General features: G+C 41.0%; 1 protein-coding gene across 4 annotated transcripts; it reads left to right on the forward strand.

Moving 5' to 3' along the window:
• Positions 1–726: 726 nt before the first annotated feature.
• LEO1 (LEO1 homolog, Paf1/RNA polymerase II complex component) lies at positions 727–38,455 on the forward strand. Of its 4 annotated transcripts, XR_004002257.1 has the most exons (14): positions 728–863; positions 3,428–4,225; positions 4,658–4,762; positions 5,542–5,636; positions 6,359–6,504; positions 9,259–9,343; positions 9,737–9,831; positions 10,108–10,242; positions 11,336–11,471; positions 14,005–14,191; positions 14,697–14,794; positions 21,856–22,016; positions 22,337–22,393; positions 35,042–38,455. XR_004002257.1 is itself a non-coding variant. In XM_030577177.1 (12 exons), the coding sequence occupies exons 1-12, from the start codon at positions 806–808 to the stop codon at positions 21,926–21,928; spliced, it is 2,007 nt and encodes a 668-aa protein (XP_030433037.1). In that variant the 5' UTR covers positions 727–805. The 4 variants fall into 4 exon arrangements, 2 of the variants coding, with proteins under 2 accessions (XP_030433037.1, XP_030433036.1); XR_004002256.1 differs by lacking the exon at positions 22,337–22,393; XM_030577177.1 differs by lacking the exons at positions 22,337–22,393; positions 35,042–38,455 and having other exon boundaries at positions 727–863; positions 21,860–21,928.
• The last annotated feature ends 33,634 nt before the right edge of the window (positions 38,456–72,089 follow it).

Consider the following 72,089-nt stretch of genomic DNA (forward strand, 5'->3'; position numbering starts at 1 on the left):
CCCTGCGGCATTCTGCCCCAAGCACGTGCTTGGAATGCTGGGGTCTGGAGCCGCCCCTGTTCAGACCCTTTAATCATTCTCAGGTTCGCCTCACCTCCCTCGCCAATGTAGCAGCATCCTGCTTGCCATGTGGATACCAGAGCTGCCCCCAGTATCCCAGCAGCCATCGCACCTGGCCCAACTCAAATACTCCAGTTTCCAGAGCTGTGGGTGTGTTTGTGGAATCAGTTTCCCGCATCCCGGGTGCGTCCTGGTGTTGGGGATTGTGGCTATGGGTGCTCTAAGGTGCATGGCCAGGCCCTGTGCAGGCTGAAAGGGCTAGAGCAGTAGTTCTCAAACTTCTGTACTGGTGACACCTTTCACATAACAAGCCTCTGAGTGCGACCCCCTTACACATTAACAACACTTTTTTATACCTTTAACCCCATTATAAATGCTGGATGCAAAGTGCAGTTTGGGGTGGAGCCTGACAGCTCACAACCCCCCCATGTAATAACCTCGTGACCCCCTGAGGGGCCCCAACCCGCAGTTTGAGAACCCCTGGGCTAGAGGGACTTGTGGGCCCCTGCTGTCGGGGAGCTCCGTTAACGAGACGCTGCCCCTTTAAGGCTTCTCCCTCCCCATGCCTGGGTCGGGTCAGCGCAGGCGGCCCCACCCCCTGACCCCGTACGCAATCAGTCGCTCTGCACGCGCGTCACTGGCTGGCGCCGCGGCCCTTCTGACTTCCTAGTGGTGCGGGAGTGCCGGAAAGGAAGTGAACGAGGCCTGCTCTTTGCGGCAGTGTCGTGCCCGGTGAGCCCGCGCCATGGCGGACATGGAGGACCTGTTCGGGAGCGACGTCGATTCCGAGCCCGAGCAGAAAGGTACCGACGGGGCGGTCTGCAGAGGGGAGAGAGGCGAGGCCGGGCCGACCCTTCCCCCCACCGCGCTTCCTGTATTTAACCTTCTCGGTCCCTCCCCTCTCCCGAACGACTGGTCCGTCCTCTTGCCCCTCCGGGGTCGCCCCCCTCCCCGCCCAGAACTGGGGGCGTCCCCTCCCCTCTGTCCTTTCTGGCGGCTGGTTCCCGTCGGTCCCCCCAGCTCCTTTCCCAGGGCTGGGGGCTCCATCCAGGCCATAAGGGTTTGGGGTGGGTGGGCTTTGCCCTGCGGTTTTGTACCCTGGCCCATCGGGCCTGGCTTTCTGCCACGTGCTGCAGCCAGGGGAGCGGGGGAGTGTGTCGCTGGCCCCTGCTCTGGAGCCGAGGGCTTTCATTGCTAGCAATCGTTAGCGATACCCCAGTGTCTTAGCCTGTTTCGTTACAGCTGCTGTTAAAGGTGGCCCAATTCTCCAGCCCCAGGATTTGATTGAGGAGCTGACAGGGAAATTGCTGAACCCGGGGGGTTCTACTGATTCTCTCTGTTGATAGTAAACCCCTTGCGTCCGCTTTCCTTCTGCTTAATAACTACTGTATTGTGAAGAACTCCAGCTCTGTAGTGAAACAGATTGTCGCTGCTTGGGCACACATGATACGGATTTAGTGCAACTAGATCGGGGTAGACAAACTTTTTGGCCCAGCGGTCACATTGGGGTTGCAAAACTGTATGGAGGGCCGGGTAGGGAAGGCTGTGCCCCCCACAAACAGCCTGGCACCCGTCCCCTATCTGACCCCTCCCACTTCCCATCTCCTGACTGCTCCCCCTCAGAACCCCTGACCCATCCATTCCTTGTCCCCTGACCACCGACTCGCAGGACCCCAAGGCCCTAATCTGCTCCTGCAGGGACCACACCCCCTAGCCAGCCCCCCTGCTCCCAGTCTCCTGACTGCCTGACCCATATCCACACTCCTGCCCCCGATAGGCCTCCTGGGACCCCATGCCTATCCAACCCCCGCTGTTGCCTGTCCCCTGACTGCCTTGCCCCCCCAACCTCTGTCCCATTCAGCTGCCCCTGCTCCCTGTCCCAACTGCTCCCCGGGGCCCCCTGCCCCTTATACAACCCTCCGGCCTGGCCCACTTACTGTACCAAGCAGAGCAGCATGCCTGGCTGCAGCACCGGCCGGAGCCAAACACGCTACCGTCCGGGAGCTGGGGCTGGGCGAGATGGTCCAGGCCATAGTTTGCCCACCTCTGAACTAGATTCTGTTGTTCTGTTTTTAATTTTATGAACAGTATAAATTGGGCCAAACATTTGCTACATATAAACTGTTATTTATGAATTTCTGAGGGTTGAGATATTGTTATTCTGGATTGTTTTGGCAAAGCATTTTTTTCCCCCTAGGTGCAGAGGAAAATGAATATTTAATAAAGGAAAGTAGAGAAAGAACACACTTTTCATCACCTGTCTTTAGGAAATCTGTCTTTTTTCTGATTTAGTCTAGAACTTTTTGTCTTATGTTAGTTAAACAAGTTTTCAATTTCGTTTCCTTTTCAGTACATCAGTTCCAGTTAAAATACATCTAAAATAGAAAGTATATGTTTCAGGACTGAGAGTTTAGTGAATGTGCATGTAATGGTGTATTCTTTTCCCTTACCATGACCTGGGAAAACTGACTTTCATGAAATTGCTGCAGAATTGGTTTCTGATTATAAATTTGATAAATCAGCCTTTTACTCTGAGTATTTTTATGCTTAGATATGTTTGTATTCCATGAGTTTCCTGTTTTGTTCCTTTTTATCTGGAAAAATAATCTTTTAAAAATAATTTCTAAAACTTTCTCTGTTTACATACATTTTTGATGATCACCGTTCCTTAACATAATTCATACATCTCAGTTGTCATCAACAATTCAAAGAAAAATGTTGAAATAATTTCTGTATGGATATTGTCCAGATTACCTTGGCCAAAATTTGAGCCTTTTTTATGTTTGCAAAGTCCCTGTCATTTTATGGGATTTATTCTTCAAAGCAAACAGTGTTTTTTTTTTTCTTGAATGAAAATTAGTGCCACAAACCCAGTACTCGTGAGTAGTTCTCCTGTAACAAATTTGTCTATGGGCATATGTTGGGGAAGGGCAAGCAAATTGGATTTGAAAACAGTTTCAGTTTTGAACTCCCAAGATGTTATAAACAGAATAAAATGTTAGTTTAAAAAAGTTTTTTATTCTATCAAATTTATCTTTGTCTCCTCTTGACCCATATAAATGTGTCATTTTTCTTTGACTGCTAGTAGACTTCTGGTTTCAATGATGCCATGTGACAGGATCACAGACTAGTTATCTGTCTTTGTTTAAAAAAAAAAATCCTTTTAATGTCACAACTTCATTAGCTTTCTTTTATTCTTATAATTTAAATAAGAGCATGCAATTTACTTTCATTATTTAGGTGTGTCTCTCATGTCCTCTCTTATTTTTTTCCACTCAGTCTCAAGAAGTGCTAATCTTGTTGTTATCTCCTCATCTGGCAATCTTTCCCCTTAATCACTTTTAAGTGGGTAATATTTATTTTGCAGATTCTGACTCTGGATCTGACTCTGACTCTGATCAGGAGAATGCTGGCTCTGGCAGTAATGTTTCTGGAAGTGAGAGTGACAGAGATGATGACAGAGAAGCAATAAAGCCCAGTAACAAAGAGTTATTTGGAGATGATAGTGAGGATGAGGGAGCATCCCACCATACCGGGAGTGACATCCGATCTGAAAGATCATACAATCACTCTGAAGCTTCGGGACATTCTGAACATGAAGATAATGACCAGTCAGATATAGATCAGCATAGTGGTTCAGAAGCTGCTGATGAGGATGATGACAGAGGACCTGGATCAGATGAAGGTAGCCGTCACTCAGATGCAGATGGATCTGAAAAAGCACATTCAGAGGATGAAAAATGGGGCAAAGAGGACAAAAGTGATCAGTCTGATGATGATGATAAGCTGCAGAATTCTGATGATGAGGAAAGGCAGCAAAACTCTGATGATGAAGAGAAGGTTCTTCAGAACTCTGATGATGATGAAAGGCCTCCGATTTCCGATGATGAGGAAAGACTACAAAACTCCGATGAGGAGAAAATGCAGAACTCAGATGATGAAGAGAGGCCTCAGATCTCTGATGAGGAGAAGATGCAGAACTCTGATGATGAACAGGCCCAGCATTCTGATGAGGAGAAGATGCAGAATTCTGATGATGATGAAAGGGCCCAGCATTCTGATGAGGAGAAGATACAGAATTCTGATGATGATGATGAAAGGACCCAGCATTCTGATGAAGATCACAGACGTTCAGATGATGAAGAGGAACAGGAGCATAAATCTGGTAGGATTGAATACAGTGTTGAAAATATCATCATCCTTGACCTTCATTGAGTTCTTATAGTCGTCTCATAATTGTGATAATTAATCTTCATGTTGGGTGACCTTTTCTCAAAGATTGATTCTAGTGTCTCTTCATAAACAAAACCAAATTAAATCTTAATACTGAAAAGACTGAACAGTCACCATTACAAAGGGGATCCTAAGTCACATGGTTTAACAATATCACTTCGGTTGTCTTGGCTTGAAATGATTCAGATTTGGTTATAAAATTATGTTTTAATTCCAGTTGACTTTTAACAGTAATAGAGTATTTTTAATAACACTTGATTCACCCAGTAAACTTTAATTTATTAATACAAGCTATGGATAGTGTGAGATGTAAAAAGATGCAGAATGAAATTCTTAATTTGAGGATATATATTCTCTTTGACAGAGTCTGCAAGAGGCAGTGACAGTGAAGATGAAATTTTGCGAATGAAACGTAAAAAACCAATTGCATCAGATTCAGAAATGGATAGTGATGCAGAAGGACAAAAAGGTAACTAGCTGTCTTTTCAAATCCCTTCTACTTTATCTGACATTAAGCATGCGTTCACTTAAAAACTCTGTATGATTGGTAATATCAACTGAGTTAAAAACTAGTGTTGGATTATCTGGTGAGTTGCAGAGCATAACAACTAAGGTGCAGCGATAGAGCTACATGGGGAAGCTTTCACAGTTTGAAGTCATCTTTACCCAGTACTATCAGCCTTTTGCTTTCCTTGGCAACAGATTGAACTAATTTTTTCTTTTAATGAAAAATCTGGTGACCTCATTATATCCTAATTTCTTGCTGAAAGACCCTGGAAATTGAGTCTGTTGTTTAATTATGAGAGACTCGGAGAATGTAGAATATTACCTACCCCACTTCACTTGAATGGACAGAGGTGGCGAATCTGCCTTTGTCCAATATGTTGACATCAATTTAACTTCAATGATTAACTAAAGTTTAAATCATCTAATCCAAAATCTGTCTCTCTCAATTGCTCAGCTTTCACTCTTGGATGTCATTGTTTCAGTAGTGTTCCTGTCACAATAGAGTCCTTCCAAGGTAGATGTGACCTGAATTTTTAAGTTAAAATACTTTTTTGAGAGCAAAGAGACAAATCACCTTTTTGAGTCCTCTTTGAATCTCCTAGAGAAATGCGCAAAATAGGAAATCAATTTTTTTTTCTCCTTTGCAGGTCACTTTTAATGATCTTGTAGATGACTTCCAGTGGTAGAATATAACAATTTCTCTCTTTCTCCATATATAAAATACATATTTTTCTATTCAAGATCACAGGGATGCAATAGATCTGTTTGGAGGTGCAGATGACATTTCTTCAGGGAGTGATGGGGAAGACAAGCCACCAACTCCAGGGCAACCTATTGTAAGTCCTTTGAAAGAAATTGCCTGCTGTGCCTCTTATATCTATCTGCCCCAGCAGTCTAGTATAGAGTTTTAAATCTAGAGGACTGAGTTTTAACACACTTTAATGAAAGACTGACAATTTAATGGGAATTCATAAATGATATTGCCCAAGCAAAAAGAATCACTGTTAACAGTTTCACCTCTTCCACATGGCCGTGTAAGACAGAGTCACTTGTTTTTCTGCTGTTGTAACTGTGGTTATATATTTTGAGTATGTTATGATTATGTCAACAAGTAGAATATAGTACTATAACTGTTTTTGATACTTGTTGTAGGGCCTGTTGGAAAAGTATTTTTCTTTTGGGAATAGATGGCAATGGATTCAAAGCCCTTTACATCTAAAAGCCAGTTTTAGTCTAGGCAAAGTTACCACCATTTCTTAGCTCCCTATAGGAGACCAATTTATTTGGATCAGTCCCATGCTTTTTACTTTCATTCTCTCTTGGTATCTTGAGCTAATGTTCATAACTGAAATCACATTAGATGGCAGGCTTGAGTAGCATGTTTGATGATTTTGTTTCAGTAGCGTGAACTTTGCATAATCCAATTACGTGTGGATGGACAGAGAGAGAGGTTTTCCATATGTTTCAGAGCGAAAATTAAGTGGTCAATGGAACAACCTGAACAGTCTGACTTTTTCACCTACATAATGTAATGTGGTTTTGCTACTCCATCCATTAGGATGAGAATGGACTGAATCAGGAGCAGCAGGAAGAAGAACCTATTCCAGAAACACGAATAGAAGTAGAGATACCAAAAGTAAACACTGACTTAGGAAATGACTTGTATTTTGTGAAGCTGCCCAACTTCCTCAGCGTGGAGCCCAGGTAATACTGCATCTATATTAAAGGTGTTAATTATTTAAACTCACACTTAGTATTTCCCTTTTGTTCTAGTAGTCAAATGAAATTTCTGTTGACAACATTAAATATAATTAACACTGGGGTGCATACTTTGATATAGTTGGTCAGATATTCAGATCACTTTTCATTTTACTGTTTTCTTGTAAGCTAAATGTGTAGGTTTAACCTGTTAGATAATGTAATGCGTTTCATAATTTTAAATAACTCCTTTTATTTTGTACTAATTTGACCCTTTGAAATTAGCCATTTTTAGCTTCTCTACCTGTAAAATTCATCATCTCACTCTTGTCTAAATCAGTAGAAGAACTAGTGATTATTTTTGTAAGCATGGTGTGCAACTCAAATGAGTAACTGTCCTTTTTAATTTATTTTTTTAATTGTCTTGTGGCTGCATTGCACCATTCTCCTGAATTTATAGCTGTCTTGCCTTTCTTCAGCGCTGCTTTAGTTCTTGTTGAATGTTGATAATTTCATCTTGAATAATGCACCATATTTTGTAAAACCAAATGATCTTTGAGATTGAATTCAGAGTAAACAGCCTATTCAGGGGATCTGAGTATTTCCTAAATCCAGGAAATCTGTTTTGATGGCATTAATTTTATATGTATGACTTTTCTCAAAAGGCAACCTTGTTTTGCAAATCTAAAAATGATGTACTGAACGTAATGTAAAAAGTAGCCTAGAGAGGCTTTGTCCCACAGCTGTGATGTATTTACTAGAACTGTGCATGCTTTTCAGGTTTCTAGTTTAGTATGTATCTTCACAACACATCAGTTTTAAAAGTCCAGTGAATTGAAACAGTAGCATGTGCCTAATGAGTTCGTAGTATTATAAAGACTAGCTTTTAAGATTATCTGTTGAGTTCTGAACATGTAGTTTTCATATTTATTCAGTTTGAGGCTTAATCTTCTAGTGTATTGTAACCCATTTAATTTAGCGAACTATATAGAAATAAAAATGTACTTTTGAATAATAGAAGCACTACTTTTGCTTATTCATTGAAGCCAGAAGAAACTATATTATGGTCATTCAGACTGATGATCTGTATAACACAGATCATTGCATTTATCTAAAACTTTAAAAGAAAATAAATTCATGTAGCTCCTTATACTACTACTCTGTGTGGCTCCAACTGCACATCAACTAGCTACAAAAAATGTGTTGAGTATTGCTTTTTCTAAACATACCACTGTTTTGGGACTTGTACTGTTGGACCTTGTAAAAGGTGTCCATCTCCCTGCAAATCTAGGCTTGTTCCTAACATACTCTAGTTTGGTGGTTCTCCCATTCTCCTGCTGCAGACCACTTTTAAAGAGAACTCTTCTTTTGACCACCTCTATCCCAATGCACTTTGCTTGATTTTCAAAATGTTCTGTTCTGTGGCCAGGAAGTATTTATGAGCCAATAGCCTTTATAATTGAAAAGATGATGTTCCAAATGTGAACCTTTGTGGGTCAAGAGGTACAGACTTTGTGGGTCTGCAGACAGACTACTGCAATGCTTTGCAGCAATTGATAGATTTCTCAAAAAGTAAAAAAGTGCAGCCGACAACTCTGGCCGCTTTCGCCACTTCTCCTCTCAACATTGTTTGCAGCCATAAACAACAGCAAGGGCAGATGCTGAATATATTAATGGGTCAGTACCCAAAAATGGAGACTAAGGGCTTGTTGACACTTGAAACACTACAATGTCGCATCTTATGCTGATGGGAGGTGTTCTCCCGATTGGCATACGTAATCCACCTCCTTGAGACTTAGTGGCTAGGTTGACAGAAGAATTCTTCTGTGGACCTAGCACTGTCTACACCAAGACTTAGGTGGGCTTAACAACACTACTCGGTGGTGAGGAGTTTTCACATTCCTGACGAATGTAGTTAAACCTAATTTTTTAGTGCAGACCAGGCCTAAAATAGCAGTAATTTAGCAGGCTAACAGCTTCTCCCTCGCCACTTTCTTTTCCTTTACAGCGTCTGGGAGAGGAAGTGAGACTCCTCCATCTGTCAGACTTGGTGGAGGAAGAAAAATTTGTTTTTCTGCCTCTTCCTTCTCTCAGATGGGTTGGATGTGGGACTGTCTCAAATCTACCACCTATTAGGACAGTGGTGGGTAACCTGCGGCCCATCCAGGTAGTCTGATTGTGGGCCGCAAGACATTTTGGTGACGTTGACTGTCCACAGGCATGGCCCCCCACAGCTCCCAGTGGCCGTGGTTCCTGGCAAATGGGAGCTGCGGGAAGCAGCAGGGACATGCCATAGGTTGCCCACCACTGTATTAGGCTCATATGAAAGATGGTTCTTCCAAACATTGTCCTGGCAGGAATTTCCGCATGATAATTCACAAAATCTTCATCATGCTGAACATATCAAGTCCTAGACTCGCCTAACCTCTTATTTGCTGCAGTGGGACATCAGGGGAGGATACCACATTTGAGGTAGACTTTTTCTTTACAAAAAATTATTCAGAGATTTAAAATGTTAGAGTGGTTGCAGCTGATATTATTGAGAGACTTTAGGGTAGGTCTTCTGTGGTTTAAAACCTCTCCAGTTTATTACATGGTTGCAGAAATAAATGTATGTATACCATGGCAATAATGTCTACAGTTGTGTGTAGTATATAATTTAACTGAATCACTAATTTATTTTTAGCAATCCTAGAATAACATTGGTTTGCTTTTTTAGAAGATGGGTGAGTAAAGAATACATTATCTAATTTATTACAGACCTTTTGACCCTCAGTATTATGAGGATGAATTTGAAGACGAGGAAATGCTTGATGAAGAAGGTAGAACAAGGTTAAAACTAAAGGTATATCTGTAATTTTCTTTCTGCATCTCACCTCTTTCCTGTTAGGTTCTTTCAAACTACTATATAAAACAAAAAGCCTGGGGAGTTGAGAGGTGATGGTTTGAGTCACACTTTTTATAGATATTACCTACTTCTTGTTCTACCAAGAAGTAAACAAGTTCAGCACTCATAGAAATTACTTAGCTGTCTTCTGTTTGTATCTACTTTTTTCTTTGGATGCCGTGAAGATTTGTAACTGTTCTGCAAAAGCTTTTCTTTTACCCTGCATGCAGCAAATTTAGCTAACTACTGGCACTTGGCATTACCTCCCAGTAATATCTTTTTTACAATATTCCTTTAAACTAGTTCACATTTTACTTTATATACATGCTTACAGGCTTTCTATTCCAACAGGTGGAAAACACCATACGTTGGCGAATGCGACGAGATGAAGAGGGAAATGAGATTCGAGAAAGCAATGCACGGATAGTCAAGTGGTCAGATGGAAGGTTAGCTTAGGCTTTTCTGTGTTATCTAGACTAGGAAAACACAGTTATCAGACATTCTTGCATATAAAAGTGAGGAGTGAGTGAAGTTTGTAGTTCTTGCAGAATTGATAACTATTGTTTTCTCAGATCTTTGAGTGGTATACAATACTACTTAGCTAATAATATTTCAATTATGCATAAAAAGAGGGAATGAGAAGCCTTCCTTCATTTATATATGGGGTAAAAGCAGAATGAGTCATAAATACAAAAATAACTAATATATGAATCTTTTTTAAGCATGTCGCTGCATTTGGGCAATGAAGTCTTTGATGTGTACAAGGCACCATTACAGGGAGATCACAACCATCTGTTTATCAGACAAGGAACTGGTCTACAGGGACAGGCTGTGTTCAAGACTAAATTAACCTTCAGGTAAACGTACAGTTCATTAACAGAGCTTGAAGTCATAGTACAGCATTTTGATATGAAACGTGGGTATTAAAGGGTGGAGATGAAATAGCAAAGTAGTGGATCACTAGTTTTTCTTTTAGTACACCTTGTATAGAAGAGATTATTTTAAAAAACACTGTTTTTGAAAGAATTTTCTGACTCTTGAAAAGTAAGGCTGGTGTTGCTGTATACACCTAACTATGGCTCAGTCATGAGTTTTCTAGGCTTCCTTTTGACTTCAGTGTTGGGATCTGAATATTAATTGTACAGAAACTGCCAAATTGTTTGAGTTTTTATACTGTCGCTGAAGACCAAGACTAGCATGCTAGCTACACTTCAGACCTAAGTACATTTCTCTAAAAAGCGACCTTAAAGTGGCATCTTGAGGCTGCCATGGTTGTCTCATCTTTTTACAAGTATAAATGAGGTTAGAGTTAGGTCCTGCAATTGGGATTCCATTGATATGTGAGCCAGAATAGAGGCCAGCATCCTCTTCTCACCCATAGCATAATAGTAAATAAATAAATACAAATACTGTTTCGCTTTGACTGAATACACAGGGAATGGAGCTGTTCAGTAAGAAGCTGCCTTTTTTTCTGGGTGGGGAGCCCAGAGGAGCCCTTTAAATCCCGCCTGCAGCTTTGGCAGCCGGGCTGGGGCTGGCATTTAAAGGGCCTGGAGCTCCACGGTGGCTGGAGCCTTGTAGCCCCTGTGGTGAACTAAAGGGTCCCAGCCTCCTCTGCAGCTGGGAGCCCCCTGGGTGATTTAAAGACCCTGGGACTCCCAGCCACAACTGGTGCCCCAGGACCTTTAAATCTTGAGGCCAGCCGCTCCCTGCCCCCCGCTTGAGGACATGCCCCTGACTCCACGGGTAAAGTTGAAATCACGCATGTTAAATGCGCGTAAGTTGCGACAGACCTGTACTGTACACACTGTCTAGTCTGTTTAATTTTTTTGCTTTTGTATGGATGAGTCTTTGATTTTTCTGATTGTGTTTGTGGCATGTCTGTAACTGTTCTTGGAAAGCAGAAGTGTCCTTGTAAGAAGTGTTCAACCTATAACAATTTTCTAATAGGCCTCACTCTACGGACAGCGCCACCCACAGGAAGATGACTTTGTCTCTTGCAGATAGATGTTCAAAGACCCAAAAAATTCGTATCTTGCCCATGGCTGGTCGTGATCCAGAGTCTCAGCGCACAGAAATGATTAAGGTATTAATTGTGATAAGGAGTTTTATTACTCTTTTGACCTAAACTTAGAACTAATGTTGTTCATCTTAAATTTCAAATATCATGTCTGAATATCCTTGGGTATTTATTGAGTTTTAGAAAAATAAATAAAGATACAAACTCTGGTGCTGACATAGATATCACAACAATATATTCTATCGGCATTACTTTTTATGCTCAATGGATATGGCACCTGGTATAGTGATTATTTTGTAAACTAAGAGGAGAAATTGTAATAATGTAGAGTACCCAGTTAGCAAGAGAATTTCAGAAATAACAAAATTAAAAACAAATATTAAGAATACAATAAATGAAGGCCTTGGAAGTAAAATTTTGAAAAGTCTTTATTTTTAAGGTGAAATAAACATTCATTTTAAGGTGACGTGTGGTATTTTCCAGCAGTCGCTAAATGACTCAGAATTTCTAGTTCATATTTATTTGGCCTGTATACACTTTGTTTGCATATTCAAAATTATATCCCAAATTCATCAATGACATAGACGACTGCTACCCCATTGTTCTACAGGGCCTAGCACAATGGTGCCCCAAACCTGACTGAGGTGTCTAATGCTGCTGTACTCTAATATGGAAGTTATCATGTATTTGTCAGTGGAAATTTTTATGTATTAACTTGTATTGGAACTTCCTATACGCATGCATATGAAGAATTTGTTCCTTTATCATTTTTCCCTGCTGCTTTCCCTTCTTGTTAACAGACAGACTTCCATGGTTTGACCTTAATGTTTAGAAAGCAGAGGTGCCCTTATAAGAAGCGTGTTTAACCTATAATGATTTTCTAACAGGCTTCACTCTACAGACAGTGCCCTCCACAGGAAGATGACTTTGTCTCTTTCAGATAAATGTTCAAAGACCCAAATACAGGCATTCCTTCATGTATATTCTTGTCAAGGTGGTTGTCAAGTGTGTGAACATAGCAGCTAGTTGTATAATAATCACACTAATATAGGCCTCTGTTTTGTGGCAGAATTAATTCCTTAATCTGCCATCCCTAGACTGGCCTGCTAAGGGGACTGATTCTTCTATTCAGAGAATATCTGTCAGCCCTTTGCTGATTTGTTACCTTCCTCGTGAAATGCTGTGCCTCCTGTACAACATTCTAGAGCCTGTTGTAATTTCATAATTAAAGAAACTAGCCTTATTCTAGTCTACCGCTTTTTTATGTTCCTTCTAATCTCTCCCCTTCACCAGTCCAAATAATCCTTTGGCCTGAAAATTCCCATGCTTAGCCTAAAGGCAGAGGGGTTAAGAGATGGTTGTGGAGTTTTTGGAAGCAAATCAGCCAAACTTCTTTATTTATAAGGCTGTGAAAAATTAATGTTTTTTGACTTTTAACAAAAGTAACTTTTGTGTGTAAGTCATCTCTTCTGCTATTAGACTTCTCATGCGCTTGAAGACCATTACGCAGGCGACTGTACAAAAGATTTCACCCCAAAGTATACATTTATTAAAATCGTCATTGCATTCTGACTGTTTACATGTCACTAGTACCAGCAAAGATTACAATTGCTGTTGAGGTGTAGCTGTCCTAAATTAAGACCAGTGAATGGAGTATTTGTTATTACCTACAGAAACAAACCTGCAGAGCTGTGGTTCTGAGGTGCTCCGCAGGCCACAAGGCAGTCCTGAAGAAGATGCTGGCCCCTGCCCTCACGAGATGGGAATTTTTCCAACCCTTCAGTGGTGGTGGTTGTGGGGGTGCAGAAAATTGTAGTATTTGCTTCAAAGCATGGTCCCCTTTCTCTTCTGGGATTTGTATTATTCCTTTGTTACAGTTGTAAATATATTATAATTCTTAATTTTAGTAAGAAAACAAATCTAGAGATTGGACAAATTTACTCAAACATTCATTCAAGTATGATGCTACAGATGTAAATATTTTTCAAGATATTGTATTCACTGAAACTGACAATACAATGCTACAGGAAAAGTAGTGCTAATTGAAAATGTCATTCTTGTCACTGTGGGTGAACAAATCAGTGTTGATCACATTTGTTCTGTATAGGAAAGGTTAAACTTGCATAGCAATCCAGAAACAAGAAGTAATGGTTAACTTTGTTACATTTTCTCCTAGGATATTATGTCATTGTACAGAATTTAAGTTTAATCATAAGTATACATTGTTGCCTCTATTTTTAAACTGTTTAAATTCTTATAAAACATTCACAAACTTGATTTTGTAATTTTGGAAATTAAGCCTTTGACTCTGATCTGCATTAAATAAAAAATAAGGCAACTTAAAGCTATAAATGTTTCAACCAAGAGAAATGTCAATTATAAAATATATTTTGCCTGATTCTCCATAGTCCTGCATTGTGTGTAGTCATTTACATCTGGTCAAAGTGAGCATCAAGCTGTATCATTCTGATTTGATCGCGTTTGACATTTTCTTTGCACTGGTGTAAAATGACCACACAAGGTGCAAAGCATTGGAGAAAGATGCCCTCTGGGTATAATTCCTCATAGTTCCTTACATGCTACTGCTTTTCCTGGACAGAAAGAAGAGGAGAGGTTAAGAGCTTCTATTCGCAGAGAATCCCAGCAGCGGAGAATGCGGGAGAAGCAGCACCAGCGTGGTCTGAGTGCAAATTATTTAGAACCTGATCGTTATGATGAGGAGGATGAAGGAGAAGAGGCAATCAGTCTGGCAGCTATTAAAAACCGCTATAAAGGTGGTATAAGAGGTACAAATAAAATCAGGATGTAACTTTTTTTATTGTTAGGCTGCACTCATCAGATACTATGTAATTCAAATTGACTGATTTCACAGGATAGTCCTGATGAAATAACAGATTTCTCAGAATGGTGCATAATGAACAGGGAAACTACAAAGAAAGCTCACTCTGTTTAATTGTACACTTCTATCCCAATATAACACTGTTCTTGGGAGTCAAAAAATCTTACTGTGTTATATTGAACTTGCTTTGATCAGCCAGAGCATGCAGCCCCTCCCCCCTGGAGCACTGCTTTACCATGTTGTATCCGAATTCGTGTTATATCGGGTCGCATTATATCGGGGTAGAGGTGTATTTTGTGTATTTATTTATAATTTGTCACTAAGATGGTGGGATCTTGGCACATTATTGAAAGAAATAGCAGGAAACAGTATGTTTTGGTATAGTTCAAGGTGCTTTGGCAGGATTTGACATTTGCAGACCAGTCTTTACCTGAGTTAATTTCTTTTTCTAGAGGAACGTGCTAGAATCTATTCTTCAGACAGTGATGAGGGATCAGATGAAGACAGAACGCAGAGACTACTAAAGGCAAAGAAACTAACCAGTGATGAGGTGAGAGAAGCATTTTATTTTATAGTGAAAGTTGGTTGACTGAAAAGGAACAAAAAGAACGAGGAGTACTTACGGCACCTTAGCGACTAACAGTTATTTAAGCATAAGCTTTCGTGGGCTAAAACCCACTTCATTGGATGCATGCATCGGAAAATACAGTAGGATGCATGCAGTCGATGAAGTGGGTATTAGCCCACAAAAGCTTATGCGTAAATAAATTTGTTAGTCTCTAAGGTGCCACAAGTACTTCTTTCTTTTTGCTGATACAAACTAACACGGCTACCACTCTGAAACCTGAAAATGAACAATTTGTTTTTATAATTTTGAGTATTATGAAAAATGACTACTACTCTCTGCTTTAATGACTGGATACATCATATTTATTCAGCTAAGTAGTTGTAAGTTGAGATTTTTCAAGATTTTATGGACCCATGGATTGCAGTACAGTTAAATTTGATATGCTTTCCATAATAATAATAAAGCCCTATATAAAAGCTAGGTATTTCATTCAGAGTTCTCAAATCCTTTTGGAAAGGAGGTAAGCATCATTCCCATTTTACAGATGGGGAAACTGAGGCACAGAGCAGTTGACATTATTTGCCCTGGGTCACATAGTGAGCCAGGAATAGAACCCAGGGCTCCTGACTCTCAGTCCAGTGCTCTGTCCACCAGGCCTTGCTGTCTGCCTCCCCGCGATAAATAAACAGTTCTGTTGAGGGGGGAGGGGAAACCTGTTTCACACAGCACTATTAATAGATCATTGCTTTTTAAGGGGAAGAGTTAAATGCTGGTATGCTACTAATTCTTTGATAAAAGGAGAACTGTGGCACTTATGGCTCATGTACTGTCCTTGACATTAAAACATGAAAGGAAATATTGGCTACGATATTAAGGTTTCTGCCCCCCCCCCCTTTTTTTTTTTTTAAATCTCCTTAAAACTGTGATGGGATCTCTACCTCTAAACAATGCAAATTCCATCAAATATTGCACTGCAATGTCATAATTTTATTTCGAGTCAAAATGCTAGTGTAGGGTTCAAACACAGAACGTCCTGGCCCAGTAGTAAGAGCGCTACTGATAGAATTCTGCTGACATTTACATGATGGCCGCCTTGACTCTGTAGGTCGGAGAATATCTCTCTCTAGCACACCTATCTTAATGGTTTTTCAAGTTACTTGTTAGAGGTAAAAAGATGATTTTTGCACTTGAATGACATCTTGCTTAACCTTACCTTCCTCATTTCCTGTTAATTAGTAGTAGTTTTTTGGTGTATATTGATTTTATGTTCATTTAAGTGAGACAAATGTTATAATTCCATAATCTCACTTACTGAAATGTCAAAATTATATCTCAAAATGAATCTTGATTTCTATACAGTATAGCTTGCGGTGTGAAGTACGTGACCTTATAATATGGAAAATCTTTAATACATTGAAAGATTAAACTTTTATTCCTCCAAAAGTTATTTGAATGTGTATACTGCACATATATACGCTGTATCATGATGTATACCCCTGATCTGTAAAACCCTCATCAGGTGGATTTGTTTCCTAATCTTGTCCAAACTCAGTGACTAAAACTGGGATGTTGGTTAGGATTCCATTCTGTGTTGCTGTGTCTGAGAGAATTCCAATTACAGTGTTAGCAGAGTGGCATCTGTATTAAATAACTAAAAGGTACTGGGGTGTGGTAAAATAACTGAAAGCAAATCATTGAAAGCTTTGTTGTGTCAAAAATAAACACCATTGGAATATTTTTAAATTCGTTGACTGAATTTAGTGTTCTGGAAAGTGAGGCAATGTAAAAGCATTGTCCTTAGTTACACGTAGTCTGGGTATGTCCATATGTGCAAGTAACCCCATTTAATTATGTTAATGCCCTTATACCTGAACTGGAATTCCAGTCCTTTTTCTCCCTTGAGCAGATGTTAGCAATTGTTTCTTTTGTGATATGTGAACACAAAACTCATTTTTGTTTTGATCTCAGTTAGGCTTTGATTCTGGTTTCTCAGAGGTGAAAGAGTAGTGAGCTGGGAGCTACATCACCTTCCATTTTAAAACAATTTGATTTTAAGGCTGAAGTTCATAATATTGCCACATAGGGGTGCTCAAGCTTAAAAAAATGTTATGTGGCAGTGATGGATTATCATAACACACACTCTGAATGTTTATAAATATAGACTTAGAGGCATTTACCAATATATATCTTCATATGCAAAGCACGACACTCATCTGTCAAATACAGTAATACCTTACTGATCTGCACAGTGATGTTGGCTATCTGGTCAAACACAGAAACAAAAAAGACAGAAAAAACACAGAAACTAAAGTGCTTTGTCCAACATCATATTATCAAGTGATGCAGCATATTGAATAAAAGGCAAGTAGAATTCCCATTGATGTAACTTTGGGAAATTCTGTTGTACAGGAAAGTGAGCATTTTCGAAATACGTGTTCTAGATAGATGTCTTTGCGGATGCCTAGGTCAGATAGGGGTTGCCATTGAGATTCTAGGTTATAAGTATGTCAGTTTGTCATGTTGGATAAAGTTGAGCAGAAATGAGAGTTAATAGAATTCTTAAATCCCATGTTAGCTTTCACTGCTACTTAAACATTAATTTTAAAATAGCAGTGGTCCTTAAGTATAGTGGAAGAGAGGAGTACTATTACTGCATAAACCTGATGAGAGAGAAATTCAAGTAAGAAGCTTTCTCTTCCAAACAAATTCAGTTATTACATCAACAATTTTATTTGTTCATTGTATCAAAATTTAATTATTTTCCAATGTAAAATGTCTCCCATGATAGAAAATTCATTTTTCTCAAAACTGGTTAACACCAAATCAGGGAACATCATAAGGACAGGAAAAATACTCAAAACAGCTGATAAGTGTCTTGCAGGGAGGCTAACTGGCTGTAACAATGTTGTGCAGTTTTTCTGCTGACTGTTGGACTCTTGCCTGAATAAGAAATCCAGAACTAAGTTCTTTGGTTGAATGTGAGTTTTGACTGACTGAAGACTACACGGTTAGATACTCTCACTTGTCAAGTTAATGCGCTAAACTTATTCTCTTGGGCAGTGCTTCCATTATTCTGTGTCTTCTGTTAATTGTGTTTAAATATGTTCATGGGAAAATTGAAATGAGATGCTGTCTGGAAGTCTGACTTAAACTGATCAGGTCTGAAATATTTTTCCTAAAGTCAAAACTCCACTTACATTCAGCTTTGTGTTAGGGTACTAGAAAATTGGACATCCAACCTCTATCAAGACATTATTTTGTCACTTAGCAAACAGACCAAAATGGAAATACAGACTGATAAAACAAAATAGCTGAGTCGTAGTGTACATGAAAAAGGTATTTTTTTACAACAGCCTATGGGATAAACTAGGAAGCAGTTGGGAAAAATACTGGGGGTTGCTTGACCAATCAAAATTCATGCTTTTTTTTTTTTAATTCTGAAATTAAAGAATACTTTTAATTTTGTGTGCATAAATTCAGTTTTTGACCTAAGAATCCCACACTGTAGGTCATTTTCCACATTTGATAGTATATAACGTGCTTCAGAGGCTGGCACAATCCAGCTTGATGATACTTTACCATATTTCAGATGCAGAAATTTTAGTGATTTTATTCTTTGTAATTCTATCTGATGGTTTAGAACATTCTGTTGCATAGTAGTTTCTTAAAAACGGGTTTCCCTTTTTCCTATTGTATCTAATATTATACTGATTAAGTTTAAAAATCCTGTTTTTATTCTGAAATAGATTATTTTGAAGCATATATTTGACCAAAATGGTACTTAAGTTCAGTCTACAGTGTAAAATTAGAGGGATAGCCGTGTTAGTCTGGATCTGTAAAAAGCAACGAAGAATCCTGTGGCACCTTAAACATACATCTGTTAGTCTATAAGGTGCCACAGGACTCTTTGTTACTGTAAAATCGGCCATGTTTGCAGACTTGATTAAAATTGTTGTCCAACAATGTTTTTAATGCATAGTTCTGTATTGCGGTGTAGATTGGATGGGACCTAACCATGTTCTGGAGCAGGGGTCAGTAGCCTTTCGCATGCAGCTTGCCAGGGCCGGGCCAGTTTGTTTACCTGCCACTTCCGCAAGTTCAGCCGATTGCAGCTCCCACTGGCCGTGGTTCACCGCTCCAGGTCAATGGGGGTGGCGGGAAGCTGCGGCCAGCACATCCCTCGGCCTGTGTCGCTTCCCATTGGCCTCGGACAGCAAACAGTGGCCAGTGGGAGCTGCGATCTGCCAAATCTGCAGACGTGGCAGGTAAATAAACCAGCCTGGCCTGCCAGATTGCTTACCCTGGCGAGCTGCATGCCAAAGGTTCCCGACCCCTGTTCTAGAGTCTCTCTGAACTGGGGGCTTTAGCAAAATTCATGGATGTAGTTAATCTTTTTCACAGTGCATCATTAGACTGCATAACAATACAATCAACGGTCAGGATACTGAATCTTTGTATTATTTTGATTAGCCACTACTCCTTATTTCACTTTAGACTGATCAAGGTCTTTTCATTAGGGAGCATGGTTTCTGACTAGACCAAAGCTTGAAAAACACACTTGCCATTGATGAAAATGGTAACTCTGGCCAGTGAAATAATGCAGCAGGAAGTTGAGTTAGTTTCACTGCTCCTGGCTAGTGCCACCTTAGCACTAACTAAGAAGCTGACCAAATTCTTGTCAGTTTTACCAGACAGCTGCAAAAAAAGTTATGACCTTTGGGTCCAAGGGACTTGGACCTTTTTTAAACACAAGTTGTACTGATTTCACTTGTATGGACAGTCTTTAATCAGTTTGAGGGCTTTGTATCAATTTTGCTTAACTCGATTCCTTACTCACTTAAGCTTAAATTGATTATATAAGGTACTCTTAAACTGATTAAAGATTGTCCCCACAAGGAAGTTGTACTGATTAACTGCACCTGTTTCTAAACTGATTTAGTTAAATTGGTACAACTTCTTTCTGTTGGGGGCAGGCTCACTTCCTGTACTTTTCCCCCTCCTATGCCCAACCCAACAGTTTCCAGTTCTTCATGGATCTAATCAGATCACCTTAATTCAAATGATTTGAGCCTTCTTGTAAAGAGCTGTACTGAAGTTTTCCAGAATTTACTGTAGCTCCATGATTTTAAGCAGGTATTTAAATACTGATTTTTGGCCATCGATATTACTGGCATCTCGGCAAAGCAGGAAGAGACTTGTTTTACTGTCAGATAAAATTCATTTAACTTGCCTGCATCCTCTAATACTCCATCAAATTTTGGTTCATCATCCAAACTAGTTAATTTAAAGGTGGACCTCCCTGTTTTTCATTTTACAGATTTGCAAGAGATGGCCTTATCGCTCTTACAGGGGAGTTATTTGTTTTCAGTTCCTTATACTTTCTCTTGTGCCTTTTAATATGGACCTTTATTAAAGGATTTCTCAGTTTTATAATCTCAGTATATGATTATCTATTGTATCTATAATTAAAATAAGACAGACCGACAGGGGTATCCCTTTATAATTCATAATGCTTATGCAGTCTCATTAGTTGTGATTACATTATAATTTCTGATTCTCTGATTTGCTAAAAATACTTTGCATTTATGAAATTAGCACACTATTTTCCATGTATTTTGAAGAGATTTTCACAATCTCTCTCTCTCTGAGGTAAGTAAGAACAGTATTATTCCCATTTTATGGCTGGATAAACAGTCTGAGTATTGTTATAACTTGCTCAAAGTCAAGATCTGAGATGAGATCAGAAGTCATTGGTGTTTTGGTCCCAGGCTGTGGTCAGGCCACATTTTGGGGACAGCACTAAATGCAGTGGTCATCTTGCCATTTGCCATAAATGTATATCCTCTAGACCCAATGTTCAGCATTCTGTGTTTCCCTTTTTTTTTAAATCTCTTGATTTTTGTAGGACTTTACATCTCTGCTGAGACTTCAAGCTCTATTTGAGAGTTTTTCTCAAAATATTAGTTCTAGCTTTAGCATTACTGAACTTATTTAAAAAAAAAATTTTTTTATACAGTTATTTAAAAGTGCCTTTCTTCTTTTGCTCATTGGACATGTGTTAAGTCGGAACAGAAACTAGTTTACAATCCCATATGCTGAAAACACTAATGTCTTTTCCTTTTGTGTTCATCTGCAAAATTAAATTTGTTGTATTTGATAAGACATAATTTCAAACATGATGGTTGTTGCTGTTCTTTGGCAGACATATTGGCTGTTGAAAGATAGAACAATTTGTCAGCTATTAGTCTACATTTCCCCAGCAATATTAAGTCTGATAGTTACAAATACCTAGCAGAAATTGCTCTCCCTGTCCAAGTGCAAGACTAGAACTTTCACCTGGAGAAGAGCATACTCTCCAGTATTCCCCATGAAGTGAGGGTGGACAGACAGGCAACACACCTTTCTTACATCGGGATGTTTGTGGGACTCACTGACCATGCTCAGATTTTTTTGATGGTGTTTTCTGCTGCTCTCTATGGCATTCTGGTCTGTTAATGGCGGACTCTGCTAATGAGCAACAGTTTATTCTACAGACACTGAAGAGGACTTCCCCACGAAGAATTATCCGTACATTTTGTAGTCATGTAACATAGGGTTCTGTGTCCTGTCTGGGACAGGAGCCATAGCATTTGTGTGTGTGTGTTTGTTTTTTTTAAAGCATTGGTGGTATTTGCGCTTTCTGAGGATATTAACTTTTTGGTCTGGATCTAAAAACACCCAAGTGTTATAACTCTAGATGCTGCTTTGGAGTCCATGTTATGCATGTCTGCTTTCACACCAGGATCAAATTTGGCCCAGGAAGCAGTGTAATTGCACTATTGCAAGGCAATTGAATCTTTGATATGATTCTGTAAGATTGGCGAGTGTGTAGTGGAGGTTAGGAGTAATGTCAGGAGTACTCTCAGTGCTACTGATCATATAAAAATAAATCTTAAGACTGAGTATTATAAAAGGGGACTGACTGGAAGTTTTGTTTTTCTTCACAGAAATAAACTCAGTGAATTTTTCATTTTAACTTGAAATATATTATGTTCTGCCCTCAGGAAGGTGAACCTTCTGGAAAGAGGAAAGCAGAGGATGATGACAAAGCAAGTAAAAAGCACAAGAAATATGTGATCAGTGATGAAGAGGAAGATGATGATTAAAATTGGGAAAGCTGATGACTTTTTATATATATATAGTACAGTTCTTTTACAGCAAAGATGTAAGTAAATGTAATGTGCTTATTTTGATAAAGGAAACTTACACTGAGATCTGTAAGTCAGGTGTGAATAAATTTTTCTGAATGACATTTTAAAGATATTTCAATTTTATGGGTATGTTTATGTGCCCCGAAACGCACTACTGTTTTTTGTTTGTTTTTTTTAACCTGGTACAGTACACTTCACTTTTTAGAGTATTATGGTAACCAACTCCTCTGTCAGTTACATTGTTGATGTTAGCGCAGTGGGTCCAGGTCCATGACTCGAGTTTCTGGGGAGGCACAATGGTAATACAAATAATAAATAAAAATTGTTTTATCAGGAGGAGATTACTGGGTTCACCCTTCAAGATGTGTAAATGTTGCTAACAGTTTGCTTGGTAAGTTTCTGATACTGGTATTTTAACTCTTCAAGCTGTTATTTGATAATTAAAAATTGGCAGGATCTGGGAGTTTTACAGTTGAAAGCTGGCTTTTCTAAATATTCTTTGTTTACAGGACTATGGACAGTCAATAAGTATGCTGGTATATTTTGATGAATTAAATTATTTTTAATTAATTCTAGTAACCTGTTAAAATACTATAATTATAAAAAGGATTTATCTCTGAACTTAGGTCTGTAAATTGAAACATTGAGGTTTAATGGATTGATGGATATAGCAAAAATCTCTGGCTGGAGACCAAAAAGACTGTTCGTTTGGTTTGTTGGAGGAGAGTTGTCAGGGGAGAGATGTCATTTTTAAAGAGTTCTTGTGTGTTTATATGTAGGTAGTGAGAGGTTAATGTTTTCCACACTTTAGATGTAACTAAAAATTAGATACAAGAGAGAAAATGCAAGAATTTATGTAGAATAAAATAGTTGTTTTGTTCTGTAAGCTCATATCGTTTTGGGGGAAACTAGTGATTATTGCTCAGGCCTATTTTTTTGAGAGAACACTATATCTAGCTAGGAAACAAAGGAGAGAATGAGTGTCTTGGATAGAGCAATTAAAGACTTCAGGTTTTAATCATGACCTATAAATACCTTATCCTTTCTCTTTGACTGCACAATACCAGTTGTGGAGCAATGGAAGAATACAAACATAAAGACCATCTAGAACATTTCTCACTTCAGTTTTATAATTGGGTACTTCAGAGCAGCTGCCTGATAATCTGTATAGCTGTTTGATATACAGTATGTGGTTTTCCTACTGTGTGAAATGGTGGTAGATGTTGTCTATGGCCTGGTCTACACTACGCATTTAAACCGATTTTAGCAGCATTAAACCGATTTAACGCCGCACCCGTCCACACGATGAGGCCCTTTATATCGATATAAAGGGCTCTTTATATCGGTTTCTGTACTCCTCCCTGACGAGAGGAGTAGCGCTAAAATCGTTATTACCATATCGGATTAGGGTTAGTGTGGCGGCAAATCAATGGTATTGGCCTGCGGGCGGTATCCCACAGTGCACCGTTGTGACCGCTCTGGAAAGCAATCTGAACTCGGATGCAGTGGCCAGGTAGACAGGAAAAGCCCCGCGAACTTTTGAATTTCATTTCCTGTTTGCCCAGCATGGAGCTCTGATCAGCACGGGTGGCAATACAGTCTCAAATCCAAAAAAAGCTCCAGCATGGGCCGTACGGGAGATACTGGATCTGATCGCTGTATGGGGAGACAAATCTGTTCTATCAGAGCTCCGTTACAGAAGACTAAATGCCAAAGCGTTTGAAAAAAAATTTCCAAGCTACACTGTGCTGCGTGACAAGCGTAACGGAAAGCCAAAGAATCAAATGGACGCTCATGGAGGGAGGGAGGGGGTACTGAGGACTCCAGCTATCCCACAGTCCACAGCAGTCTCCGAAAAGTATTTGCATTCTTGGCTGAGCTCCCAATGCCTGTAGGTTCAAACACATTGTCTGGCGTGGTTCAGGGTATAGCTCGTCAATTTACTCCCCCCCGCCCCCCCGTGGAAAAAAAGGGAAAAAATCATTTGTTGACTTTTTTTAATGTCACCCTATGTGTACTGAATGCTCCTGGTAGACGCGATGCCGCGGCAATAAAGAGCAGTATCCGCTTCTCTTCCCTCCCCGGTGGCAGACGGTACAATATGCTTGATAGCTGCTGAGTATTCCTGGCTGGCCTCAGGTGAGGCTGGCTGGGGGCGCCTGGGTAAAAATAGGAATGATTCCCGGTCATTCCCAGTAGATGGTACAGAACGGCCAGTAATCGTCTTCATCATAGCAACTGGGGGCTGAGCTCCATCAGTCCCCTCCCTTTCATGTATAAAGAAAAGATTCTGTACTGCCTGGACTATAACAGCAGCGGGATGCTGGGCTCCTCTCCCCCACACCATTTAATGTCCTGCTTGGACTATCATAGCAGCTGGAGGCTGCCTCCCCCTCATTTTATCTCACTAACAAGTCATTGTTTCTTATTCCTGCATTCTTTATAACTTCATGACACAAATGGGGGGGACACTGCCACGGTAGCCCAGGAAGGTTGGGGGAGGAGGGAAGCAACGGGTGGGGTTGTTGCAGGGGCACCCCCCATGAATGGCATGCAGCTCATCATTTCTGTGGGATCTGACACGGAGTGGCTATGCTCTCTGGTTCTCTGATACACTGGTTCTCTAGTACACTTGCCCCATATTCTAGGCAAGACTGACTCTATTTTTAGATACCATAAAGGAGGGATTGACTCGGGGAGTCATTTCCATTTTTGCCTTTGCACCCCCGGCCGACCTCAGCCAGCGGCACCCATAGTAGCAGCAGAGGTACAGAACGACAGATAACCGTCATCTCATTGCCAATTTACAATGGCAGCAGACGGTACAGAACGACTGATAAATGAATGCTGCTGTGTAGCGCTGCAGTATCGCCTCTGTCAGCGGCATCCAGTACACATAAGGTGACAGTGACAAAAGGCAAAACAGGCTCCATGGTTGCCGTGCTATGATGTCTGCCAGGGCAATCCAGGGAAAAAGGGTGCGAAATGATTGTCTGCCGTTGCTTTCCCGGAGGAAGGAATGACTGACGACATTTACCCAGAACCACCCGCGACAATGATTTTTGCCCCATCAGGCACTGGGATCTCAACCCAGAATTCCAAGGGGCGGGGGAGACTGCAGGAACTATGGGATAGCTACGGAATAGCTACCCACAGTGCAATGCTCCAGAAATCAATGCTAGCCTCGGACTATGGACACACACCGCCGAATTAATGTGCTTAGTGTGGCCGCGTGCACTCGACTTTATACTATCTGTTTTACAAAACCAATTTATGTAAAATTGGAATAATCCCGTAGTGTAGACGTAACCCTAAGTGTGTTGCTCTTTCTTAACTGACTTTTCATGGAATCTGGTAAAGGTTGAATGTGATTGGAAGAGAAAACAGAGGGGGGGAAGGACTTGCTTAAAACCTTTCTTAACCAAAATCTATTAAATAATAAACCTTTCTTAGCAGCAAGAAATCTTTTTGTAACATAAATCCACCTAGTAAAGCAGGTTTATAAGAGATTATTAGTGATCTATTTCTTATTTAGTGAGATCCTGGCTTGGTATTAAGTAATAGATGGAAGAGGGTACAGTCTAAAGAACATTGTGCTTCCTAAAATTGTTGTCTTCTAGATACAAACTTTTAAAAATTTCTTGTTTCCTCTCATCTTAACCCTTAACCAATCTAGCACTCTGAAAGTCTTCCCCCACTTTGAGCGTTCTGTGCTTTTGCTTTCTAAGTTTAAAAAAAAAAACAAAAAAAAAACCCACACCAGAATTACTACCTTACACACACACTTTTGATCACTTAACACACAGAGAAATGGTTCTAATGACTTTTCCCTTTGTAATTGTAATGCTGCCTAAGAGTTCATTTGTTCCCTTAGGATTTTTCAAAATAACATCTCTTTAAATCTGCTAGAAATTTGACCTGGTAATCCATTTAGCTGTGTGACCTCAGCAGAGAGAGTGTCTCTCTCCATGGGATTACCTAGCTTTCACTTGTTCTTTTCTCAGAATAGAAGCCATCTGTAAAGGAGCAGTGGCTTAATTACATAATGTAGATGTAACATATGGTACTCCTGCTCTGTCATAAAAACTTCCCAATATACTTTCTCAACAGCGTGCCATTTCACTGATGTAGTTTTGCCTTAATACCAATTTAATATAAAAATGTAATGGATATTTTTATCTTTACTCCTTAGAGTGTACACTTTTTAATTTCAGAGGGGTAGCCGTGTTAGTCTGGATCTGTAAAAAGCCACAGAGTCCTTTGGCACCTTATAGACTTAACAGATGTATTGGAGCATAAGCTTTCGTGGGTGAATACCCACTTCATCAGATGCACTTTTTAATTTAATCACAGTGTTACACTAAATGATGACAAGGCTTTTAGTTAGAATCATAGACTTCAAGGTAAGAAGGGACCATTATGATCATCTAGTCTGACCTCCTGCACAATGCAGGTCACAGAATCTCACCCACCCACTCCTGAATCAAATCTATGTCTGAGCCATTGAAGTTCTCAAATCATGGTTTAAAGACTTCAAGGTGCAGAGAATCTTCCAGCAAGTGACCTGTGCCCCACGCTGCAGAGGAAGGTGAAAACCCTCCAGGGCTTCTGCCAATCTGCGCTGGAGGAAAATTCCTTCCCGACCCCAAATATGGCAATCAGCTAAACCCTGAGCATGTGGGCAAGACTCACCAGCCAGACACCCAGGAAAGAATTCTCTGTAGTAACTCAATCCCACCCTGTCTAATATCCCATCACAAGCCATTGGGCATATTTACTACTAGTAGTTAGATGAATTAATTGCCAAAATTAGGCTATCCCATTATACCATCCCCTCAATAAACTTATCATGCTTAGTCTTGAAGCCAGATATGTCTTGCCGCCACTACTCTCCTTGGAAGGCTGTTCCAGAACTTTACTCCTCTGATGGTTAGAAATCTTCGTCTAATTTCAAGTTGTTGTTATGTGTGATCCACTTCAGTTTACAAAATGCTCTCCTCCTTATGGCTTATTGTAATTTTAAATATTGGGATTTTTAAAAAAATAAATCTCATAACCCTATTTTCTATTGCTTTTTCATAAATGTCTCCTTTATACACTTATTAAAGCTTCATTGTCTCTGTTCTGCTTAGATTGTGTTTTATTAACCATACGTAATTAAGGCACTTTAGTGACGTTAGTCTTGTCCACAATGTCCATTAGTTGTAAGTCTTTCTTTAGCTTACATGGAGGCAATCTTTCCCATTCCTACCCTCTACAGTGAGTATGCTGCTTCTCTGTCGGACTTTGAGATGTTCAAGGAGAGTGAACATAGGTTGAACTATGTTGCGTCTATGCTACCTGCTCAGTATGCTTAGTAGAGATAGGATATTCAAACTAAGACTTGAGCCACATTAAGATCAGTTCTTGAAACAGATTTGTTTTAAGCTGTTCAGAGTACTAGGCTTTTCTAGTGAGTTTCAGGCAGTGTGCATGGGGCATAACATTTAAAAGGATGATTGAAAACTTCTCTCAGCTGTTTGGTGGTGTAAAAGTTATTCTGCATCCATTCATGCTGGACTGCAAAACCTTGTTACCTACATCATTTTTCAAGCCTGTTTCCTTTGTTGTAACCATTCTACTTAGGAGTACGCTGAGTTACGAAGTGGTGACTCTCCTAAGGTGTCACGATGACTTAATGCAGAGCAGGATACAGGAGTCCTGTCTCAGTCCCATACCTTGCCTTCTCCTAATATCTTCATACCATGACACAGCCTAAAATCAAGTCTTCAGGCTCTGACTATTGTTGAATTGCTAGAATTCTACCTGGGAATAATTGGGAGGGAAAACTCTTCTCACTTTCAGAAAGGAAATATTCTTACACTTGTTAGGCAGAGTGTGCTCGGACCATGTGATGTTCTGCATGTAGGACTATGTGACTTTAATACTTTAATGTTGCCTAGTGATGCCCTTTGACTTAAGCCTTTTTTTATACATGTTCAGACTTGAAAGGCTTACAGAAAAGCTGCAGACAAATATCGGTCACTAGCCTAAGTCTTAATTGCTTTAAAATTCTTGGGCATTCTGGACAATTATATAAGCCAAGTAGATAAGAAAACAATGTAAAATCAGTTCATTACTGAAATGGTTCTCTACTAGAAAGTTACAGGTTTTAACTTGCCTTTTTAAAAAGAAACTCAAACTGATAGATCTGATATTTTGCAGCAAGCCTGTCTCTCAATCTAATAGGCCCACATGGGGAGAAAGTCATCAAAAGCAGATATTTGTTTTTCTTGCATTATAAATTAATGTTTAAATGTAGAGATGGAAACTTACAGAGGCAATTTACCACTAAAGGTAACTTCCTTCCTTGTCTCTTGGATATGGGTCAAAATTCCATGGGCGAGATAGCATTAATGTTGCTATTAGGGCTATCGGATTACCTGACTACTTTATTTTATATGTACTATAAAGTGGCAAGGTAAATATAAAGTTGTTGTTTAAGGCTATGGGAGTATTGTTAGCTAGCAAAATTCTGTATCCAATGTTGACTGAATCAGATTAAATATAATTTATATTTTGTTTCACACTTTCCTGTTCCTCTGTGAATATTTCACTTCAGAATTTTTATTCTATTGTGTTTGGAAAAAGCCACTATTATCATCCTGGCAAAGTGTGTATGGGTTTTATATTTATTTTTTGTGTTTTTTATTTTTGTCTGCTACTACATAAAGAGACTAGGAAAACATTGTCCCACCGAAGGGACACTTCTGTAATGGAAACACTTACTAATCTGCAGATTCAGGCCATTTGGAGATTTAGGGAAAATTGCTGATGGATGGAGAAGGCATGCCTTTATTTTCAATAAATTATAATAATTTAGTGTTAAAGCTTTTGGCGCTCGAAAACTAAAACGTGGATATTTTAAGTGTTTAATACATTTATATTAGTGCATGGAAATCCCAGTTGTTGGCCTCAAAGGAGTTGCATGTCTGAGATAGAGAATCCTTCTGTAGCTACTAGTCCACTGTAGATGCAAGTCCCTGGCTTTTTTTTCCATCACTTGTGCAGCCAACAGCTTGGATTTTTGTTTAAACAAGGCGTATGATGTGATCTCATTAAATTGTGTGAACTTACTATCTCCCTTTTCTATTTTTTTTAGATTATAGCAACGTGCGATTTGGGTCACGTTACACTTTGCACAGGAAGGTGTGCCTTCCAGAGACAGGAATGAGGGCCCAAGCCAAAAGGGCAGGGCTCCAACATGCATTTTTTTCACAAGATTGCCTGGAAAAGAAACAAATGCCAAAACTGAAGTTGTGTAACTTAAAACTGACCCTGGGCAGTTCTAGCTTGTACGTTCCACTATTCGTATCTGATAATGCTAGAGAAATTCTTTGCTTTCTCACAAACAAGCCAATCCTTAGGGACATGGCTAACCTGGTTAGGGCCCCCACATTGCCTTTCTTTAAAGGAAGATGAATCCCGTGCAGTTTTCTTGGAGAGGGCCTTATTTTTTTAGATTATATATTGTTAGCATAGGGCCAAGTAAACCTTCCATTATACTCCATTTTCCCATGCTTATAGATTTATGAAATTTACATCTTGGACTGATATTTTCCATGCGTGTGTCTCTGCTAATGTCTCTTTTGCATGGAGGAGCGAAACAGGCAGGATTTTTTTCTGCAGGAGGAGTTTGTACAGAATGCTGTCAGCCTTTGTTTTGGGTGTTGTGGATGATATTAAAATGCTGCTTCTGTACATGTCCTGTAGTCTGGAAGGTGAAATTAGATTCTGAATGAGCAATGGTAAAAATAGTTGAGTAGTTTCAGTCAGTATACCAATTTCCATCTGTAATTCTTCCCAGGGATTCTGTGAACAACCTTTTGGCTACAGTTGGTATTGGTTCTCTCTTCTTGGAAATTAAACCAGTCATTTCTTTGAATAGGCAGTGGAATTTTAGTATGGTGTAATAAACACATGATATTATAGGGCTGTGTGGAACTAGAAATCTTGGCCTAAATGTTTTGACTAATTTATGTAATTCAAAAGGTACCAGAAGATGTAAGACTTCTGAAAACAGCTCAGTCCATTTCCAGCACAAACACAGACGAAACCTTTTTCTTATACGTGGACTTAACAAGTGAACATTACTGGGGAAATGTCAATTTTTTTTTAACAACAGAGATCAAATTTGGTCATGCAACACATAGGATAAAGGGGCTTAATCCAGTTTCAACAAACTATATTTAAAGCTGTATTGGGCATAAGAAGATCGAGACTTTGAGATTATAGTTTTAAGAAAATACCATTAGCCTTTTTCCAGTCAAGTCATGTATAAAGATTGTGTGAAAATCTTATAATGGGTCACATTTTAGTGGTTTAGGGTTGAGTGGATAGCAGCATCAACTGACAGTGCCCCAACTTCGAAGTCAGTCTTGGAAGATAGGAGCTGAGGAAGCAGCTTTCTGTTGTTTCTGATGGACTCAGTGATGGACACTTTAAGGTGTCTGGTACTTTTGACTGAGACGTGTGCCAACACAAGATACAGTTTGCTGAGATAAAGCAGTGAGCTACCAAAGTAAATATATGAGATTCCAAACTCGTTGAACTTTTGGCATTCAGTTTAGTATGTAGGTTACATCCTGGAACAAAATCTGGGTACAGCTTGTAAGGCATATTAGATCTTCTAGTGAAATCTCATGGCGGAGTTGTAAAAGGCTGAAAAATGTGATTTATAATGGAAACCACCAACTTAGCCTTGACTTATTACTATGTGCCTAGGCAAAGCTATAAAAATGAAAGGTTTGTTTTAGATAGCATGAGATACAAGTCCTTTTAAAACACGGAAAAATAAGATTTTATCCTCTTAGATCTGTTCTAAGGATAGAACATTCTGTTGATGGGGAGGACAGAAAAGCCAAGTAGTCCTTTCAATGGAAAATATGAAAATGCTAATCCTTCTAAGGTAAAGTGTGTTGGTATAAATCAATGCCAGCTTTCCATTTGACTTTTCTTTAAATCTGTGAAAGCAAATGCGTCTTCATTTCAGCTTCAGTTCTCAGAACTGGACATCTGAGTGTGTGTGACCACAGACGCTGCTCATTATCGTTTCATTAATAAGCAGCAGGTTTAAAATGAACAAAAGGAAGTATTTCTTTATACAGTCAATGTGTGGAACTCTCTGCCAGAGGATGTTGTGGAGTCCAAGACTATAACAAGGTTCAAAAAAGAACCAGATAAATTCATAAAGGATAGGTCCATCAGTAGCTATTAGCCAAAATGGGCGGGGATGGTGTTTTTTAGCCTCGGTTTTGCCAGAAGCTGGGAATGGGTGATCGAGGATGGATCATTTGATGATTACCTGTTCTATTCATTCTCTCTGCAGCACCTTGCATTGGCTGCTGTCGGAAGGCAGGATACTGGGCTAGATGGACCATTGGGGTCTGACCCAGTATGGTATTCAGATCTGAGCTTTTGGTTTGGGTCCATGTCTAATGCAAGTTTAAATTAAACACTTAAAGTTAAATTAAACATTTGTATGATGTTATAATCCATCATGGAAAACAGATAAGCTACACCACACACACAGAATTCTGGGTACTATTACAGCCCATCACGTAGTCCTGATTTGTTCTATAGGATAGTAACTAGCTGTAAGTAGAGAAGTGTATTTTGGCAGCTATTGAAATCTACAGAGCTAAAGTGTTTAGTTGTGACCCACGTGGGGGCAATGAGACACATTCCCCTTATACTATTTACTTATAGTTACTATTTTAATAATGGGCATAGTTAATTTAAATTATAGAAAAATAGTAAAGTATTGAAACTTGAGGCAGAAGTTAAGGAATAAAAAAATCAAATATCATTTGTAGGCCAGTAAAGGATTTTCTCCCATTACTGGGCAGGACGTGCCCTGTGATGATGGTATGTGATCCAGCACTTTTCATACATCTAAATACCCTTGCTTCAATAACAGAAATAACTTTCCATCTAACTGTGTTAGTGGTGCTGCTGTGGCTGGTTGTCAGGTATGCGTGTGCAGGGCCATATATATATATAGGTAGCATAGGTGCAAGACTCACATTGGCAGTGGGTTTCTGCTCTTGGAGTAGAATAGGGACGAGAGTGTAGCAGGTGATGTCAGTACCTAAGAAGATGTTTTCAAAGGTCAGTGGCTAATGCACATCTTCTGTCCGATCCAGAGGCTAGTGTTTACTAGTAGATCTAGTGGACTGTTTTTGCTCTCCAAGTCAGATGGGTAGAGGTTATTCCTCTTGTGAAACAAATTATACAAGTATTCCCATGGGGCAGATTAACAATTGCAAGATTCCCTTGAAGTTTAATACCTAAGAGTAAAGCTCTGGAACTCTCCATGTAAGCCATGCTTTCATAAGGAATTCTTATGAATGTAGAGTTAATTGTGTGCACGCGTTAGTTATGCAACTTCATGCCCATTTCCAGAATCTCATGCCATTGTATTTCAAATAATGAAGATTGGCAAGTTGCATGGTTTTCGATTCAATACATACTCATAGATAATACAGGTGTGAACTTTAGCTGCTGAATAATCAACCCAGTGACCAATATCTCTGTGCTTTGTTTCTCTTGTGTATGTCCAGCAACGTCAAGTTCTAGAGAACAGTTATGAGAAATCTCCCTTGCTGAGTGACTCATCCGTACTAATTTTTTGGGCTGATACATTCCTTTTCTGGCAGTGGCTTTTGTTATGGGGAACTTAGCCTTCCAACTTCAATGAGCTAATTAAAATGGTGGGGAGAGGAGCAGGCAGAAGTGGGAATAGTGTTTTGTGCATTTTTCCAGTCCCACCCCAGATGTTCCATGTAAACTTTAAGCTTTTAGAACATCAAATAGGTACTAATTGCGCTTGACACAGATGAAAAATTTCCCTACGCCTCATGATAAAAATGTTTTGTGACCTGTGATCCCCAGTTAAGTGGGCTGGAGTTGAGAACATCTTACTACTCTGTCCTGTTTGATCTCTCAGAATGAAAGAGGATTATACTGACTCCAGCATCTGGGCTACTACTTCCCAAACATTGTAATATCTGCATTCAATCAGTCAGGTGGACTCCTGCTTATGCATGCCTTCTTCAAGGCATGTATAAAATAATGCTAGCCACTTATATGATGTGAGGCAAGCCCCCTTCATTGTATGCGGGAATACCTGATGTGAGACTTGAACTATATGGTAGTTAAGCACTTTGTAAAGCATGTGGAGCTAGCCATTTGTCATAGAGGCCTTTTGTTCCGTTGGCTCCTCTATAGTACATCTTACTTTAATTCTAGTTCACTATTCTCCCTGACGTCAGCTGTAGTGATGTTCAGATGGGTAGGACAATATGAGCTGCTCTGTAATCTGAGAACAAACGTCTATTTATCAAGTTTGCTTAACGTATTTCTGGATTTGCTCCAGGCTGACTATGTAAATGAATAATGTGCCCCTTGATACCACAGCAGTACATGCATTAGAAATGCTTACAGTTATACATAGCAGGGACTTCATAACAACCTAGATGTTCAGCTCAGACAACTAATATTTTCCACATGATACCATATTATACAAAGGTGTAACATACATACACATTACATTTGACAATCCAGATATAGTTAATAGAAAATGAGAGTGCCCATTTTTGCAGCTTTTTATACAGTAGATGTAAAATCAAATCTTTGTAATGGGCGTGTAAAAGCCTTTCAGAATGAAAAGGAAAAATCCATTTTGGTTGTAAACACCCCTTTTTCCATACCTCTCATGCTTTGTAGAAATAAACTCCACTACCTGTGTATCTATTGTAGGGACATCCTCACCGGCCCATGTGGATAAAGGTGTAAGGAAAGTGAGGGGAGAGTTCACAGAACCAAGCCAAAAGCCTGCATAAAATACTCTTGCTAAACGGTCAGGGATAGCTGGGACTTGCTTTTGACTATGTTCTTGATTTCTGCGGTTGGTGCATGATGGAAGAAGCATCTGGCCTGTGACCCTGCTAATGGAAGGCTTGGTTGATTGTCCTGGTTCTATTGAACACCAAAAACCATAATCCCCCAATAGAGTGGGAGGGAACATGTATTTAGTGAACAAGTTATTTTGATGCTTGCTTGGTAACCACTCTTTGAGCCAGCCTTTATCCATTTTTTGCCTTGCTTTCCCAAAATAACTTACTCAACTTCATCAGATTTTCTAAGGCTGCATTTGTTTTCAATGAAACTTTTTGTTCGTGTACATAGCAGTAATTAATACAAAATTAAATTGCTGCAGGGTAAGCAACAAATTGTTTTTAATTTGGTTAGGAAATAAGTAGAATCATTTTCTTCCGAATTCATTTTAAGGTGGAAAGTCAAGTAGGACAGTCCCTTTATCTCCTGCTCTTAATGTTGATTTAACAATCAAGAAAAACATATCCATTATAAGGCAGTGTTAAGCATTCAGTCAGGTCACTCTACACTCTCGACTGATCATAGACTCTTCATGTTCATGCATGAGGTTCTCTAACAGTGCTTTTTTGGAGGGGAAATCTTAATTTTATAGAGATTTTTTAAAAAATTGCACACACCTTTCTATACAGACCATTTTTAAATACATGATTGTGTAGCACCAATGTCCAGGAAATAAATTCTCACAGTACATCAAAGCTAAAATGTCTGTTGGAAGAGAGCAACTTCCAGAGGTCAAGTCCTTGTCTGTATTACAGAAATTGATCTCATTTGTTCAGTTTTTATGATTTAACATTTATGTTGCAATACTGCCTGCACACCAAAGGTCATCACCCTACTATGCTAGATGCTGTACAGATATTTTCAGCACTTTTCACTAAAACTCTGATTAAAAACTGGTTCTGGTACTCTGCACTAGGGCTCATTCCTTTCAACAACAGCGAAACTGAAACTGCAGAGGTTTTTTGTAAACTTTCCCAGCATAGAGAGGGCCCAAGTATCTTTCATTAAAGAAGCTCTGCTTCCAGCTTTCTTCTGTCTTTAAGTGTGGTAGCTGTTGACTCAAGATTTTTGACTGATTTTTTTTTTTTTTTTTTTTTTTCAGTGAGAGAAGACCCAAACAGCAAGGTCATAGATCAAACCAGCACATAGAACTGCACCTGGAAACTACTACAGACTATGAAGCACAGGTGTAGCATATCCTCTGCAGTAACTAAGCAAGCAAGTTGCCTCATTCTGCATAGTGGTTTTCAGTGGTAGCCCTCCATCAGGCATGTTGCTGCAATCCAGTCTTGAGGCATGAATTAACTATGGGAAAGTAAAAAATCTGAAATAAACTATTCCATCCAAATTCAGATGAAAGAAAGAACTTGATCAGTTCTGGTATCTGGGCTTCCAAAAGTGCCTGAGGAACCAACACTGCCTTGTTTGCAAACTTGGATTTAAAAATGGAGGAAAAGATTTTCATACGTGATTAGAGATTTGAAGTGTGTTCTGCTTTTAGGTGCCCAACTTGACACATCTTTAAAGGACTCTAATTTTCAGATGGTGTGACATATCCCCAGGATATACTCTGGAAGTGTGGGACTGCTGTGCCCCCTGTCTCCAGCCTAGGCTGTCTCTAACAATGCTGCGCTAGTGACAAGCAGCAAAACTCCTCCAGGTGCTGTGATTACTGAGTCAACAACTCACAGGGACATACCCAGCTAAAATTGCATGAATGCTTTATCAGCCAATTATACAGAGAGAGACACCAGCAAATCTCCCCAGCCTTGCACTCCTGTTTCAAAATCTTTTCTTGAACAGTGCAAACTCATTAATTAGTTCATCGCTTTGTCAAAGGAAAGTGGACATGCACCAGCCTTTGTAATCTGAGCAGATTCCCCAAGCACTTCAACCAAAAACACACTGTTTTAGATAAAATATAAAAATAAGTTTATTAACCACAGAAAGATAGATGTCAAGTGATTATAAGTGTTAGGCACAGAGGTCAAAGTTGGTTGCATCAGAAATAAAAATAGAATCACAGTCTAAATTCTAACTGGCTAAGCAAGTTTTGAATCAAGCAGTTTTTCTCACCCAAATAGATGTTACAGGCAGCTCAGTTCTGAATACACAGACTGAATTTTCTTCTGAGCCTGGGACCAATTTCTCCAATTCAAAGTCTTTGTCTTCCAAATGATTTTCCTGGTGTTGAGATGGGGGAGGAGAGAGGCCAAGTGGTGATGTCACTGACCCTCATTTATACTTTCTCTCCATGTACTAGAAAGATCCTAGCCAGGACATGGGGGTTAGGTAGCTCCCATTGTGTACGTGCCCTCTCTGAGGAATCTCTGGGAGAGTCGATTCTTCTTGATGGTCCATCAACACCTATCTGGCTAATCTAGATATAAATCTGTCATGTCAACCTGTTGCTCCTTTGTTGCCACTGAAAGGCTAGCTGTGGCCATTTCCCACTTACCACACACTTCTGAAACAAACGTATTGCAATACTTCATAACTTTACTACCCTGTTGAATGGTCTATACTGTCATTGTATGTGATGTTCAACAGATCAAGGCTTTGATGATACTTCACAAGGCATACTTTGTACAAAATATCTCGTAATCCTATCACAGTGGTGAATATGGGGGCTCCAGGTTGCTATTTTGGGAGACAGACTGTCACAGTGGGTGCTCAGCGCTTTCTGAAATTGCATCTGTTTGAGGTGTGGCAATTTGGGCATTCAAGAGCTAATGCACCAAAAGTCACTAGACACGGGAAAATCCTGATCTACATCTTAGTGTGTGCGTGCACACCAAACCCAACTAACTCCTGACAATCTCTTCTCCATATACCTTCTAATTATGGAATTCCCTTTAATATATCCGGACTCACCAGCAAATGGATCCACTAAGTACCTGTTGAAGAGTCACAGGCCCCTTGTTTGGAGGCATGCTGGTGTCTGTACTACATAGTATTAACTTCTTTGGCTCAGCACCTGAGAACTGGTGGAGCTCTATGCAATGGTTTTGCTGGGTGATTTATTACTTTCTTGACATGCACAATTGTTAGAGCATATATTGTACCTTGGCTACAGGACTCCAAAGGCATATAGAAAGGGGTCTTGTACTACCCAAAGTTGAGAGACATTGACCATTACTTTTCACAGCTGAAAAAATGTTACTGTTGGTGCGAAGGGAATTAACTGAGTGAGGTGGGATAGGGAATCACAAATAAGTATCCAGGCCCTACTCATCTAACTAGATTATAGTGTGATTTCAGATATACCGAAATATAGTTGTCAAACAAAAGGATTCTTTTTGGTGATATTTCAGGAGCTGAACCCAAATAGTGTTTTTATTAAAATTAGACTTTTTCAGTCATTTGTTAACAAAAAAGCTGCAGAAAACAAACTGAAAAGCCTGAACTCTCAACAAAAGATATTAGCACATTTAGCAATTCTATTTTAAGGTGAGGGAAGATGAAATAAACCAACAATGAAAAATGAAATGAGTGCAAACAATGATCTGTGCCCATGTGTGTAAGTGCACACGTGATCTGTGCACTTTCACCCTACTGGAACTATTAAGTTGTGTGCATTACCTATCTCAATAGCCTCATAACCTTACTTTTGTATCTTTGTCCTCTTCTCCTACCCCCTCCCAGCTCTGTTTCCTTCCCAGTGTCTTTTTCTGTCAGTGCATTTTGTCTAAAAGCTAGATTGTAAACTCTTTACTGACCAAAACTTGTGACTTGATCGTGTTTTGCTGGCCTATTTGAAATGTGTTTCTAGGTCTGACTCAAATCCGTAATGGACAAGTGTCCCTCTCACAAAACCACTCACAACAACTGACATTTACTAGCAGCACTGTTGGCATGACAAAAATTGAGTGGGCATACAGGCAGCTCTGACTCTCTTTCTCCCCCATTGAGATTATATCTCCAGGGCAAAGTGGAGGCACATGACTGGAATAGTAGAGAAAGCTGCATTGCAACTGTCCATACTGAACCTGTTTTTGCGGTTAAATACAGGCCAGCACTCTCCAAGACTGTTGTGGGCACTAGATCCCTCATTTCACAAAGCAATGAAAGTTAAGCTCTGTCAAGGACAGTTTGGCTATATAAAGGCATGAGATCTAGAAGATAATCATGCTGGAGAAGGGTAAGCTATGTGAACACTCAGGGGAATTGAGGGTGAACATGGTGGAAGGCCTCCTATACATAAACTTACACATGGATAATCTGGTGTGGTAAGGTGGCAAGCTGGCAAGATAGCATTAGTTGTCAGTCTTGGTTTGCTTGACCATTTAAATAGCTAACCTTTTTGTAATAATGAATCTCTTTTTGCAGATTCCAAAGCCAGAAAAGACCATTGTGATCAGCTAGTCTGACATCCTGTGTATAACACAGGTCACAAAACTTCCCCAAAATAATTCCTAGAGTAGATCTTTTGGAAAAATGCCAATCTTCTTTTTAAAATGGCCGATGGATAAAGAATCTACTATGACTCTTAATAAATTGTTCCAGTGCCTAATTACCCACATTGTCAAAAATATATGCTTTATTTCTGATCTGAATTTGTCTGGCTTCAACTTCCAACCACTGGATTGTTTTATACTTTTCTCTGCTAGATTGAAGAGCCCATTAGGAAATATTTGTTCCCCATGTAGACACTTATAAATTGCCATCGCATCACCCCTTAATCTTCTCTTTGGTAAACAAAATAGATTGTGCTCAGAAGGCAAGGTTTTTTTTAATCTTTTAATCATTCTTGTGGCTTTTCTTGGAACCTTCTCCCATTTATCACCATCCTTGAATTGTGGGCTCCTACTGAGGATTCCCCTGTTTATGCATCCCAGGATCACATTAGCTCTTTTGGTCACAGTGTCACATTTGGAACTCATGGTCAGCTGGTTATCCACCATGACTACCAACTTTTTTAGAGTCACTGCTTCCCAGATAAAGTCCCCGTTTCTGTAAGTATGGCCTACCGTTCTTTGTCCCTAGATGCATACATTTATATTTAGCTGTTTTAAAATGTATATTGTTTGCTTGCCCCAAGTTTACCAAGCAATCCGGATTGGTGTGAATCAGTGACCTGTTCTTTTCATTATTTACCACCCACGCCCAGTTTTTGGATCATCTGCAAACTTTATCAATGCTGATTTTATGTTTTTCTTCCAGGTCATTGAAAAAAATGTTAAATAGCATACAGCCAAGAACCAATCCCTGTGGTATCCCATTTGAAACGCAACCACTTTATGACAATTGCCTGTTTTGCAATTATATTTTGAGGGCTATCCGTTTTAATCCGTTTAATGCATCATGTTAATTTTATATCATTCTAGTTTTTAATCAAAATGTCATATGGCACCAAGTCAAATACCTTATAGTTGTCTAAGTATATTCCATAAAGACTATTATCTTTGTCAACCAATCTTGTAATCTCATCCAAAAGGTATCAAGTTAATTTCACGTGATCTATCAACAAAACCATGTTGATTTATGTTAATTACATTACCCTCTTTTAATTCTTTTATTAGTTGAGTCCCATATTAGCTGCTCCATTATTTTGCCCAGGGTTGATGTCAGGCTGGCAAACCTATAATTACCTGAGTTATTCTTTTTACCTTTTTTAAAAAGTGGCACAACATGAGCTTTCTTCCAATCATCTGGAACTTCCCCAGTGCTCCCAGGCTTACTGAAAATCAACGTTAATCAAATCAGCAAACTCCTCCGCCAGCTCTTTTTGGGATCTCACATTTCCATATTGTTGAACTGTACTTTTTCTACATATGAAGTGCTGGAAATTATTAATATTTATATAATGCCCAAAGTCTGAAAGGTGCTGTACAGACAAAAGACAAAACTCCTGCCCCAAACAAGTTAGTCAAGCCTGCAATTGGATCCAGGCATGAGACCCATTGACTTCATTGGGATCCAGAGTCCCATAGGATCCACCTATGTGGATCAGATCACAAGATGAAGACATGACTTAAATGAAGACCAGGTAATGGGATTGGGTGCTACAGTTTTTGGATGCCCAACTTTGAGACACCAAAGATCTGAATTTCAGAAGTGCTAAGCTGTTTTGGGTCCCATTGACCTTACCTGCAGTTGTGAATTGTCAACACTTCTGAAAAATCATACCTTGAGGCTTACTTGGGACTTAATGATGCATAGGTCTTATGCCCTCTGCACAAGGGTGAATTTCATAGGCCATGTTTATAAGCATTAGGCTGGGTAGCAGGGGAGTGGATTGGTCACAGCACAGAAAAATGAGGTCATTTGGAGTTGGGGTTGGACATGTGAAATATCTTTACAGTGTTGACCTGACCCAGGTTAGTGGTGTTGGCAGGGTTTTGATGCTAAAAAGCTTAAATCACTGCCTTGGGCTGGTTGCAACTAGTCTGTGTCATTGTTCATCAGTTTTTAGAGCTTCAGAAGGGAACAGGGCAGATTAGGAGAAGCTTTTAACACGGAAAGTTCTTGTCTTTGTGCAGCGTTTTGGTTCTTGTGACCTGTCTCCATAGCAGGAAGCTATGCAGCTTTGGTTAAACCTGTTACATGTAACTTTATTATTGTATGTTAAACAGTTTCTGCAATAGTAGCAGCACTAAGCAGGCGTGAAATCTGCTGTTGTCAGATACCAAGCTGGTACGGTGCCAGTTTGTTCATGCATTTGAGAGCTGCTCCTGCAGCTGAACAGTAGCTGGCAGCTTTCCTGCCTTGTCACGTGTGCTGCAGCATTCTCTGACTGCCCCGTGAACTGATTCATGAGACCAAAATAATACACAGGGTTTATTAAGGACACCGCTGATACATTGATATGATCATGGGGCACAGAGAAATCATATTCTACATGCAGTTCTGAGTTGGGAGTCAAGTGTTGTTCATGCTACATGTGAAGGAAATTTATATTGTGATCTAAGGGCCCTGGAAACAATGTATTAGAGTCTATACTGAAACAATGATTGTCCAAAGCCATCCTGGAACAACCTAAACAGACAGTTTCAGCCAATATTTTAACAAGAGGATCTCACAAGCTGTATTCCTTATAACCGATGTCGAAGGGCAGGAATGCCTGTACTGCGACGTGGGGAGGTGAAGAAGTGGGGAATCTGTCCATTTGTTTTTCCAGTTCAGTACAAATCACGGGTGGCCCCATCACTGAGCAAACAGGCTTCTGTTCTGCTGCACTTTTGCTAGAACTATTTACACTTTGCTCCAAAAACATACCTTGAGTATGTGCAGGGTTAGGAATGACCCACTGTTTATCATTTGAAGATAGCCAGTGGGGCAACTGGGGGAAGAGATTTAAGATTTTTGAGCACTCTGGGCTATTTTCTCCTGGTAATATATGTGGTGGTTTTGTTTTTTTGTGAGGTATTGGGGCGAGAGGGGTTTCCTAGTTATCTATGGTGAACTACTTTCCATAGCAGGATATGTCATGTAAATCCTCCTTCCATGCTAGACCTGTCAAACTATTTGTTTATGAATGTTTGTTACTTACAAAGGTAGCTCCTTTTTTCAGTTATTGGGTATTCCACTTTAGAACTCCTCACATTATCCAGTGCAATTTCTTCCTTTCCTGTTTTCTTTTATGTAGTCCCATTTCTTTGACATTTGGTTCCCCAAAACTTATAGTGGGATCAAAGCTATACCCTGCTTTTTCACACCAGGTATCAGCTTTTGGTCTAAGTGTGTATTCACCAAAGGGTTTAATCACATCAGTTCATTCCTGAATCATAAAATCATAGAAATGTAGGGCTGGATGGGACTTCAGGAGTTCATCTAGTCCATCCTCCCGCACTGCGGTAGGACTAAGTAAGCTAGACCATCCCTGACAGGTGTTTGTCCAACCTGTTCTTAAAAACCTCCAGTGACGGGGCTTCCGCAATCTCCCTTGGAAGCTTATTCCAGAGCTTAACTAACCTTATAGTTCAAAAGTTTTTCTTAATATCTAATCTGAATCTCCCTTAGTGTACACTAAACTGATTGCTTCCTGTCCTACCCCTACTCTGCTTTCCTCTATTTCCATTAGTAACCAAAAAACAAGTTTTTTTTCCTAACCTTTCTTCCTTCCACCATGCCCCACCCGTCCTGACCTCAGTGGGTCAAGGGTTAACGTGATCCTGAGTCTCACTAATCATGACTGCCATTAACTGCTGGTATTTAGAGCAGCAGCCTTTTGCGACATGGACTATGATCTATTTCCTTTCCTTGCTCTTCTGCTGGTCTGGCCTGTTCTTTCATTTTGATTTATAACAATACATGAGGGTGTGTTAATGGAAAAACCTGGAAGGGACAAGTAGTGTATGCACAGACAGCTGCGCTCAGGGAGAGTGTGCATCCAGCTGCTTCGATTTCCGTGTACGTACTGCATTAGGGCTTAGAGGAGCAAGTGGAGCATGCATTTAATTTATAAATGTCCTTTCTAACCCATCACAATGTTGCTTGCTCTCTCTAGAGAATATGCCCTCAAGGGGCCCGTTGACTCAACAAAAATAATGGTGGTCATCAGAGCTGATCTCATACTCCAAAAATAATCCGTCAAATTATTCAATGAACATTGCTGTTGCTCATCACATAACATATTAGACCAGCTTTGCTAACTGGTGCACTGTTATATAAAACCTTGCTAAAGAGGGGACTTAGAGATTTGCTTCTCCTAACTAACAGCTGTGGCAGAGTGCAGAGGCCTTGCCTGAACACCGGCTAGCAGAGCTAAATCCCCAGGTATGTCTCTCTCTCAGGTGTACAGAGTGGAGCAGTGAAGTGGGGCTGGAGGTTGGGCAGGTGTTCAGAGCACTAACAGGATCCAATAGGGAGGAGCTGGTAGAGGCAGAGCTTCCCAGCCAGTAGCTTAATGATAAGGTTGTGGCCAAAGGCAGGGAGGGTTATAAATGGCTCACCCTCACTTCAAAGTTGTGGGGAGAAAAGCCTCTGTGATGAAATAGTGTTTTGTTGTTGTGGTCAAGCAGGCCCATAGAAGAACCATGCATTTGCCTATCAAAGTGAAGCAATTGTATCAAAGGACTCACTGTAGCAAGAAACTTAACTGAGAGTCAAGCCACTGGTTTCTCTTTCCCTACCCAAAGGCTCTAACTGACTTCACAGGAAGCAGGGCAAGGCGCATAGAAATGAAGACCTGTATTCTCCCCTGCCTTGCCCTTGTATAGTCATTTATATCTCTGCAAAGTGGATACAGAATGCTACCATTTTGAGCTAACTGCAATATACACTCGTCATCATACAGAGGTAAATGTCAATAGAAGGTGTGAGAAGTGTTGTTGCCGTGTCCCAGGATATTAGATAAGATAATATATTACCTCACCACCTTGTCTCTCAAGATATGAGGTAGTGAAGAGTGAGGACCCTAGCATCTGTGACCATTCTCGGTACCTAACTTGGGCAAAGGGAATGTTCCCCATTAATTTCTCCTGCCATTTATGTTCCTGATTTGCCTGCTTGCAGTATGTGACCAAATATTCAATGATTACTTTTGGCAAAAGAGTTGATTTTATATGAAAGAGCCACAGAGTTACGTCATACCACCAGAACGTCATTCATAAATGTATTTTAACCCGCATAGTTGGCATATTACCTCCACCTGAAAGTACCATATCACCATGGAGGCAATATTGGAGCTGCTCTGCAGTCCTAATGTAACTATGGTAAGATCAGAGGGGTAGCCGTGTTAGTCTGGATCTGTAAAAGCAGCAAAGAGTCCTGTGGCACCTTATAGACTAATAGACGTATTGGAGCATGAGCTTTCGTGGGTGAATACCCACTTCGTCGGATGCATGTAGTGGAAATTTCCAGGGGCAGATATATATATGCAAGCAAGAAGCAGGCTAGAGATAATGAGGTTAGTTCAATCAGGGAGGAGGATTCTCTGCAGCTTGAGGTCTTCAAACTACAGTTTGAGGACTTCAATAACTCAAACATAGGTTTGTTATAGAAGTGGATGGGTGAGATTCTGTGGCCTGCTTTGTGCAGGAGGTCAGACTAGATGATCATAATGGTCCCTTCTGACCTTAAAGTCTATGAGATGCGCATCTGCTCCAACCTCTCAGACGGAGACCAACACCTACAAAATCTTCACCAAGCATTCTCAAAACTACAGTACCCGCACGAGGAAATAAGGACACAGATCAAGAGAGCCAGACGTGTATCCAGAAGCCTCCTGCTGCAAGACAAACCCAAGAAAGAAACCAGCAGAACTCCACTGGCCATCACATAGAGTCCACAGCTAAAACCTCTCCAAAGCATCATCAGGGATCTACAACCCATCCTAGACAATGATCTCTTACTTTCACAGGCCTTGGGTGGCAGGCCAGTCCTTGCCCACAGACAACCTACCAACCTGAAATATATTCTCACCAATAACTGCACACTGCACCATAGTAACTCTAACTCAGGAACCAATCCATGCAACAAACCTCGATGCCAACTCTGCCCACATATCTACACCAGCGACACCATCACAGGACCTAACCAGATCAGCCACACCATCACCAGTTCATTCACCTGCACGTCCACCAATGTAATCTATGCCACCATATGCCAGCAATGCCCCTCTGCTATATACATCGGCCAAACTAGACAGTCCCTACGGAAAAGGATAAATGGACACAAATCAGATATTAGGAATGGCAATATACAAAAACCTGTAGGAGAACACTTCAACCTTCCTGGACACACAATAGCAGATTTAAAGGTATCCATCCTGCAGCAAAAAAACTTCAGGACCAGACTTCAAAGAGAAACTACTGAGCTTCAGTTCATCTGCAAATTTGACACCATCAGCTCATGGTTAAACAAAGACTGTGAATTGCTTGCCAACTACAAAAGCAGTTTCTCCTCCCTTGGTTTTCACACCTCAACTGCTAGAAGAGGGCCTCATCCTCCCTGATTTAACTAACCTCGTTATCTCTAGCCTGCTTCTTGCTTGCGTATATATACCTGCTCCTGGAAATTTCCACTACATGCATCCGACGAAGTGGGTATTCACCCACGAAAGCTCATGCTCCAGTACGTCTATTAGTCTATAAGGTGCCACAGGACTCTTTGCTGTTTTTATGGTAAGATCTGTGTTGATTATATGCTGCATAAATGCTGGCTGGCTACATTAAATCAGCCCTGAGTCAGATCCAGCCTACCAGATTTGTGCAGCTTTCAGGGTATCTGTAGGCTGGGTGTTGGGCCTGAACCCCCAGTTAATTCCAAAGACCCAAAGGAAATTTTGCAAGGAGAGCCTGTGAAATTTCCTGTACCGATGTTAGTCTTTCCTGTGTAGAAGACCATCTGAGTGTGTGTTGCTGGCTCAGGTGAGTGTTATCACTGAATTCTTAGCCTTAATCAAAGCGTATTGAATTGTAGGGACCCTGTGTGAAATCCTGTGCACCTGAAAATTCCTTATCTGCCATTCACCCTGAATCCACTATCACCCATGTGATTTTGAATGGGTTTCCATGGCAGTGGCATCTGGCCTTCCATGGTGATGAAGTCACAGACTGCTCACAGCTATATAATATCCTAACCTGGATTCTTTTTAGTGCTCCTGGGTGTTTACCTAAGGGGCACTTAGACAAGGATGTGGAGACATCCTCACGTTTAGAAGTTTCTTGCTTTTCTTTTTTAAAGTAGAACTGTTTGTCTCAGACATGATTTCTGTTGAATGGACTCTGAAAGTATTAGGCATGGCCCATCATCTTGGTAGTGAACTGGGACTATTACTTACAATTAACTTCTAAGATCGGACCCTGGCAGAGGCTTCAGGATAGTTTTTCCCCTCCCTTTTAGCAACTGAGTAATTTATTCTCTGTGAGTAAAATGACCCAGCTGTGGCTTTGCTAGTCTGGGAGAGGCAGCGTCAAAAGCAAAGCCAGGCATTTCACTGTCTTTCTCTATAGGTAAAGCATTTTTATGACATGAAAATAGGATGAAACCTGCTGCATTTCCACCCTGATCTTTAAACAGTACTAACAGTGTGATATTGAGATGCCATACCAAATAGGTTAGTCACAAGTAACCTAATCCAGCAATAGTGAAGGGGAACTGACTTGAAAATGAGAAGGTCATGCTGAATTGCTTCTCTTGTTTCCCAGCCTGAAATGGGGTTCTAACCTCAGGCTCTGAGTCCCAATGTGCATCCCTTCAAGACCCAACTAAAGCTAAAATTAAGCTGCTCTGGTAAATATTTATAGTAGACAGTGTCAGATTCTAATTCTCAGCAGGTCCTATTGCTCACACTTCTCTCATTGCTCTACCCGTGTTCTGAAATGGGTAGGTGTCTTACTTTCGCAGAAGGGGGAAAGAATAATAGCACTATAAATAAAATCAACTGTAGTTAGGTCACTACTTTGGAGACTAAAGTTGCATCAGCAAAAAACTAACAGGGAAATGGAAAACTAGTAGAAGGCAATCTTTGTGGAAAGGATACTTGAATTGTGCAGTGATTCATCATAGCAACAATCAAGTTTAAATTCTTGTGCATGCTGTTCATTTGGGTAACTGATGCAGGATTTGCACAGGCTAATTGTGCAGTTGTGCCAGAGCTTTTGTCAGAGATGTCTAGGTCATGGGCTTTTACTTAGCAATGCTTCCTTTTCCCCGCATGAAAAAACAAAGCTGCCACAAGATGCAAAAATTCAAAACTAATTATTAGTTTGTTTGCATGTTGTTGGCCACAACATCACTGAACATCCTCTTAACCTTTCATTTGTGTCAGATTCTTCTATATATACAGGGAAAACCAGGGCTTTCTCATTGCTCGCTTTTTGAGGTGTTTTGCTTTGGTGGCGGTAAGGAGAACTGCACAAACAAAAGTTCTCCGGTGAGAGTACAGTGTGTGTGCTTCCTCTGTAACAGGCAGCAGCAATTCTGAGAACCGAAGGGCTGCACATGGGAGAGTGCATCGAAAGCCAAGGGATCACAGTTTCATAGCTGCATTCTCCACAACTTCTCTTAGGCTACGTCCAGACTACCTGCCGTATCGGCGGGTTAAAATCGATTGCTTGGGGATCGATATATCACGTCTAATCTAGACGCGATATATCGATCCCCGAGCGCGCTTATATCGATTCCAGAACTCCATCAACCCCAACGGAGTTCCGGAATCGACAGGGAGAGCCGCGAACATCGATCCCGCACGGTGTGGACGGGTGAGTAATCCAATCTTAGATATTCGACTTCAGCTACGTTATTCATGTAGCTGAAGTTGCGTATCTAAGATCGATTTCCCCCCCGTAGTGTGGACCAGCCCTTAGAAAAGCAGCAGAGAGAAACTGCCACCTCTTGGGCCAGGGGAGTGGTTCAAGCACTCTTTGCTGTGTACAAATAAAAAGCAGAAACCACCTGTTAAGTGGTGTGATCATTCCCCTGACAATGGAGGGGAACCAGGTTGGCACAGCTGGAGCCAGGAATACAGAAGGAGGGAGCAGCTGCTCTGGAACATGCCTTTTACCCCATTAGAGATCCTGCAGCAGCCCTGTGCTTCTGTGAATTGAGGGTCTAGGTAGATGGAGCTGTTCTCCAAGCAGAATGGGGAGGAGGAAACTGCCAGTTAAGCTCCTATTATTTTTCCCTATGGGGTTTTATACACAAAGGGATGGAACTTTCATACAGATGACTCATGTCTGAGGGAAACTGACTCACTTCCAATTGTAGAAACTAAAGGAATTAACAGAAGATGATTTGGGGTGTCTCATCCTGGTATAAATCAGAAGCAACTTCACTCAAATCAATGGCATTACACTAGTGTGAGACTGGAGCAAGGGGACTATCAGGCCTCTCATCTGTTCTGTTTGTCCTGTGCTACTCTAGCTGGGGTTCTGTACCTTGGCTCCTCAGTTTCAATATGCAGCTAACCTCCGGCTTTCACAAGCCCAAGGAACATTCCAACATCCCAAGCTGCTTAACACCCAGCTGCTATAAATGCTCCTTAGCCAGCATTTAACAATAAAGTAAGAAAAATGCCTTGGTGTAAAAGCAAAATAAAACCCACAGCATGCTGGGTTAATCCCGAAGCCCTTCCTCAGACAAACTCCCCTTGACTTGCCTGGGAGTGGTATTAGGGAACTAGCATGAAACCGTGTTCTGCCGATGACTACCCTATGCGTAATTTTTGATCGTCAAGAACTGCATTTAGCAAAGATCGTGCCCCTTAAATATCAAACAGCTGAAAGGTTTGCTGTGTCAGCGCTGATGTTCCTCTGACATTAAGGATGCAGAATTTGCTGATGTACTGTAGCAAAAAAACCCTAGTAGTAAGAGAGAGCGCATCACTGGTGAACCACAGAGAAAGCTTCCTTTCTTCATTTATAAACAAATCCTATCTCTTTACTAATTGGTCTTCAGAGGGGACAGCAGAATGAGCAAACTTTGCTGTAGAGGTTCAACGTTTCATTTGTTGTAACTGAAAATAGCCAGGGCTCGCTCACTCGCTCGCTCTTTCTTTCTTTCTTCTTTTTTTTAGGTGCTTGTGTTTTCTGCAGTCTTATGTCCCTCATCTCAAGTTGTAGGGTTGTTCTGTTCTTTTACTTTTCATGGGAGTTCTGAATTGATTTTTATTTTTATAAATAAACCCATCTCTTAGCATTTGGCAGACCAAATATCATTACAAAGAGCAATTATGCTGCAGGCTTTGGTAGGTGCAGCCAGTGGATTATTGCATTAATCATAGCAAGGATCAAGAAAATGGAATTTCTCAGCTTAGTCAGCAAAAGAGAATTTGCTGAGAGTTCGGTTAAAATTTTGAGGGGCTCTTTTTCTGCCTCCTTTTCCATCTCTGCTGGCCTTCCTTATGGCTCCTTTCTCAGCCTGATCCTGGTTTCACTTTACATGTTACTCCTAGGCAACCTCATTGCTTCACCTCCCATTTCTAGGCAGCCAGATCTGATGTCTACCTTTCTGTTCCTGATTTCTCCATTTCTTCACAGTTGAACTCCTCTAACTGCTTTTCCAACATATCAGGCTCGATGTTCCACCACCAAAGTCCCACTGACTTGCAGTAGAACTTAGGTGCTTTTGAAAATTATCCCCTTGATCACATTACCTGCTAAGTGCATATGCAGTCTCATCTAGGGTGACCAGACAGCAAATGTGAAAAATCGGGGGGGGGGGGGTAATAGGAGTCTATATAAGAAAAAGACTATAAAATCGGGACATCTAGTCACCCTAGTCTCATCAGTCATGTAGAAAGAGATTACTTCCTCTCTGCTCTGTGATACCTCTGTTCAAAATTACACTGGCTGTTGTTTTTTTTCCCTGCTGTTATTGAATATTCATCTCATTTGCTGCCCATTAACACTCTGAGGTCTCCTTCAGCATTACTTCTTTCCAGGTTTTCTCCTAATAAATAACTGTTTTTCAGTTATTTTTCCAAGATATATTGCATTAGCTTTTTTTTTGCCTTAGATGACTCTCATTTAAATTCACGCCTCTGTGGCTAACCACAGTCCCCAGTTTATTATTCTTTTGTTCTTCATGTTATCTTCTGTTTTAGTATCATCTGAGGATCTTTTGAACACACTTGGGGGGCTCATTAACTTGCAATGTCAGTGGGAAAGTGAAACTCTTCCAATATCTCTCCAATGCAATGGAAATATTTTTGTGGAGCACCATTGGACTAGTAAAATAGGGAAGCAAATTCCAGAGTTTGAAAGCCCCTGCCAGATTTTCAAACCTAGGGTCTGTTAACAAGAGTGCCCCTGACTATTCTCAACTGTCACAACACAACAAGAGAGAGGGAGAACTAATCCTTCAGGTAGCCAGGACCCAAACCTCCAGAGGGCTCAATAGATTAATGGCAACATATTCAGTTGCTCCTGGAAGAAGATGGGAAGGGAATGCAGTCTTTGGAAAATTAGGCTGATGTGTTTCGTGTGGCTAACTCCTTCAAGCAATTGGGTAGCTGGGTTCTACACCCAAGGCAGGAACGTTAACCAAGCTTTTGGTAATAGTTTATTAGACTGATTCTGAGGGTATGTCTACACAGCAAACCCTGTGCATAGGCTACTCTACCTGTCCTAACTTTAATCCAGCTACCAGCAGTGAAGATTGCAGAGTGGGTTTCAGAGCAGGCTAGCATGCTGAACATGTATCCAGGGTCCATGCTAGATACACACTTCCTGTGCTGCTCTGGCATCACTGTTGTTACCTGTGCTAGCTAGATTCAAGCTAGCTCAGATAAGCAAGCTTGTGTGCGGCATCTGCTGTGTGGACCTACCCTAAGAAGTATGCGCAGCTACCATTTAAGGCTCAGAGAGACCTGCATAGTTTGATCCAAAGGAAACCTAAACATTTCCCCGGCAAAAGAATCCAATGCTGAAATAAACCCATCTAGCAGTTCTTTGATTACTGCTTTACTATGTGCAGATAGTAAATGGGATATATTTAGGGTTCTGACTATATTTAGTTTACCATGCTTAAACATCTGAAAACCAAAAGGCCTGGGTTGCCAGGATTTTGTCTGGCTTTAGGGAGTATCAATAACAGACAGAAATTGCACCCTAAATCTTGCTCTTCTGTAAGCTGTGTTTGGGCTACATAAACAAAGAGGGATTGTTTCCATTGGCGTTTATGTCATCATCATTCCGTCTATGCTGCTTTTTTTTTTGTTTTCCCTCTGTAATATTGTGAGCTTTTTGAGACAAGGGAGGAAACAAATAGCTTCTCTTTGCTGCAAACCTAAAGAAGCAACAACCATATGGGGAATATAACTGGACAAAAGGACACTCTGAAATATGTTCTCTGTATTCCCAGCAAAAGCCAAGGGGCTTTTACCAATTCACGAGTAGGGCTGCAGGTAGGAATGTGAGTCAGTCATAATATAACAATGAACACTGCCACCCAGTACCTAGAGACTTTGGATCAGTTTGGTGTTTATTTTTATGCTACTTTCCTCTCCATATATAGTGCCACTGTATCCCTTGAATTCTCTCTTGAATTATTACCCAATCTGCTAGCCACATGATATGTGCTGGCTGCAGCATGCTGCATGGTTACTAGAGCTGGTCAAAACTTGTAATTTCTGTTCTGTGGGTAATTCTGACATTTTGAATAAGTTTTCGTTCCAATTCACAATGAAAACTAGAAATTTCCCACACAAAGGAACTTCAGATACATTATCTCTAAATGAAATGGAGCGGTTGCCAACCCGGCTTCCAGGGGTTCCCCAGGTTGCTCCCACGAGTCCCTTGCTGCAGCGTGGGGAGCCTGCTAGTGCCAAAAGGCCCTGAAAACCTGTGGAGCTGGGATGCTCGCCTCTAACAGCCCCTCCTAGAGCTGAGGCTTCTTGGCTCCTGGAAGTCCTGAGATCCTCAACCCTGGTGCAGTCTGCATGGTGGGGCTGCCCTGGAGCCGTGGATCCTAGAAGGCCAGGCTCCCAAGCAGCCCACGAGCAAGCTAGCAGGAAACCACACAGGTTTTTGATAGAAACCTCCCTGTGTTTCAGCCAAAGTTCATCAAAATTCAAACATTTCCACAAAACATTTTGGTTTCAGCGAATCAGCATTGTCCATGGAAAACCTGTTTTTGTCAGAGAATTTCTGGCCAGCTCTAATGGTTACGAAGGGTTTTTGTCCTCTGGAAGCCAGCCTGTGCAGGACTCATGACCTGAGTTTACGTGGTCTGTTGTGCTCAGTGCCACATGTGGCTTCTGTCTAAGTGTTCCCTTTAATGGAACTAGTGAGTACAAAGAAAGATGCCAGTTGTCAGCACAGAGCACTGAACTGTACAGAGACCCAAGCTTTCTCTATAAATCAGTCCCTGGAGTATCTTTACAATCGCTGTACGCCAAGTACACCCATGTCACATGTGATTTACATTAAAGAAATGGATACTGACCGCCTCACATTCAGCTTCCTAGATTTTTTTCTTTGACGCTCATTTTGGATCTTGCTCCTGCATTTGGGCTTTGCTGTGTTGAAGAAGGTGCCTTGGTCAACGGTAAAAACATGAACCAAATGCTCCCAGGCCTGGGGAATGTAACACAGACCAATCAGATCCATGTGCTGGGACTTGGTTGTGCAGAAACAAAATCTCACCCCCCCCCTTTTTTTTTGTCTTTGCCAGATGGATAGTAAAATCTCTGTATGGAAAAGAAGTAGCTCCCGAACCAAATCCTGTAGTCCTTACTCAAGCAAAGCTTCCACCGAAGTCCATGTGACTTTGCCAGAGAACAGAGATTGTAAAAGGACTTTGTGAGTTGGCTTCTAGTTAATAAAAGTATTTGGAAAAAATAAATAATGGGATCTTCTACCAAACCAAGGTATGTAAACTTTCAGCGTAGGAAGGCTGCATTTACCTGACCTCATGCAGCAAAACAGATTGCCCTTGGCTTTTCTTCCAATATCAAATTTTAAGATGACCTAGATGCTGTTGCCAATAGTGTATAGACTAGACCCAGCTCTGCATGCCAATAGTGTTTAGACTAGACCTAGCTCTGCATGCCAATAGTGTTTAGACTAGACCCAGCTCTGCGTGCCCTTTCTGTCAAGGGTCAACAGTGCTGTCTGCCAGCTGACCAAATGTTTGTGGGCAGCAACACTTGGATGAAGAGCAAGTGGCTGAGACTAAATTGGGCTAAGAGGGAAGCTCTGTGGTGAGGTTGGAGAAGCACTCTGGAGAACCTGCTGCCCCTGTCCAGGAGGGGATACCTCAGACCCTCAAGTTGGCAGGAAACTACCAACCTTGAAAAGACTCCAACCAATTCCAAATGCAGCATCCCACCTGCTTAGCGATCCAGGCCTCTGAGAACTCATCAGCCTGGTGCTGTACTCCCATGCAGGCTTCCTGCTGAATGATGAGTCAGATTCTAGGCTTCAGTTTTTACCTTCTAACACTTTCCCAAAGCTCTCCACCACCTTTATAAACCTTGTTTAGCCATGTTTTGTAGTCCCTCACACCTCACCTCTAGCTGCTGCTGCACATCTGCTGCTGCTGCTTCTCTTTGTCTGTCTCTTCTCCCCCCCACCCCGCCTTTCACTTTTTTGTAGGGCCCTGCCACAATTCTGTTTCTGCTCTTTCCTGATTTTGGCCAGTTGTGGATCTCCTCACTTAAAGAATCATTGCATTTAGAGCCATCATGATGTCCACTTTGACCTTAGATATGCTATTTGGTCTATGATGTCACTATCTTACTGCCCCATTTCGCAGTGTGAGATTGACTAGAAGTTATTTTATAACTAAGCCACAAGGCAAGACAGGCTATGTGTTTCTGGATAACTAGAATATGCCTATGGCAGTGGTAGTTCTAAGGGCACAAAGATAAAGTGACTTTAACCATAATAATCACTCGCCCTGAAGTGTGTTGCTACAGCCTGTGGTATTTTATTTATAACAATACTTAATGTTGAACACTTAGTGTTTTTCATCTTCAAAGCACCTTACAAACATTAACTAATTAAGCTGCACAGCTCTCCTGTAAAGGAGGTGAGATATTAGACAGGGAAGTTTAGGAACTGGACCTAAGGGTAGGCAATATCTTTATTAGACAGGCACTTTTAGAATCTGAAATAGAATTTTGTATGCATTTAATGAACTTTCTGGACTGATAGGACATGACCCCTGACCTGTCAGTAAGTTCCAACTGTGTCCTGAATTTTAAACCATTTCTTTATACACATTCTCCTGTAACATGATTTGCACAGCCTGTTATTATGGGGATGCTTGTACTTGTTTAAGCTCCATGTTACAGTTTCTTTTGAGCATCAAGGAAAGTCAGGATTCAGACCTGTGCATGGGAGATGCCCCAGCTGCACATAAAACACTGGGTATGACAGCTTTGTACAGGTCCAAAATAGTTCTCTTTCTCCTGTTCGAGCAAATACCATGTAGTGTCCAGCAAAGGGTCTGTACTCAGCCCAGATCCTGTATCTGAGGCACCTTGACTGTCCGGTTTTCTCTGTTAATTAGAAATAAATTTAGCCTTTTTCCCCCCTGCAAAATGAGTTTTCTTTAAAGGGCAGTTTACTCTTGGTTTCCTGCTGAAACCCTGCCAAAACATATTGATGGTTAAAGTCTATCCAACTGTTGAAAATTATCTTCTGCTTAAGCCAAGGTTTGGTTTTACATGGAATTATGTTGATTTAATTTACTTCTTTCCATAAAACAAATGCACGCTGAAATACAACATGGTTTTTTTCAGTAGCAGTAGGAGGAAACCTATTTGTCAAACTAATAGAAAACAAAAGTGCATCTTCAGTTGTATAATTTATGCTTAATTAATTTTGACACCAAATATCAATTACAAAGCTAAATCATTTCCTGTTCGTTCCGTACCTGAATCAATTATTTCCAAACTCCTTCCAGTCACATTGAAAGATCATTATGCATTAAATGACTTTTGAAGCGTAGGCACAAGCTTACTGCAAGTTTTATTGGATCACCTGCCATGATATCCATTATTACTGCCAGAGATAAATTTGTGTTGCCAAACCTTCAAGTATCTAGTGTTAGGTGTGCATAAGCATCCAGCATGTCAGATTCTTATCCAGATGTTTGTGGGTAACCTCAGCCTCCCTCTACATCAGGCATCCTGCTTTGGTCAGTCCCTTTGTACAGATATGCTGGGGAAAGCCTTTCACTTGATATCTTGACTCATCTGCGTGTCCCCTTGAAAACTAAAAATGAAACATTTCTTCAAATGTTTCGAGACATTAAAAAATAAAGTGTTGCTATAAAAGTAGAGGAAGGTTGGGAAGTTTCATTTTGTTTTCATACAGGGTCACTCATTCCAGATGTCCGTGGAGTTATGCTGATTTACACCATCTGGGGATCTGGCTGGTAACTCGATACATTTGCAGCAGGCTGCTGTTCATGTGTGGGAGAGGGCAGGGAAGCAGAAAACTCATATGTAAGTTTTAATACAATATTATGTACACGTACAAATGCACCCCAAATCAAAGCAAAATAGTTCCCTTTTGAGCGTGTTTCACCACTTGTCAAATGGTGCAAATTTTAGCACAAAAGGCTTGAAGGGGTGGTTGATTTTGCCAGGCATATAAAGATGACCTGAAAATTATTGAGGTCTGAAGAAAGCTGACAGCCTCTATATTAGTAGATGAGGTAAAAGGAATGGAGAAAACAAGAAGTTAAAAGTAAACTGGTTCAGAGGCCTCAGTATGGGAGTACAACTCAAAGCCTGTTGATGTCCACAGGATTTAGATCCAGCACCAAAACTCCAGTTTTAGCACAGTTTAAAGCCCAGAGAGAGTGGGGGTGGACAGGTGGGAGAAATGGACATGGCAGAGGCCTCGATCCTTGGACATACTCATGGTCATATTTTGGTTAGAAGAGTGAAATAGTTCCCACATTTCACGTGCCACATTTCTGCACTTGCTTTTGCAGAGAGAAGCATTTCCTGTGAGGAATTCTTCAGTATGTGTGAGATAGGACAAGGTTATCACAATACAAAGCAAATGGTTAGTGGGTTGAGGAGAGAGGCATTTTTTGATCAGACTACTTTTCCAGAGGACCCATTTCCAGCACACATTCGTTCTCAATGTACATGAAGTACATAAGCTGTTTCCATAGCTCTACAGCTGTTTCCATAATGCCTTGAAGCCATGTCAGAGCAGCATACTGGCCTTGCATATATTTTTCTTTCCTAATGGACTCCAACAATACTATACTGACAGTTCCGCTTGTGCAATATGCTAAGGACTTTGGGTAAAATGCTGCAATCTTTAATTGGGCAAAATTCCCATTGGCTTCAATAGGCATTTTACAGAATTTGGTCCTGTCAAGTATAATTCCCAAATCTGGACCTTAGCGTCCAGGATATGGGTACTAGCATATAGTCCTCTAAGCTTAATTACCAGCTTAGATCTGATAGGCTGCCACCAATCAGGACTTAGAGTAGAGCACCTGATAGACTCTGGTCTCCCCCAAAAACCTTTCCTGGGGGTCCCAAGACCCAAATTCCTTGAGTCTCACAACAAAGGGAAATAAACCATTCCCTTCCCCCTCCCTTCTTCCTCCCGGCTCCTTCCCGCCCTGGGAACACTAGGAGATCGCCTGATTCAACTTCTTGAAACACAACACAGAGAGATCAAGTTTCTCTCTCCCCCGCACCCAGAGGCAATACAGATTTACCTTTCCCTCCTTGCCTCCCACCAATTCCCTGGTACATACAGACACAATTTCTTTGAGCCGTAATTAGGAGAGAAAAATCAACAGGTCTTACAAGAAAAACTTTTAATAAAAAAAGAAAGAAAAAAGTAAAAGGTTTATCTCTGCACTTTAGATGGTAAACAGTTACAGGGTCTTTTAGCTTATAAACAATAGAAAGAAACTTTCTCCAGCAGAAACACAATTTAAGCTACTTCCAGCAAGTACACATATGTAAATAAATTTTAAAAAAAACAAATTAAAAGATTATGACCGCCTTTTCTTACTTACAATTCTGAATAGATTAAAGACTGTAGCAGGGAGATTGGCAGAAACCTGGTTGCACCTCTAGCCCCATCCAGGACCCAGAGAGAACAAAGCCAAACCCAAAACCCACAAACAAAGGCTTCCCTCCACGAGATTTGAAAGTATCTTGTCTCCTGATTGGTCCTCTGGTCAGGTGTTTGCAGGTCACTGTTTGTTAACCCTTTATAGGTGAAAGAGACATTAACCCTTAGCTATCTGTTTATGACAGGTACCGAGAGGAAAGGGAACGCGCCAGTTTAGGCAACTTTTATACAAGGTAAACACATAAATTGTCCGCCCTCTATAACATTGATAGAGATGCACAGCTGTTTGCTCCCCCAGGTATTAATCACTTACTCTGGGTCCAATAATAAATGAAAGTGATTTTATTAAGTATAAAAAGCAGGATTTAAGTGGTTTCAAGTAATAACAGAGAGAACAAAGTACGTTACCAAGCAAACTAAAACAGAACATGCACGTCTAAGCCTAATACATTAAGAAACTGTTTACATGTAAAGCTCACCCTCAGAGATGTTCCAATAAGCTTTTTTCACAGACTAGACTCCTTTCCCTGGGTACAGTCCTTCTTAGTTCCATCTCAGGTGGAACTAAGGAGATTTATCATGATTGGCAGCCCCCTTTGTTCTGTTCCACCTCCTTTTATAGCTCTGGCCAAAGGTGGGAATCTTTTGTCTCTCTGGGTCCCTACCCCTCCTTCTAAATGGAAAAGTAACAGATTTAAGATGGATTTCGGCATCATGTGACATGGTCACATGTCCTATGAAATCTCATTCTTCATTCTTGCAGGGCTGCCCTGCACATACCCAGGGTGGCTTGCAAGTAAACAGAGCCATTTGCAACCCATTTTCCTCGTCAATGGGAGTCATCAAGCTTTCAAACCATCATTAATGGCCTACACGTTGCATAATTACAGTAGGATTTCAGAGTTATACTTCATATGTCTAACTTCAGATACAAGAATGATACATACATAGAAATAGGATGAACACACTCAGTAGATTAATTAGAGTATTAGACCAAAAGAAATTTGATGAGGTTCAACAAGGACAAGTGCAGAGACCTTCACTTAGTGCATGGGATTCTTCCATCCTGCTACAGACTAGGGACCAAGTGGCTAAGCAGCAGTTCTGCAGAAAAGGACCCAGGGGTTACAGTGGATGAGAAGCTGGATATGAGTCAACAGTGTGTCCTTGTTGCCATGAAGGCTAATGGCATTTTGGGCTGTATAAGTAGGAGCATTGCCAGCAGACCGAGGGATGTGATCATTCTCCTCTATTTGGTATTGGTGAGGCCTCATCTGGAGTACTGTCCAGTTTTGGGCCCCACGCTACAAGAAGAATGTGGAAAAATTGGAAAGAGTCCAGCAGAGGACAACAAAAATGATTAGGGAGCTGGAGCAGGTGACTTATGAGTAGAGGCTGAGGAAACTGGGATTATTTAGTCTACGGAAGAGAAGAATGAGGTGGGATTTGATAGCTGCTTTCAATTACCTGAAAGGGGGTTCCAAAGAGGATGGATCTAGACTGTTCTCAGTGGTACCAGATGACAGAACAAGGAGTAATGGTCTCAAGTTGCAGTGGTGGAGGTTTAGGTTGGATATTAGGGAAAACTTTTTCACTAGGAGGGTGGTGATGCACTGGAATGGGTTACTAAGGGAGGTGGTGGAATCTCCTACCTTAGAGGTTTTTAAGGTCAGGCTTGACAAAACCCTGGCTGGGATGATTTAGTTGGGGATTGGTCCTGCTTTGAGCAGGGGTTTGGACTAGATGACCTCCTGAGGTCCCTTCCAATCCTGATATTCTATGATTCTATGATTATAAGCTTTGTAATGATACCTTACAACAGACCTTTTGCATAAAGCATATTCCAGTTACATCATATTTACACTCATAAGCATATTTCCATAAAACATGTGGAGTGCAACGTCACACTCATATCTGGCACTGACATAACAAGAAGCCATTGAACTAGAGTAAGGTTTATCCAGACGTCTGATTTCCTATCAGTAGTCATGTTTGAGTTCTGGGAGCAAACAGAAGGGGTCAGACTTTCGTAGGGATGTCTGTATACCTTCCTGAATGCTTTTCAAGCCAGAATTGTGCAAGGCCTGTTCTTTACCTCTTACTATTGGAGGAGAGATGGGGTGGGAGGAAAGAGGAAAAAATATGGACATCAGTCTTCTCTCTTCAGTCACATGTGTTTTGCAGTACAAATATTCCCATTGTGACTCAGCATTGGTAAACTCGGTCTTCTGATGTGTAATTGTTGCAGCAGCCTGCTGACAGAGGAGGGGAAAGTATGTCATAATATGCAGGAGGTGAAGTAGCCTCTGACATTTCAGTTAACTTGTTTAAACAAATACATTTTGAATTCAGTTTTCTTTCAGAGGGCACAAGGCTTAACTCTGTGTGCTGTTGAGCAACACACTGCAAATGTTCAAGTCACTCAAACAGCCACATGTGATTCAACTGATATCGAATCTTAGATGTGATAAACTCAGGCTTTGGTCATTTTGTCCAATGCAGAGCCATCATTATTAGGGTAAACATGATATATTGTTTTTTGGGAATGTCTGTACTGCAGCCGCAGGATGGAAATGCAACTTGAGTAGACACCTGCGCTAGGTTTAACCTAGCTAGTTTGGGTACTGGAGCAGTGAAGCCTCAGGAGCCTGCACTTCAGCATGGAGTAGCCCTGCATATAATTACCCAGGGATTTCGGCAGGCTTCTGTTCTGAAGCAAATGCTACTACTGCTTTACTGCTTGTTAGATTAACGCTAGCTCGGGTGTGTCCAAGCAAGTTGCATTTGTATCTTGTGACTGCAGTATAGACATATGCTCAAAGAGCTGTGGAGTTGACCCTGCTCTCTGTTAACAGTTATTGGTGCAGCAATGGACCAGTATAATGTTAATACTCGACATTGCTATGGATCCTTCCATCTGAGAATCTCAAAGTGCATAAATGAATAAAGGCTTATCTGCGCAGTGACCTGCAGGAAAATTGATCCGAATTTGAAGTGGATTAGTTAAACTGCTACATGAACACCCTCATTCAGAATTAAAATGGCCTTAATTCAGTTTAGTTTATTCACTTTGGAAATTAATTTAAACTAAAACAAATTAAGGCCACCTTAATTCTAAATGAGGGTTTTTACAAAGCAGTTTAATGCATTTTAACTAATCCACTTCAAATTCAAACCTTTAGTTAATTTGGATTAATTTTCCTGGATGTCCCTATGTAGAGAAACCCTAACTCTCACAGCAACTTTGTGTGAGGTAGGTAAGTAATATCATTATATTATTTTTTCTACTGAGCAAACTAAAGCAAAGAGACGTTATGACTTGGCCATGGTCACAGAGCAAGTCTGTACCGGAGTCTAGAATAGAACCCAAATCTCCTGGCTTCTACACCTGTGCTTCATTAACCAATGGACAGGTAAACTGCTTTCCCCTGAGAAATTTGGAGTATTCTTCAGTCTCAAAAACCTGGAATATGTACATTAGATGCCATACACATGCCTATTAGAAAGATTAAAAGGAAAGGGTATTCAGTCTACATCTGGCTGAAAAATGAAGGGGGGAGGGAGATTGAGTGAATATTTTATTTTTGTTTTCTACCAACATTTTGTTTTCAGTGGATTGTTTTGACCAGCTATATTTCAATCACCCAGTAAACTGCTGCAGCCTCTCAAGGGCCATGTAAAGACTGAATATCTGAAATAATGTGCTTCATTTAAAGCCATATATATGCGCAGTGGTGTACATATCTCATGCTCCTGGAACAACATAATGTATATTTGGATGTGTTGCAGCAAGCATCAAAGTGAAATGATACCCACCCATGTACTGTGACTGGCAGCCAAACCACTGTTCGCACCTTGGCACTACAGATATTTTGTGAAACTCGGCAGTCCTGTGCTGTGCCCTGTGTGAACCTGGTATGGTGACAACTGGAGCAATTCCTGCTTTGCTGCATAGCAATCTTAGAATGGCTTTAAGGTGTGCGGTTGGTAAAACTGCAGTAAGCAGCTGCAGAAAAAGAGATTTTTATTGCTGAACTTAGAAAAGTAATTAGAATCGAAAGCTGACCGTAAGTTGCTTGTTAAGGAGACTTTGTTTTGCACAATTAAATTGCCACATGAGAGTTTTGTTTGTTGAGAATGTTAGTCAGTAGCCACTGTTCTCAGAAGAAGTCCAGTGAGTCAGTGAATGTGACCCAGATGGATGCATGGACAAAGAATTGGAAAAAGACCCACAGTCACAAAGAACTCCCCTAGCAACCCTCTTCCATCAAGCTTTCTCCTGATGGAGGCTGTGCTTATCTCTCTATCCACACAGCAGGTTTAGATTTGCAGCAGCCACTTCTGCAAATGACCCTGTGTTTCAAGAAACCCCTTTAAAGGACCCCCTATTGTGACACTTGTGGTCAGATTTTCCAAAGAGCTCAGTACCCAAGATGTTGTGTCCCTCTGAAAGTCTGGCCGCTTTGATGCCTAAATGGGAGCTGAGCATGCTTGAAAATCGGGCCACTAGAGAGGAAATGGAAATGGTTCTAGGTTATATACCGATCCACTCAGTGCTCTGCTGTCATTACTTTTACCCAGAAGTTGTACCTCTTCCTCTGTCAATTCACAAATCCTCTGTGGAATAATCCTAAATCCCACTTTCAACATCGCTGTAGGGCTTTACTCCAGCTGCTGTGGATATTTATTTCTATGATAATTAATTGAATTGGTGTGGCCCTGAAGGACTTTGAAATGGGAGGAAAGTTTTGTGCTGCTGGCTGTCTTGCATGCAAGAGTTGTGGACTGGAAGCAAATCAGAGAGGTATGAAATTAAAGAGAGAGAGAGCCTGAGAAGGGAGGGGAACCTTCACAAATATGGTTCACATGAATTCATTTCTGTCCAACTAATTGCTGCAGGAAGAGCCAAAAGGCTTACAAAGCAAGCTGTGTGCCAGAGCGTGCCTGCGTGGATGGTGACTCTGATTTCAGAGCAGCTACTCCCAGCCTGTCTGCTTTGCTGTTATAATTCAGACAGATGCAGTTAATCAACCACCAGCTCCCCTGTCTTTAGGAGAACCACATCAGAACTATGGACTTTCCACAGTTAAGCTCCTAGGAGATAAACCTTGCCTGAAACCAGGCATCCCAAATCTATAATTAGCATTAATTCCTAAAGGATTTCCCATGTGAGAACCCCAACTACTTGAACTGTCCCTAGTAGAATCAATTCCCCAGCTTCATTTTCATGAAGTGTAGCTGTAAAAAGTGCAGGTACGTAGCTCCTGTTGTCTTAGGAATTTTCCTTCCCCCTCGCTGATACTCTTCACCTGGTTTATTAATTGGATGTCAGCCACAAGCAAAGAGCTGGACAAAAACTTTGTTACTCCATTGTCTTTGTGCTTTGACACATTCCGTGTTTCAGGTTAGCTAGGTTCCATGGTTAGCTAGCTAAGCTTGAGGGTTGTGCTCCTTCTGTATTCAGGGCCAGATCCTTACCCAGTGTAATCTGGTAGAGTTCTATTGAAGCCTTCTCCCACCCCTGACACAATGCCTATGCTGAGGGGGAAGTGGGTGGTGTAAATCTGGCTGTGCTGGCTTTATGTCAGCCCAGGATTCCCCTAGCAAGCTGCTTGTTAAACAGTTTTAAATCCCCTTTGTATGTAGACTGGGCCTAAATTTACAGGCAAAAGCTTTACCAATATAACCAGTTTTAAGTTAGTATAAATGTGTCCACACAGTGGTTTGCACCAGTTTAACTAAATCTGTTTTAAAACCAGTTTCAGTTAAACCAGTGCAACTCCTGTGTGTAGGTAAGGCCTTAAAGGTTAAAGCATCTGTAATAATGTGATCTCCTATTACTATTGTGGAGTTGACTCACAAAATTAGCTCTCCTTTGTACGAATTCTTTAACAGTCCCTTAATATTATCACTACTGGATGGGCAGCAACTTGGAGTCAGGTTCAAAGGCAGCACTTTTCGAAACTGGTGCTTTAATTTCTTGTTTCTGGTCATTGTGAGTGAAGTTTCCATCTTAGTGCATTAGGAATAATCACCTTTTATTTGATTGGTGCTTCAAAGCAGGCATTGTGATGTAAATCCTGTTTATGCAATAAGGTTCCATTCACCCAACAGAGAGAAATACAAGTATTGACCTAAATTCAAATAATAGTTATTTTCCTGCTTGCTGCAAATAGCATTTACATGTGTTGTCACCTCCATGATTATCCTAACCCACTTTTTCCAAGGATTTAGTTCAGGGATGTGAAGCTCATTCTGTGCAGGGGGCTGTATTGAGTTTTAATTAAGCTCCATGGAATATGGTATGAATTTAGAATTCCATACTCTCCCCAAGTCACTATGGTACTGCCACTAATTTCAGTTGGGATCTTGGACAAGACACTTCACTTCTTTGTGCTTCAGTTTTTCTATCTGTAAAATGGAAATACTGATGCCTCTCTTACTGTGGGGTTTGAGGATTAAAGTCTATTGATTGCAAAGCACTTTGAAATTAACAAGTGCTATGTACGTTCAGATTTACACCTGTGTTACAGAGAAGAATTTGGCCCCATATGTTGGTAAAGATTTCTGCCTTGTTTTTATACCACTGAGTGAAATTCTATGGTAGTGCAGCGAGTCACTCAGAGCACATGTCAAAGCAAGCAAAGGGAGGCAGAAGGGGATAATATTTTGATAAATCAGCAGGTTTAAACTCTGGCAGTCAAACTTGCTCCACTAGCTCCTGATTTTCTCTGTGCTTGTGATATTCCACCGAGGTCAGGTAAAATAAAATCTCTCCAATCTCTGATTTGTTCACCATTTCTCATCACTGTGTATCTCCTGCTTTTCTAATCAGGGATGAACCCTAAACCTGTTGCTTCCATTCGGTTTAAGCAGCCAAGTAACTCAGATGAGAAAACTCACATTATTCTGACACTTCCAAACACGAGACTACCAAATAAGGCTTTGAACTATTCTTGTCCCAGCTAGCCGAGCATTATTGCGCTCGGGCAGCCTTCACACCCATTGCAGAATCCATGCCAATGCTCCCACCCATAGACAGCAGTTACTGTATATAACAATTGTTCTCAGGTAATTGCTGCGTTTCTTTGAACTGTAACACAGTGTGACACCAATCAGCACGTTGCCTTCTGCCTCTCTCTCACGTGACAGGTAGCAATCTGATATAACTAGAAGCAAAATAGTGCACATGGTTATTAAGGCAACGTGACTTTCCTTTGCTTCATGAGGACATGCAAGCCTTGAGCAGAAAGCCATTAGGATTATGCACAGATCTTGACCCAGCCTTCATCACTGTTTGAATTAATTGTAGATGGAGCTCAGCCTGTCTCTTATATCTTTGTCTTCTCCTTGACTTTGGGCCAAACTATTAATCTCTTTGCAAAATGTGCACAGTGTGACCTGGTGTGCTTTCTAGAGACCCAAGTGCACAGGAGCAAAAGTATGGAAATGATTTTCTCAGAGAGTTTTCTTAATCTTTACAAGCTTGATTTGAGCTGACAAAGTCCTATGACAGATTTTTTTTTTTTGTTTTTGCTTTTCTAGCAATAGTGTCTGATAATGGAGCAAGTGGAGTGGCTGCATAAGAGCAACAACATTGGAGGAGCAACATGTTACACACACACACAAAATAGTATTGATGGAGTTTGACTATCAGAGTTTACATGTGCACCTGTAGCTTGCCCCTCTTCTGGCTTTTCTTTTTAAGGGCTCCTGGTTTCCTACATGCCTCCTCTGTGCTAACAGCTCTGCATCACTGATTATCTTTGCATGAGGCTCCCTTTGGACTGTCAAATCTTAATGCCCCAAAGTCACCTTTGAGTGACGTTCCCCGTTAGCTGCTTCCATTGCCCTCGCATTCTCCTGCCAGACTGAAGGACTCAGGATCTGAACTCCTATCCCATGACTCAGCTCTTCCCTTAGCCTTCTGTGACATGTATGCAACAGGAGTCTGCTCTGGGCATTTAGAGGGTCCCTTTACTACACCAGGGCACAATGTTGTAACTGGCTAGTGCCCGGGCTGTATTAAAACACACGTTAGTCTCACCTTGCTGTGTAGGGGACAGGGCCAAAGTGTGTTAAATCTATGTCCTGCATTTGTTTCCTCATCTGGGGGAAATGTCAGTTGGTATCATAACATGGCAATAATGTGATTTGTTCTTGTTTGCACACAGGGAAGACCAAAGAATGTTCTATTTCCATCTCCTGCCATGGTAAATGTTGTTGTGCAGATAGGCCCTGAGTCTTTTGAGACTCACTGCTTCCGTGTAGCTCCCATCTACTATTCTATCAGTACATCCAGGGTTGGATTAATTAATGGTCTTTCAATCAAAAAAAAGGAGTGTTTCTCTCCTGCCTGGCTTGCTTTTTGTGTGCGTGTTTAAATCCACAATTACACTCTGCTGTAGTCATGACTCATTGAACACAAAGGGATTATCGGCAGGCCCAAGAGCTGACTCATGTTGTCATATCAGCAACATTTTGTTATTATTCATTTGTTTGTTTTTAGGAGCAGAAATAAAAATGACGATGCTGTGGTCAAATGGACCTGTGTTCAGTGCATGGGGGATTGGCCTTGCGTCTAATGGCCATATAAAAATTCCACAAATCCTCGTTTAAGAATCTTGTCCTGGCTTCTGAGCACTCAATAACAATTGGGCTTTCTGGAGGGAGTTCTTTCCTCACTGGGAGAGAAACGCTTGGACAAAGGACAGGCTATTGCACAGCTAAGCTACGGAAGTGCATGTATGAACTCTTGAACGGGGATGGAAGGGAGCTAATGCAACCTGCATTTTTATAATGCAGGTGTAGCACCACTTACTTACAGAGCTCTGTGAGAACAGGGCAGCAGGGTTCCTCTCCAAGCTATGAGAACACTTTACTCCATGTGTTAACCCCCCATTACACTGCTTGTCTTGGGGCTTTCAGTCACTCATGCACTCGCTTTCGAGCCAGGGGACATGTGTCACTCAAAATATCTTGGGCTTTTCAAAAACCAGAGACTAAATTAGGCTTCCATCTCCATATTTAGACACCTGAATAAATTAGCATGGAAAGGGGATGCGTGCCCAGCTGCTCGCGCTGAATATAGGCCAGGTCTACACTACACACATCTGCTGCCACTGTACCTGTGTTGGTCAGAGCTATGAAGATGTGTGACTTTAGATTGACTCAGCAGTGCCAGCAGGAGCCCCTAATGTAGACCCAGCCATACTGGGAATGCGGCACTTTTGCCGGTTGGTATAGCTTATTTTCATTTGCACAGTGGTAGGATAGCTATTCCTGTAGAAGCAGCTGTGTCCAGTATATACCATACCACTATTCCTATTCCAGTAAGGTGCTCCTAGTGTAGACTTGATGCAGGAGGAATACTCAGCAGGCCAGTTGAACTGGGTTTATCATTTATGGCACCATTAGTGGCATTAAAAATCTGGTGCAGAGGCTGAAATTTAGTTTCTCCAGGCTGAGATTTTCAAAGCTACATAAGAGATTTAAAGATGCCTTTCCCACTAAAATGAATGGGAATTGAGTGTTCAAGTTACCTAAGCATCTTTGTAAATTTGTAATTGTAAATTTTAGCCCTGTTGATTGTGTAAATAATGCATTTCATTCCGAGAGGTTTAACATTTAATTAAGGGATTGCCTACATAGGGACACTTGGGAAAATTAATCCAAATTAACTTTTTAAATGGATTAGTTAAACTGTATTAAATCCATGCACGGGACATTTTTAGTCAGAATCAAGGTGACCTTAATTCAGTTTACCTTTATTCACTTTGGAAATCTCATTTTACTGGGGCAAAAAGTAAGATGAAATTAAATGCCAAGAGAAGTAGGAATCAAGGCAAGTGTCTTGGCTCCCAGGTGAATGACGAATCTATAGCCAAGAGATATGGGGTTTAATCCTGGTTTTGATACTGATTTGCTGGGTGACTTTGGGTGAATTAACTTTTTGGAGCTGCTCTTTCCCCGCTCTGTACAATGGGGTAATGATACTGTTGCACTAAATAAAGTCTGTCAAGTGCTAAATAAATGCAAAGTTTTAAGGCCACTTAATTCTGGAGATGGGAATAAATCCTGGGATCTCTGTACTCCTAGATTTGTGCTTAATCCACTTGGCTGTATGACTGGGGTGCAAACCAGTTCCATTACCGTGTGATCAGAATTATTTTGCTTTCATGGACAAACACAAAAACAGGTAAATTTTGACCAGTTCCCTTCCCCACCCCTTTTTTAGGTGTATTTCATCTATCTGAAAAGAGTATTTACATTTATACCCATTCTATTTGTGGGTAAACTGAGGCCTAGAGAAGTTAAAATACAGCAAGTTAGCAGCGGACCTGGGAAGAGAATCCTGGAGTCCTGATTCTCAGACCTATCATAACTGCACCATTCTCTCTCCTCTCATGTTTGTGGCTGGTGGATGCTCTATGCAAAAATTCTGAGGCAAACTCCACTGCTGCTTATTTTAAATTCCACAAGTTACTCTTTGCAGTAAGCATATGTATCACACTGGGAATGCAAATCTTGATTCTCTGTCTTAAAGCTTTATTGCGGAGTATCTTTATAAAAAATAAAAACCATAAACTAGAGCAATGTTCTGCCAAATTGGGTAAAATTGGATAAAACTCAAACACAAAAGAGTTTCTAGCAATTAGTGAATATTCTACAACAACAGGCAGCAAATGGTGGACTCCTCAGACTCTAGCCTATACTACTGCAAATTAATAAATAATTAACCAAGTGTATGATGCTTTGCAACAGACTCAAGCTCCCTGAATTGAATTCCTGTCATGCATGGCTAGTAATGAAAGTTTTGAATAATTATAGCTTGTTTATGTAATGGCTGTTTACACCTAGAGAGGGCACACACTTGCCATTTTCTCAATGGCACTACAATAATGATCATTAATCAGTGTCTGGAATAATCTACCAATGATGTTAACTTGTGCAACCTGAAAACAAAGCAAGGGAAACAGAATATAAGCAGGATGCCTCATGTGGTAACAGGTTTCTTACAGGGATGCACCTGATATTTGAAAACACCCTGTATCTTTTCACCACTTTTGACATTCAGTCAAAAGCAATGTTGGGTCAGACAATTGGAAAGCTGGTGTTTTGTTATGACAGATGTCTGTACCCCGATGTAGTCTCCCAATCCCATCTGATTAGTTTGCTGGTCAAATCAGGCCTGTTGGTTTTTATGCTACAGGCCTGTTGCTGCTTTTCACAGCCCTGCAGAGAACTAATCTGTATTCAGCTCTCCCATGTGCTGTATCATCAACAAAACTGTCACCTACGTTTTGACTGCAGAATGTTTACAGTGGCTAGTCAGTGCTGAATCAAGACTTAATGAGAGGGACTCAGTCATCTCTTCACCCTGGCCTCTATACACTGCTGTGCTGGCAGAGAGGGGCCATAAACAGCCAGCAAGGGGAGAATTCCCTTGGGACGAGCACTGCTCTGGACAGCTGTAAGTGGCCTTTCCTTGCTTGCCGAAACCCTAGCATAGGGTTTGTGTGAGGATGGTTGGAGAGGGCAGAGCTATAGCACGTGCTGCTATGGCACTTCTGCTTTGTACTGCACCCCTAGGCTGTCAAAGTTGTGCCATGAGCGGTTTCAGCCCCTAAACAGCTCAAAGTTGGGAGAGCACACGTGGCTTAAAGCCACCATCAGCCCCACTCTCCCTCTCCATCTTGTGTCTCCTGGAGAAGTAGCCCAGAATCCCAGCCATAGGCTGCTACAGGGGGGACATGGTATCTATTATCCGAGTATGTGTTAAATAAGAAGTGGTGCCTAGAAAAATACAGTCACTGAGGTGAAAGCACTTGAGTGGTGCTTCCACATTGCAGCATTTTCTGTTGTAGGGTAAGGGGCCAGACCCTAGGTGGCCTGTACAGCTCTCCCTGTTCATTGGGAAATAGCATGTAAGAGGCTTGACCCCATCAAATGTCTCCTACATGGGGGAAAAAAACCTGTCTGCCCTCATGATGACTTGTGACCCTATCTAGGACCCTGTTAACTGGGATGCCCCCAACTGTACTGTCCTATGTTAGATACTTAAGAATCAGATTGTGTGACATATTTATCAGCAGCTTGCAGCTGTGGAGTGTGCCACATGCATTGTGCAGGCTGATTACCAGGATCTGACACACCTCTTCTGAGTCAGAAAATTAAAGTGTAAAGGGAGGCGAAACTGGGCAAGGCAAGGAAGACAGATGACCCATAATAGAGAGAAAGCCCATCATCCTTGAAAGGTGCAAGGCCCTGGAATTTTGGGAGTCCTAACTGGACATCCCTTTGAAGTAAGCAATATCATTGCTGGGTCCCTGGTGATCAGGCTGTGCAAACCTTCCACATAGCTGATGGATCCAGGGGTCTCCCAGGAGAGGTTCTTGGTGTCCCCAACATTCTCCACATAATTTAAATTTTAATTTATTAAAAAAAATTCTAACTCTTCTGGTTGTGAGAAAACCTTCCAAATACGCTGTCTGATGGAGTGTGCAGATGGATTTTACCAATGCCGCTGAACGTCCCCGCTCATCTCCATGGTTGAAAGCTAGGAAGCCTGATGACTGTTTAAATGTCAGTATTGTTAGGGATGCACATATAGATGACTAGGCACATGTGAGCTCCCTAGACTTCTCTAGACCAAAGAAGAATTAATTCAGGGAAGTTCCATGGCTCATGTTATGCAGGAGTTTGGGCTAGAGCAGTGTTTCCCAAACTTGGGACGCCGCTTGTGCAGGGAAAGCACCTGGCGAGCTGGGCCAGTTTTTTTACCTGCCGTGTCCGCAAGTCCAGCCTATTGTGGCTCCCACTGGCTGTGGTTCACTGTTCCAGGCCAATGGGAGCTGCTGGAAGTAGCGGCCACTACGTCCCTTGTCCCGCGCCGCTTCCCGCAGCTCCCATTGGCCTGGAGCAGTGATCCACGGCCAGAGGCAGCTGCGATTGGCCAGACCTGTGGATGGGGCAGGTAAACAAACTGGCCCAGCCTAGACTGCCAGGGGCTTTCCCTGCACAAGCGGCCTCCCAAGTTTGGGAAACACAAGGATAGAGGATCACAATGGTCCCTTCTGATCTTGTAACCTCTGAATCTATGAAGCAGCGGACTTCTGACATTGACTTCAGTGGGTGCAGGCTTAGGCCCACAATTTGTGGTAAATACATGAGTGAGTCTAAAGACCTGGAGCTCAAAATTAAAAGTTCAGTTTGCAAAAAGTTAATTAAAAGCATAGAAAGCTGTGGTATAAATCTACAGCCCTCCAGCATGCTGTGCACTAAATGTCCATATGGGCCACCACTGATCGCCATGTTGGCAACTGATTCAAACTGCATTCCATGAATGCGTGCTGGGGAGCTTTAGTGAACATCAGCAAAATCCACATGGACAGTTGGAGGTCAGAAAGCTGGAGCACTGTAGCTCTACACTCCAGCTTGCACCCAGTAAGTGCTTCTGTAGACAGGTCCTAAGTTAACTGCTTGCAAACTGAACTTTTTAGGTGAAAAGCATAAATATGGGATCAGTTTAATTAAAAATAATTCTTTTGTTTGGGGGATGTGAGTTCACAGGTCTCTTATAATGTATGTGAGCCAGTCTTGGATGGTTTAAACACAACAAATCCTGCATGGGGTTGGACTAGATGATCCTTGCGCTCCCTTCTAACCCTATGGTTCTACGATTCTATATCAAGAGAGAAATGAGATGTTAGAGCCATATATCAGAGGGGTAGCCGTGTTAGTCTGGATCTGTAAAAGCAGCAAAGAATCCTGTGGCACCTTTGTTTTGGAGCATGAGCTTTCGTGGGTGAATACCCACTTCGTCAGATGCATGTAGTGGAAATTTCCAGGGGCAGGTAAGCTAGAGATAATGAGGTAGTTCAACAGGGAGGATGAGGCCCTGTTCTAGCAGTTGAGGTGTGAAAACCAAGGGAGGAGAAACATTCACAGTCTTTGTTTAATCCTGAGCCAATGATGTCAAATTTGCAGATGAACTGAAGCTCAGCAGTTTCTCTTTGAAGTCTGGTCCTGAAGTTTTTTTGCTGCAGGATGGCCACCTTAAGGTCTGTTATAGTGTGGCCAGGGAGTTTGAAGTGTTCTCCTACAGGTTTTTGTATATTGCCATTCCTGATATCTGATTTGTGTCCGTTTATCCTTTTCTGTAGCGACTGTCCAGTTTGGCTGATGTACATAGCAGAGGGGCATTGCTGGCATATGATGGCGTGTATTACATTGGTGGACGTGCAGGTGAATGAACCGGTGATGGTGTGGCTGATCTGGTTAAGTCCTGTGATGGTGTCACTGGTGTAGATATGTGGGCAGAGTTGGCATCAAGGTTTGTTGCATGGATTGGCTATTAGAGCCATAGTATATACTATGGAGTGGGGAGGAGTTAGACTGGGATCTCTGAGTGCTGTTTCTGTATTGATGTGGAAGATAGAAGAGGAAATAGCAGTGATTCCTGTGGTGAGCTATAGACAGTTGAAGACAAGGGTTTGTTTGGGTCCATGGATTATATATGATAGAGAGGAGGCTATTTGTAGATTTATATTTCTAGAACAGTAGGTGAGAATTTGTGATCTAACTTGGAAACAAGGTAGAGGTACTGTGGTATAGCAGCATGGTTGTTGATTGTTAAAGGACTATTGGTGATAGGTAAATGGTGGATGGGCATGGATATGAGGGCAGATTTAAGGTTGGTTTTAGAACCTTAATTATGAATTTTCATACTTCAACATATTTTTGTTGTTGTTTTGGTTTTTAACTCAACTTAGAATTTCTTAGTTTTAAAATGTCTGGATTTTTTTATAGCTATAGTATACTGTTAAGTGACTGAATATATTTACAACTTTTATCCATTTACAACTTTAACACCCAATGTTTTTGCCTGGGAATTTTCTTAGATTTCTATAAATTTGTCAAAGACAAATTTCCAGTACCCTGATATATGAGACTATTATTTCTCTTATATGTACTCTGTATATACTCATTCATTAGCCCGTTCGTTTATAAGCTGACCCCCCAAGATGGATAGGTAAAAATAGCAAATAATGTATGACCCTTTCATAAGCCAACCCTATATTTCAGGGGTTGGCAAACTTTGGCTCCTGGCCCGTTAGGGTAAGCCGCTAGCGGGCCTGGACGTTTTGCTTACCTGGAGCATTCACAGGCACGGAGCCCCTCAGCTCCCAGTGGCTGCGGTTTGCTGTTTCCAGCCAACAGCGAACCACGGCCACAGGGAGCTGAGGGACTCCATGCGTGCAGACGCTCCAGGTAAAGAAAACGACGATGTATTAGATATTCAAGTCAATGATTCCATAGAGTTTAAAATCATCAGATTTTGGTGTAGATCCATTTATAAGCCAACCCCCACTCTTTGATGTGTCACTTTTTTTACCAAAAATATTTGACTTATGAATGAGTACATATGGTACATCAGATTGCATCTTAGACACAAGCTGTGGTAATTAATTTATTTTTGACTCTCTCGTGCTAGAATTATATTAAAGTTTCTTCAAAGTTATGTCTGCAAAGATAATGTCCTTCAATCCAGCCAGGTCAGCTCTGAATATTAATAAGTCTCAAGCTGCTTTTTGTTGATATCCTAAAGTCTTCCGAGCTAAGCACTGCAGACTTTATAAATTCTTCAGAGACCTCACAGGTGTCTGACAGGCTCAAAAGTCTGTAGCAAGAAACTGTAAA

This window comes from Gopherus evgoodei, chromosome 10 (assembly GCF_007399415.2).
Source record: "Gopherus evgoodei ecotype Sinaloan lineage chromosome 10, rGopEvg1_v1.p, whole genome shotgun sequence".
NCBI classification, from domain to species: domain Eukaryota; kingdom Metazoa; phylum Chordata; order Testudines; family Testudinidae; genus Gopherus; species Gopherus evgoodei.

Bases quoted from the DNA above. Each gene is read 5' to 3' on its own strand.
- LEO1 (XM_030577176.1), top strand. From the start codon at position 806: ATGGCGGACATGGAGGACCTGTTCGGGAGCGACGTCGATTCCGAGCCC. The intron at 864-3,427 runs GTACCGACGGGG...TTTATTTTGCAG, and splicing joins TTCCGAGCCCGAGCAGAAAG to ATTCTGACTCTGGATCTGAC. The intron at 11,472-14,004 runs GTATTAATTGTG...TTTCCTGGACAG, and splicing joins AGCGCACAGAAATGATTAAG to AAAGAAGAGGAGAGGTTAAG.